Source organism: Entelurus aequoreus, linkage group LG21 (assembly GCF_033978785.1).
Source record: "Entelurus aequoreus isolate RoL-2023_Sb linkage group LG21, RoL_Eaeq_v1.1, whole genome shotgun sequence".
NCBI lineage: Eukaryota > Metazoa > Chordata > Actinopteri > Syngnathiformes > Syngnathidae > Entelurus > Entelurus aequoreus.
In genome coordinates, this window is record NC_084751.1 from 11,157,884 (window position 1) to 11,229,972 (window position 72,089).

The 72,089-nt window shown below is 36.6% G+C and overlaps 1 protein-coding gene across 1 annotated transcript; it reads right to left on the reverse strand.

Annotated features, from left to right (window-relative positions):
- Nucleotides 1-20,538: 20,538 nt before the first annotated feature.
- On the reverse strand, nucleotides 20,539-41,660 carry LOC133638899 (eosinophil peroxidase-like). Its single transcript, XM_062031931.1, has 15 exons — nucleotides 41,493-41,660; nucleotides 41,338-41,422; nucleotides 36,323-36,498; nucleotides 36,114-36,246; nucleotides 31,729-31,858; nucleotides 31,455-31,661; nucleotides 31,023-31,383; nucleotides 28,001-28,161; nucleotides 25,066-25,324; nucleotides 24,756-24,926; nucleotides 24,459-24,696; nucleotides 22,567-22,784; nucleotides 22,423-22,457; nucleotides 22,296-22,340; nucleotides 20,539-20,940 (listed from the first exon to the last, which is right to left on the reverse strand). Exons 1-15 carry the CDS (start codon nucleotides 41,554-41,556, stop codon nucleotides 20,917-20,919), a joined length of 2,307 nt encoding a protein of 768 aa, XP_061887915.1. The 5' UTR covers nucleotides 41,557-41,660; the 3' UTR covers nucleotides 20,539-20,916.
- Between the last annotated feature and the right edge of the window lie 30,429 nt (nucleotides 41,661-72,089).

The window sequence follows — 72,089 nt, forward strand, 5'->3', positions numbered from 1 at the left end:
AAAATAATAATGAATCAATGTTGTTATGAGTTATGCTATGAGCTCCAATTATTATATAATCTCAAATATTCCACTTTAAAATGTTATTGGGGGAAAATATTGCATATTTTGTGTTTTTTTCCATAAAAAAAACAGGGTTTTCTTTGACAAAAAGAGCATACATCGTAAATCTTTTAAAAAAAAAACTTTATATTGACAGATAGACCTAATGTGGATCTGGAGATTTAAACCTTGGATAATAATAATAATACTAAATAATGACACATTTTAAATATTTTTTTGTACCTAAACCCTTTGGGGTCCCCGGGATCAAGCCTGAGTGGAGGCCTAAATGTATATTTTTTATACATATATTGTATTGGTTTTTAAAATAAAAAATATCAAAATGGCCCCCGCTTGCTTTGATTTTTTTAGTGCGCGGCCCTCAGCGGGAAAAGTTTGGACACCCCTGCTGTACACTGTTTGTTTGTCTAATACTGAACGGGTTTGTGCTGAAAACAAAGTTTCGTTGTACTTGTGCAATGACAATAAAAACCTATCCTATAAAGATCTATCCTAAAAAAGCAAGAGACTGAGAGGAAGGCGGGACTGAAGTAGAAGCAGAAGTCCCAAAGAGAGGAATAATCCATGCATTACTTTGTCACGACAAAACAACTCATTGATCAACTCCAGACCACGTGTGCACCTTTCTTTACACCGCCATCAAGACCTTTCTACTTTTATCACCACTTTTTGTCCCGCGTCTCCGCGTTCACAGAGGCCACGTTGAACTTCTCTGCATGAAACCCCGTGACAGATCCACAGCTATAATGCGAAGCTTGGGAAACCTCACAGCCTCTCATTTTCCTCTGGACAGAAAACAAGCAGGAATCTACACAAGCGACCACAGGATCATAATCTTGGTTTTATGCAACGTCTTAGCAATCGACAAGAGTTGTATTTGTTATTGCACATGGAGAAATGACATTTTGTAAGCCAGCCTGTGTGGTCGCCAGCCTGCCTCGCTGCTTGCCAATGGTCAGTAGTTTTTAACTTCATTGCTCACCAGACGGGGGAACAGGATGTGGAACTCCCTCGGTTCTTGCTCAAGAAGGTTCATTATGTCTTCTTATTCATGTACTTTGCACATTTTCTTGTAATCAGACAATATTTTTGAAATATTAGATGGAATTTTTTACCAAGGTAAAATATACATCTAATATACCGAAAATATTGTCTGATTACAATAAAAATGTTTTGGTCTTTTTTCCCTTTTTTTTTTTAGGTTAGTTTTTATTGACATCCAGAATCAGACATCCCTATGCATTACATCATATTTGCATACACCTATTGTCTGCCCTAAATGTCAAAATAGTATTTTTTTGGTTTACAAAAAAAGAAAAAGAGAAAAACAGCAAAAAAATAAAAAAAATAAAAATAATAAGTGTTGCGTCGACCAGCTCTTCCTCCCAGGGAATCTAAGTTACTGGTCAATCCCAAGTTCTTTCGATGACATATATGCTGAGTAAGAAGGATCACCAAGACAGAATAGGAATATTATCAAGTTTTACTGAAAATTTCAGGAGATCAGCTTAACCAATACATTAATATCGGCTACTCTGGTTGATCTCCCACTCAAACGGAAGAGCCAACTTCTTGCACATGAAGAAAGCCCCCACCTGTCTGGAAAGGAACACGGCCTCATTGTTCTACTACAGATAAGACAAAAGGGAGTATTCCATCTCCTACAGTGCAAGCCTTCAAGGTAACACACAGAGTTTACTCGCGGACATAAGATACAAAAATAGAAAGAGTACAAATGGAAAAACACTAGCTGTTTTAAACATGACTATGAGTACAGAAAGAACTTTTAAACATATATGCATTCTCCACACAAGTAAATACATTTTTTTAAATAAAAATAATAATAATAATTATTAAAAAAAGAATATGAACAGATAGTAAATAAATAAATAGAAAAAAAAAAACGGTACCGGTACCAAAGTGTTTTATGTTAATTTTCAATACTTTTCTAGATAAAGGGAACCACAAAAAATGGCATTATTGGCTTGATTTTAACTAAAAATCTTAGGGTACATGAAACATATGTTTATTATTGCAATTGTGTCCTTAAATAAAATAGTGACCATACTAGACAACTTGTCTTTTAGTAGTAAGTAAACAAACAAAGGCTCTTAATTAGTCTGCTGACGTATGCAGTAACATATTGTGTCATTTATCATTCTGTTATTTTGTCAACTTTATGAGGGACAAACAGTAAAAAATGATTATTAATCTACTTGATCATTTACTGTTAATATCTGCTTTCTTTCCGTTTCAACATGTCCTATCTACACTTCTGTTAAAATGTAATAATCACTTATTCTTCTCTTGTTTGGATACTTTACATTAGTTTTGGATGATACCACAAATGTAGGTATCGATCCGATACCACGTTGTTACAGTCAAAGTGTCCAGGGACGTGTTTCCTGACTTTATAAACAATATGATTTTTTTTTTTAAAAAGGAAAAAAGATTTTGTGACGATAAAAAATATCGTATTGTGCTTGGTATCATTACAGTGGATGTCATGTGCAGATCCACCCATGGCATTTGTTTACATTCAGGACCGCTATCTTTTCTCCACATGGAGAGGAACCAGATGAGGTGGTTCGGGCATCTGGTCAGGATGCCACCCGAACGCCTCTCTAGGGAGGTGTTTCGGGCACGTCCGACCGGTAGGAGGCCACGGGGAAGACCCAGGACACGTTGGGAAGACTATGTCTCCCGGCTGGCCTGGGAACGCCTCGGGATCCCCCGGGAGGAGCTGGACGGAGTGGCTGGGGAGAGGGAAGTCTGGGCTTCCCTGCTTAGGCTGCTGCCCCCGCGAACCGACCTCGGAAAAAAAACCGACCTCGGAAGATGGATGGATGGACACTCGGCAACCTTGTGGACAGCCTTCCCGGAAGAGTTGAAGCTGCAAAAGGTGGCCCCTCATCATATTGAAGGCACTCTAAGTTCAAATGTGAGTCAAGGCAGGTGGCCAAATACTTTTGGCAATATTGTGCATCTCCACTTTGTTGTTCATTCTTCCTCAGAACTCCCTCTGGTCTTCACGTGATCCCTACAAAATGTCTGCACGCGTCCAGAGGACCTTTCCCCCCCCCCCCCCTCAAAGCGGCCTGCTTGATGGTTTTGATAAAAAGGCAAAAAGGAAGCCAGTGGCAAGGAAGCAAGTTGAAGAGCTGCGCTTGCAACGAGCACCTGCAAGACATTAACATTCACTCATTTACCGCTCGCCTATTGGCGCCCCGGCTGTGGTGTCCCCCGCCATCTTGAGGCCACCTTCAAACCAGCTTGCGAAAACCCACAGCTTTTCTGCCAAATCGTTAATTTCCGTGGCGGTTTTTTTTCCCCCAGAAAAAAATCAAATAAAATGGCTTGTTTACGGACTTTTAGAGTTACGGCTTGCAGTACGGACTTTATTAGCACGGTAGTACCCAATGTTGCCTTTGATGGTTCATGAGTGAGAGCGTACGTAAAAAATGTGAGCAACATCCGACACTGTGGCCACACCTGCAGCACACCTGTCCCAAACCTGACTCAATAACAACTTACATTTATTATTATTACAATCAAATGACAGAAGTCATTTCCTTGAGATTATTTTCCAAAATAAGTGTTTTGGCCCACTTACGTTGACAATAACATATTGTTTTTCACGAGCTGTGTACTAGTATTGGGTGTCTTCTTTGGAAATAGTTTGTACCCCTGTCAGATTTCGCATTTAGTTCCTATGAAAACATTCACATGTTGCACAATGAGATGTAAACGTGGGATCATGTGTACATTCCTCTAACTTTCTGTTTGTAACATATAATAATAATTAGAGATGTCCGATAATATCGGTCTGCCGATATTATCGGCCGATATATGCGTTAAAATGTAATATCGGAAATTATCGGTATCGGTTTTTTTATTATCGGTATCGTTTTTTTTTTGTTTTTTTTAATTAAATCAACATAAAAAACACAAGATACACTTACAATTAGTGCACCAACCCAAAAAACCTCCCTCCCCCATTTACACTCATTCACACAAAAGGGTTGTTTCTTTCTGTTATTAATATTCTGGTTCCTACATTATATATCAATATATATCAATACAGTCTGCAAGGGATACAGTCCGTAAGCACACATGATTGTGCGTGCTGCTGGTCCACTAATAGTACTAACCTTTAACAGTTAATTTGACAAATTTTCATTAATTACTAGTTTCTATGTAACTGTTTTTATATTGTTTTACTTTCTTTTTTATTCAAGAAAATGTTTTTAATTTATTTATCTTATTTTATTTATTTATCTTATTTTTTTAATTTAATTTAATTTTATTTTATAATAATGTGTTAATTATACGACTGTATATATCGGTTGATATTGGTATCGGTTGATATCGGTATCGGTAATTAAAGAGTTGGACAATATCGGCATATCGGATATCGGCAAAAAGCCATTATCGGACATCCCTAATAATAATAATGGATTTTATTTGTAAAATCACTTTACATTGAGCAAACAACCTCAAAGTGCTACCGTGTAATAATGAAATAAAATAAAAATAAAAAGATAATAAATAAAATAAATACAAATAAAAACTAGAACAGTCTAATAGCTAGAACTGGCACGCATATATCTAAAAAAAAAAAAGGCTTTTTAAAAAGAAGGGGTTTTTAAGCCTTTTTTTAAAAAGCATCCACAGTCTGTGGTGCCCTCAGGTGGTCAGGGAGAGAGTTCCACAGACTGGGAGCGGCGGAGCAGAAATCTTTTTATGAGTATTTCTTTAAAATAATATAATTTAATTATTAATATTTATAAATTAAGATTCTCAATAAATGACAGTAGAATGAGCACACATTTGATTGGTAAATCCTAGTGTAACGACCTGGAATGACACATTACGTGTGATGTTGGAGTTGTACGACTTTTTGTGTGTCTGTAAACGCATCACTGGCTAACTACCTTATGTGGGTGTGTTGGTGCAAGTCAGAAAGAGCGATATGACAGATGACAAAGTGGGTTTTGGTCTGGTTTGTATGGCAGAAAATGACCAGTTTTGCTAGATAGAAACTTTTTGACCAATGTTTGTTGCCTACAAAAATAGCTAAAGAAAACTAACATACTAACGTAAGGCACACAGTGAACATTAGTCGCAAACTTTCCCCCCCGAGGGCCACAAACTGACAAATCAAAGGATGCGGGGGCCATTTTGGTGCAATATATAAAAAAAGTTTTCAAAGAACCAGAAAATATAATTTCTAGTGAAGGCTGGCAAGCCAAAGTTGGACTGAAAAGCTAACAGTTAGCGATGGCCAGATAGTGTCGAGGAACAGAAAATATGAGCAAAAATAGCTAAAAAAAAAAGATAGCATGCTAACAGTACAATGCTAACATGCTAATCAAGGCATGCTTACAGTTAACATCAGTGAAATACCAAAATATGTGATACTGAGGTGTATACCTGCTAAATTAACTTAAAAAGCTAGCATGCTAATGTTAGCGTGCTACAATGCTAACTGTAACATGAGTCGAGGAGCAAAATATATTACTCTGATGTGTGCATCTGAAAAAATTGCTTAAGTACAAAAAATATGACTTAGGGGTATGCCTACCAAAATAGCTAAAGAAAACTAACATACTAACGTAAGGCACACAGTGAACATTAGTCGCAAACTTTTCCCCCCGAGGGCCACAAACTGACAAATCAAAGGATGCGGGGGCCATTTTGGTACAATATATAAAAAAAGTTTTCAAAGAACCAGAAAATATAATTTCTGGTGAAAGCTGGCAAGCCAAAGTTGGACTGTAAAGCTAACAGTTGTCAAGGAACAGAAAATATGAGCAAAAATAGCTATAAAAAAAAAGATAGCATGCTAACAGTACTATGCTAACATGCTAATCAAGGCATGCTTACAGTTAACATCAGTGAAATACCAAAATATGTGATACTGAGGTGTATACCTGCTAAATTAACTTAAAAAGCTAGCATGCTAATGTTAGCCTGCTGAAATGCTAACTCCAGATAGTGTCGAGGAACAGAAAATATGAGCAAAAATAGCTATAAAAAAAAGATAGCATGCTAGCAGTACTATGCTAACATGCTAATCAAGGCATGCTTACAGTTAGCATCAGTGAAATACCAAAATATGTGATACTGAGGTGTATACCTGCTAAATTAACTTAAAAAGCTAGCATGCTAATGTTAGCCTGCTGAAATGCTAACTCCAGATAGTGTCGAGGAACAGAAAATATGAGCAAAAATAGCTATAAAAAAAAAGATAGCATGCTAACAGTACTATGCTAACATGCTAATCAAGGCATGCTTACAGTAAACATCAGTGAAATACCAAAATATGTGATACTGAGGTGTATACCTGCTAAATTAACTTAAAAAGCTAGCATGCTAATGTTAGCCTGCTAAAATGCTAACTGTAACATGGACCAAAATATATTACCCTGAATTTTTTTTTAAATTGCTAGCATGTAACAAGTACCAGAATATGACTGAGGGGTATACCTACAAAATTAGCAAAAAATAAAAAACAAAAAACATACCAGCGTTAGCATGCTAACACGGATCCTTCTTCAAGTAACAAAATATTTGATGCTGAGGTGTAAAAGATAGCATGGTAATATTAGAATGCTAGAAACTCTGACGGATTAGTGATCAGAGGCACGTGAGTACCCTGATCACTAATCAAGAGCAGGTGTGGGAGAACAGCGCTCAGAAAGAGTAGTGAAGTCACTGTGAGACATGACCAAAACAGGAAGTGGAGCAAAAATAAGAGCATTAGCCAGGAAGGAAGAGTTAACACAGTAAAAGTATGTGCTGTGGTATGTCCAAACAAACTAGTCCCTTTGTCTACGTATCAATAGGTGTGACTAAGTCTGTATGTTTTATTTGTTTTTATTGCGTACGACTGCCAAATAATCCACCACTGGGCCATAGAAAGTTGTGAGTGGCAGCACTTTGACAAAAAAGGGGAGAAACATGATTCAATTCAAGTAAGAACTTACGAAGGTGGAGCTCATTGACAACTTCACCAACAAGAGTCCTTGGGTTTGATGTTGTTTTTTGTTTTGTTTCCTGTTTCTTCCTGTCTGGTGCGCTTACTTTTCTTCCACTTCCTGTTTTGCTTTGCCCATGTCGCTGAGCACTATTTTCTTCACCAATTAGAATTAGGACGCTGATTCCTTGTCTCATGTTCATGCCGTTTGCACCACCTGTGTTATTTTCTTGGTATTTGCTCCCTGCCTGGTGTCTCTGCATCCTGGGGTCATGCCACTCGCAACCATGCACACCCGTGACAGAGTCTTCAATGAAGATAAAAGTGATGTCAAATCTTGGACATTTTATTCATCATTATTTAAATGTATTTCACATTGTTTTCTGCATGTAAAACTACATCAAATGTTTTGTCTTCCTAATTTTGAGTGTGCAGGACCCAACAATTGGATTGACATGATTTCTTACCAGGAAAATAGCTTCACTTTTAGTACACTTCCATGTACAGTGCTACTGTATATTTATTTTTGTAAATATATTTTATATTTAGTTGTTGTTGTTTTTGTTCATAAAAATAAATAAATAAAAAATAAATAATTTGTACATATTTTATATTATTTTTTTTTTTTTTATTAAATAATTTTTTTTAATTAATATTTTTATAAAGACAATTTTTTTTCATTGTGTTATGAATGGCGATTACATGATTTCTTACGAGGAAATTAGCTTCAGTTTTAGTACACTTCCATTTGGAGTGCTACTGCATATTTATATATATATATATATTTTACATTTAGTTTTTTATTTTACTTTTAATTAAAAACTTTTTTTAATAAAAATTTGTATTAAATTTTTTTTTCATTGTGTTATGAAGTAATGGCGATTACATGATTTCATACGAGGAAAATAACTTAAGTTTTAGTATATATTTTAGTAAATATTTTATATTTCGTTTTTTATTTTATTTTTAACTAAACAAATTTTTTTAAATAAAAAAATTTACATAATATATGTATATTTATATATATATATAATTTTTTTTTCATTGTGTTATGAAGTAATGGCTATTACAGGATTTCTTACGAGGAAAATAGCTTCAGTTTTAGTACACTTCTATGTAGAGTGCTACTGCATATTTATTTTCTTTTTTATATATATATTTTACATTTAGTTTTTTATTTTACTTTAATTAAAAAAACAAACATTTTTTAATTCAAATTTGTATTTTTTTCCCATTGTGTTATGAAGTAATGGCGATTACATGATTTAAAATAACTTGTTTTAGTACACTTCCATGTAGAGTGCTACCGCATATTTATTTAATTTGTATATATTTTATATTTATTTTTGTATTTAAAAAAAAATTAAAAACATTTTTTAATTAACATTTTTATAAAAACTTTTTTTTTCATTGTGTTATGAAGTAATGGCGATTACATGATTTCTTACGAGGAAAATAACTTGTTTTAGTACACTTCCATGTAGAGTGCTCAGGCCTCCGTCAGTCGTAACGACTATGGAAACTGCGCCAGTCCAGAGGTCAAGTTTAAACTCAGCGACAACGCCTGCTGTGGCTGATGAGTCCGATGTGGGAGAGGCAAACACGGCCGCATTTACTGCAGATGTAGCTGGAAGGCGCAACTGCAGGAGTGCGTGTCTTCCGCTTGGTTCTTTTTTCATTGGCTGTGGCATGGATCTTTTCCTCGCCAGTCTTCAGCTGTTTGTGAAGGACACTGCGCCATTTGCTGCGGTCAGCTGCTGCATCTTCCCAGTGTTCAGTGTTGATGTCCAGGGCTTTCATGTCCCGCTTGCAGACATCTTTGAAGCGCAGTTTTGGCCGGCCAACAGATCTCTTGCCAGAGCCAAGTTCGCCATACAGGATGTCCTTTGGGATACGTCCATCCTCCATACGGCACACGTGGCCGAGCCAACGCAGCCTGCGTTGTCTGAGCAGCGTGAACATGGTAGGAAGACCAGCGCGTTCCAGGACCTGGGCATTCGTCACCTTGTCACTCCAATGGATGCCGAGGATGCATGTGGAAGGTGTTCAGTTTGCGCTCCTGTTTGGAGTATGTTGTCCATGTTTCGCTGCCGTAGAGAAGAGTGCTGACGATGCAGGCGTTGTACACGGCCATCTTGGTAGGAGTTGTCAGCTTCCGGTTCTCCCAGACGCGGGTCGTGAGGCGCCCTAGGGTTGTGGCAGCTTTGCCGATACGTTTATTGATCTCACCGTCGAGGGACAGATTGTCACTGATGGTGGATCCCAGGTATGTAAATTGGTGTACGACTTTGAGTTGGTACTCATCGATTGTGATGGCTGGTGGAGTGTCCACTTCCTGACTCAGCACATTGGTCTTTTTTAGGCTGATGGTAAGCCCGAAGTCTTTGCAGGCCTGGGAGAATCTGTCCATAAGGCACTGGAGTTCTTGACCAGTGTGTGAAACGATGGCGGCATCATCAGCAAAGAGCATGTCCCGAATGATTGCCTCACGGACTTTGGTCCTTGCTTTAAGACGGGCTAGGTTGAAAAGTCGGCCGTCAGATCTGGTACGTAGATATACCCCTTCTGTTGCAGTCCCAAAAGCATGATTGATGAGCAGGGCGAAGAAGATGCCGAAAAGGGTAGGAGCAAGGACGCAACCTTGCTTGACTCCGCTCTTAATGTCAAATGGGTTGGACATGCTACCCTCATACTGGATGGTTGCCTTCATGTCGTCATGAAAAGATCTAATGAGGCTATGGAGCTTTGGAGGGCATCCGATCTTGGGTAGGATGCTGAACAGCCCTTCTCTGCTAACCAGGTCGAAAGCCTTGGTCAGGTCAATGAAGGATATGTACAGGGGCTTCTGTTGTTCCCTGCATTTCTCCTGAAGTTGGCGTAGGGAGAATATCATGTCCACTGTAGAGCGCTTGGCGCGAAAGCCGCATTGAGATTCCGGGTAAACGCGCTCAGCAAGTTTTTGAAGGCGGACAAGCACAACACGGGCATAGAGTTTCCCTACAATATTCAGGAGGGAGATGCCCCTGTAATTGTTACAGTCGCTCCTGTCACCCTTATTTTTGTAAAGGGTGACAATCTTGGCATCTCTCATGTCTTGCGGCACGGCTCCCTCTTTCCAGCACTGGCAGAGGACATCATGCAAAGGCTGCAGGAGGGTGTCTTTACAGCGCTTGATGAGGTCTGGGGGGATGCCATCAGTACCAGGTGCTTTGCTAGTTGCTAAGCTGTCGATCGCTTTGTGAAGTTCAGCAAGTGTTGGTTCAATTTAATTAAACACATTTTTTTAATAAAAATAATAAAATATATATTTAAATCTATTTTGTATTTAGTATTTATTTTTTTAATTAAAAAAAATTATTAAAATTTTTAGTAAACATTTTTTAAAAAAGTGTTATGAAGTAATGGCGATTACATGTCTTATGAGAAAAATAGCTTCCATTTAGAGTGCTACTGTATATTTATTTTCTTTTTATATATATATATATATTTTATATTTCGTTTTTTATTTCATTTTTAATTAAATCAGATTTTTAAATTAAAATATATATATATATATTTTTTCATTATGTTATGAAGTAATGGCTATTACATGATTTCTTACGAGGAAAATAACTTCAGTTTAAGTACACTTCTATGTAGACTGTTACTGCATATTTATTTTATTTTATATATATATATTTTACATTTAGTTTTTTATTTTACTTTTAATTAAAAAACATTTTTAAATTAAAATTTTTATTAAATTTTTTAATAAATTGTGTTATGAAGTAATGATTTCTTACGAGGAAAATACTGTAACTTCAGTTTTAGTACACTTCCATGTAGAGTGCTGCTGCATATTTATTTAATTTGTATATATTTTATATTTGTTTTTGTATTTTTTTTAAATTAAATTTTTTTTTTAATTAACATTTTTATAAAAAAAAAAAATGTTTATTGGGTTATGAAATAATGGCGATTACATGATTTCTTACAAGGAAAATAACTTCAGTTTTAGTACACTTCTATGTAGAGTGCTACTGCATATTTAGTTTCTTTTTATATATATATATATATATAGGTATATATATTTTTTAAATATTTTATATTTAGTTATTTTTTATTAAAAATAAAAAAATATTAAAAGTTATATTACATTTTTATTTTATTTTTTTCAACAGCCATTTTTCTTAATGAATGCCCTTATTATGCAAAATTGACAGAGCATTTGCATCCATGAGCACCACAAGTGATTAAAAAAACCCCGATCTCCCTCGTTGTTTTGCTCCGTTTTGTAGACAACTGTTTTTTAGTCTATTTGTGCCCTCTTTTAGCACCCTATAGCGTCTGCTGGGGTGGGGTGGACCTAATTCAAAAACAGGTCAAAAATGAGAAGAGGGTGATACTGTATGTGTCCTACGAAGGGTTAACGGTAGCGTTCCTCCTGGTTCTCAGATAACAACGTGGTCCTCCAGCGTCACGTGAAGCCGCGTGTTGGTCTTGTGTAAGCTGTGGCCCTGACTTCGTCTTGTGTAAGCTGTGGCCCTGACTTCACGCCAAACGGAGCCACGGACGCGTCCAAAAAAACGCTTCCCTTCAGAACTTTTTGGACTCCGTTCACACGCGCATGATAAAAATACGTTTGTGCCTCATAATTGTACATTTGCAGACTGAGTGTCAAGAAGGGAGCCTGCACCTAAAGTGCACTTGTGAATGAATCCTACAAACCATTCTGCTTTTTATTGGCCCGACACTTCAGAGCGTGATATTTGTAAAAAAAAAAACTAACACTTTGCACGAGCACATGGCGCAGTCAGACAGACCGAGTGGGATCCAGCTGAACCGGGTCACTGATGTTTTTTTGCTCGTAACTCACATTTCTCCACTTTCTCCTCCCAGGCAGCGCCACATTCCCTCCGCACATCTGCAAGCAATTAGCCGACTTCTTTTGTTGCTGGAATCCACACTCTTTTCTTTTTTTTTTTTTAGGGGGTTTGATTGAGCTGAAGGAATTTGTATGGATTCACAGAACTGGCAGGACAAAAATATCATCTGGCGTTCCACAGGGCTCTTGCGTAGGCCCACTTTCCTTCTTGCATCAGTCCATAAACGATGCAGCATCTGCTGGGTAAAAAAAAAAAAAAAATCCTCGTCTAAAACTGCCAGGACCTTGCTATTTTAGGGGAATGTTCCAGCGTTTGTAATAACCCTTGGATATCACAGTGGTCTGGACAAGTCATTATTAAAAGTACAACTTCCCACAATGCAGTGTGTCAACAGAGCCCTTTTGCGGTAAGGACTAAGGAGGAGAAAGAATAACAAACAAATGAGTAAAGTAGGAAAGTGGCTCTCCTTGCTCTCACGCTGCTAAATTGACAATAAAGTGATTCCAAGTCTGGTCGCTCGGTCGACATCTGGCTCACATTTCCTTTCCTGTGTTCAGCATGCACACACACCACTTCTTTTCCAATCCACTTTATTTATATAACACATTTGGAAGAACAATAACATTTTCACAAAGCGCTGCACAGAAGTTGAGTCTTACATTCTAGGAGAGTCGATAATAAAACACATTGAACTATAAAAGAATAAGTACAAAACCCAAAAGCAGTGAAGTTGGCACGTTGTGTAAATGGTAAATAAAAACAATGATTTGCAAATCTTTTTCAACTTATATTCAATTGAGTAGACTGCAAAGACAAGATATTTCATGTTCTCACTGAAAAACACTTTTTTTTGGTGCAAATAATCATTAACTTAGAATTTAATGGCAGCAACACATTGCAAAAAAGTTGCCACAGGGGCATTTTTACCACTGTGTTACATGGCCTTTCCTTTTAACAACACTCAATAAACGTTTGGGAACTGAGGAGACACATTTTTGAAGCTTCTCAGGTGGAATTCTTTCCCATTCTTGCTTGATGTACAGCTTAAGTTGTTCAACAGTCCGGGGGTCTCCGTCGTGGTATTTTAGGCTTCATAATGCGCCACACATTTTCAATGGGAGACAGGTCTGGACTACAGGCAGGCCAGTCTAGTACCCGCACTCTTTTACTATGAAGCCACGTTGTTGTAACACGTGGCTTGGCATTGTCTTGCTGAAATAAGCAGGGGCGTCCATGATAACATTGCTTGGGTGGCAACATATGTTGCTCCAAAACCTGTATGTACCTTTCAGTATTAATGGTGCCTTCACAGATGTGTAAGTTACCCATGTCTTGGGCACTAATACACCCCCATACCATCACACATGCTGGCTTTTTAACTTTGCCCCTACAACAATCCGGATGGTTCTTTTCCTCTTTGGTTCGGAAGACACGACGTCCACAGTTTCCAAAAACAATTTGAAATGTGGACTCGTCAGACCACAGAACACTTTTCCACTTTGCATCAGTCCATCTTAGATGAGCTCTGGCCCAGCGAAGCCAGCGGCGTTTCTGGGTGTTGTTGATAAATGGCTTTTGCTTTGCATAGTAAGAGTTTTAAACTTGCACTTACAGATGTAGTGACGAACTGTAGTTACTGACAGTGGTTTTCTGAAGTCCTGAGCCCATGTGGTGATATCCTTTACACACCGATGTTGCTTTTTGATGCAGTACCGCCTGAGGGATTCAAGGTGCGTAATATCATCGCTTACGTGCAGTGATTTCTCCAGATTCTCTGAACCCTTTGATGATATTACGGAGCGTAGATGGTGAAATCCCTAAATTCCTTGCAATAGCTGGTTGAGAAATGTTGTTCTTCAACTGTTGGACAATTTGCTCAGGCATTTGTTGACAAAGTGGTGACCCTCACCCCATCCTTGTTTGGGAATGACTGAGCATTTCACGAAAGCTGCTTTTATACCCAATCACGGCACCCACCTGTTCCCAATTAGCCTGTTCACCTGTGTATTTGGAGTCAAATAAAAGGATTTCCGTCTTGTTCTCATTTCAGTTTAGAAAGTTTACCGCCAGCCATGCTTTTAGGTCCTCAAGACATAGATGTGTGTATCATCCGCATAAAGATGATATTATATACAGTGTTACCTCGCTACAACGCGGTTCACTTTACACGGCCTCGCTGTTACACAGATTGTTTTTGTGTGCAATTTTTTTACAGTGTCGCATGTTTTTTTTTTTAACAGCGTATGAATGCGCATTGTGTTCTGCGTCCTGATTGGCTAAGGGACTGTAGACCATTGTCAATCAATCTTCTTCATGCCATGTGTCCTGTACAGCAGTGGTCCCCAACCACCAGGCCGCGGCCCAGTACCGGTCCGCGGACTGATTGGTACCGGGCCGCACAAGAAATTTAAAAAAAAAAAAAAAATTTTTTTTAAATTAATTTAAAATAAAAAACACAATATATACATTATATATCAATACAGATCAATACAGTCTGCAGGGATACAGTCCGTAAGCACACATGATTGTATTTCTTAATGAAAAAATAAAAAATAAAAAATAAAAAATCCCCCCCATCCCGTGGGACTAATTTTCAAGCATTGACCAGTCCCCAGCTACAAAAGGTTGGGGACCACTGCTATACAGTACAGAATGTATACTGTGGTGGGGGATATCATCCTGAACAATGTTTAATATGGATGAGACAGGCTTATTTTGGACACGGATGCCCTCTCACACCTTCATAATGCAGGACAAATTGTGAGCTCCCCCCCAAAAGAAAATAAAAATATCCCAGATTACCCAGATCATTTTTTCCCATTGAAAAGGATTGGGCAACAAAAGTTATTTATTATTTCGTACCGAAATTGCAGGAATTCCGAAAACAGCCATTTCAAACTGTTACCACGTCAACATTTTTCAACCGATTCCAAAAATTCCAACACCGACCTATTCATATCATTGAGGACGATTGCGCTAGTATCAATATTTTCAAAAATTCTCGTTTTTTACGCAAATGGAAAAACGCGGAGGTAACTTCCAGTTTGGATAGCCGTCAACTGGAGGCAAACCAGGTGGACAAAAGCATTAGAGACGGGCAGCCTTTTTAGAGACCTTCAGATAGCTCGGCTCTCTTTCACAGTGCTGGTAATGCTATTGTTTCTACTTACTCTTTTTTTTGTAGAATACATTCTTAAAGGCCTACTGAAATGAATTTTTTTTTATTTAAACGGGGATAGCAGATCCATTCTATGTGTCATACTTGATCATTTCGCGATATTTCCATATTTTTGCTGAAAGGATTTAGTAGAGAACAACGACGATAAAGTTCGCAACTTTTGGTCTCTGATAAAAAAAAGCCTTGCCTGTACCGGAAGTAGCGTGACGTCACAGGAGGAAGGGCTGCTCACATTTTCCTATTGTTTACACCAGCAGCGAGAGAGATTCAGACAGAGAAAGAGACGATTACCCCATTAATTTGAGCGAAGATGAAAGATTCGTGGATGAGGAACGTAAGAGTGAAGGACTAGAGTGCAGTGCAGGACGTATCTTTTTTCGCTCTGACCATAACTTAGGTACAAGCTGGCTCATTGGATTCCACACTCTCTCCTTTTTCTATTGTGGATCACGGATTTGTATTTTAAACCACCTCGGATACTATATCCTCTTGAAAATGAGAGTCGAGAACGCGAAATGGACATTCACAGTGACTTTTATCTCCACGACAATACATTGGTGAAGCTCTTTAGCTACGGAGCTAACATGATAGCATCGGGCTCAAATGCAGATAGAAACAAAAGAAATAAACCCCTGACTGGAAGGATAGACAGAAAATCAACAATACTATTAAACCATGGACATGTAAATACACGGTTAATGCTTTCCAGCCTGTCGAAGCTTAACAATGCTGTTGCTAACGACGCCATTGAAGCTAACTTAGCAACGGGACCTCACAGAGCTATGCTAAAAACATTAGCGCTCCACCTACGCCAGCCAGCCCTCATCTGCTCATCAACACCCGTGCTCACCTGCGTTCCAGCGATCGACGGAGCGACGAAGGACTTCACACGATCACAGATGCGGTCGGCGGCCCGGAGACGGAGGAAGTCAAGGTGAGGTCGGCGGCTAGAGCGTCTGCTATCCATCTCAAAGTCCTCCTGGTTGTGTTGCTGCAGCCAGCCGCTAATACACCGATCCCACCTACAACTTTCTTCTTTGCAGTCTCCATTGTTCATTAAACAAATTGCAAAAGATTCACCAACACAGATGTCCAGAATACTGTGGAATTATGAGATGAAAACAGAGCTTTTTGTATTGGATTCAATGGGACCGAATACTTCCGTTTCAACCCTTGACGTCACGCGCATACGTCATCATACATAGACGTTTTCAAGCGGAAGTTTAGCGGGAAATTTAAAATTGCACTTTATAAGTTAACCCGGCCGTATTGGCATGTGTTGCAATGTTAAGATTTCATCATTGATATATAAACTATCAGACTGCGTGGTCGCTAGTAGTGGCTTTCAGTAGGCCTTTAAACTTCAATTCTAGTCATTCTAGACAGCTTTACAACAAACGGATGTACTCTCCCCTCCTAAAAGGGTTGCAATATTGTTTTTGTCTCATTTTATTCAAATGTAAGGTTTTTCTCCTATTTTTTTCCCCCTTGTCATTGTTGCAAAACTAACTATATTACACAAGTGTCTCAGCTAAAGTTGTGTAGCAGACAGAGATAATTCAAATATTTCCTCCTCTTTCATAAATGCTGGGTTTCCATTACTCTTGGAGCACTGTGTTTGGGACAGCACCGCAGGCACACACACACACACACACGTACACACACAGTCTGGTGGACTACGTGGCACTCTTTGCAAACCCTACAGGGGTGGTGGGGGAGTGGTGCAGGCTCAACCCAGCACACTTTCTACATGCAAGCACGTCATACATCATTAGAAAGCACTCCAATCATCCCAGCAGTGCAGGAATGTGGTGGGAGAAGCAAGTTGTGCGCAGTGATACAGTTATGTCAGCTGCTATTTATGATGTACTGATAATTCCCGGTCTTGAACGCATCACAGACTCTCCTTTGGGTCCTAATGGACAGCAGCTCCACTATGGTATTGGAGGCTTTTGCTTTTTTTTTGTTGCTTTTTTCTCCCTGAACCAATGCCACGCCCTACATGTTAATAATAAAAGCGTTTACAATAATGTCTATATTTTTTAATAACATAAATTAAGAATTGTGGTTCAAAAACAAAAAAACAAAAATTAGGGGTATGTTACTTGAACTAAGCTAAATTATCTGCCAATAGAACAAGAACATTTGGCTTGTCAAGACTTTCCAAAACAAGTAAAATTAGCTAACCTCAATGAACCCAAAAAAATACCTTAAAATAAGTATATTCTCACTAATAACAAGTGCACTTTTTTTGATAGAAAAAAAAAAAAGAGACCTTTTTGCTCAATATGTTGAAAAATATTCTTAAATGAAGTAAATGCTAGTGCCATTATCTTGACATAATGATATGCGCCCGGCATTACATTTCTTGAAACCAGCAAACTTACACTAAAAATTAGTTTATTTTTTCTTAATGGAAAGGCAACAAGGCAACTGCTTGTTAGTCTCGGGGTCTACACTGCAAAAACTGTAATCTAAGTAAGATGAAATATCTCAAATAAGGGTGATATTTGCTTATTTTTTGTCTGATAAGATAATTCTTCTCACTAAGCAGATTTTATGTTAGAGTGTTTTACTTGTTTTAAGTGTTTTGGTCCTAAATGATCTCAGTAAGATATTACAGCTTGTAGCTGAGATTTGATGACCTATATTGAGTAAAACATGCTTGAAACTAGAATATCAACTGTTGCAAAGCTGTGTCATCAACACTCACAAGGTTAAAACTACTTTTTTAAAGTAATAATTTCTTATTTTAAGCATGTAAAAAAAAAAAAAATCATGATTTTGGCACAATTGTGTCTCATAATTAAAACAGATGACAGCCAAATGGACTTTGCTGTTTTATTTTCAATGAAACTAGAGAAAATACGTACTCATATAGTAGTACAGTTAAGGGACAGTACAGTTAAGGGACAGTTAATATTTAAACATTTAAACATGTGACATTTCTAACTATTTTGAACAGAAATAGTTCATGAATATTCAGGTAAATTATTCAAAATGACAATAAAAAAAAATGTGGCTGGGGGCCGGGCTGTATATATATATATATATATATATATATATATATATATATATATATATATATATATATATATATATATATATATATATATATATATATATATATATATATATATATACATACATATAGCGACTAGTACACTGCAAAAAGTCAGTGTTCGAAAACAAGAATAAAAATACAAAAATTTGAGGTATTTTATTTGAACTAAGCAAAATTATCTGCCAATAGAACAATAAAATTTGTCTTGTCAAGACTTTCCAAAACAAGTAAAATTAGTTAACCTCAATGAACCCAAAAATACCTTAAAATAAGTATATCCTTACTAATAACAACTGTACTACTATATGAGTACGTATTTTTGATTGTTTCATTGAAAATAAAACAGCAAAGTCCATTTGGCTGTCATCTGTTTTAATTATGAGACACAATTGTGTCAAAGTCATGATTTTTTTTTTTACATGCTTAAAATAATAAATTATTACTTTAAAAAAAGTAGTTTAAAACTACTTTTTTAAAGTAATATTTTTTTTACTTTATCAACTACTTTAAAAAAGTAGTTTAAAACTACTTTTTTAAAGTAATAATTTCTTACTTCAAGCATGAAAAAAAAAAATCATGACTTTGACACAATTGTGTCTCATAATTATTATTATTACTTTAAAAAAGTAGTTTAAAACTACTTTTTTAAAGTAATAATTTCTTATTTTAAGCATGTAAAAAAAAAAAATCATGACTTTGACACAATTGTGTCTCATAATTAAAACAGATGACAGTCAAATGGACTTTGCTGTTTTATTTTAAATGAAACTAGAGAAAATACGTACTCGTATAGTAGTACACTTGTTATTAGTGAGAATATACTTATTTTAAGGTATTTTTGGGTTCATTGAGGTTAGTTAGTTTTACTTGTTTTGGAAAGTCTTGACAAGCCAAATTTTCTTGTTCTATTGGCAGATAATTTTGCTTAGTTCAAATAAAATACCCCTAATTTTTGTATTTTTTATTCTTGTTTTCGAACACTGACTTTTTCAGTGTACTAGTCGCTATATGTGTATATATATATATATATATATATATATATATATATATATATATATATATACACACACTACCGTTCAAAAGTTTGGGGTCACATTGAAATGTCCTTATTTTTGAAGGAAAAGCACTGTACTTTTCAATGAAGATAACTTTAAACTAGTCTTAACTTTAAAGAAATACACTCTATACATTGCTAATGTGGTAAATGACTATTCTAGCTGCAAATGTCTGGTTTTTGGTGCAATATCTACATAGGTGTATAGAGGCCCATTTCCAGCAACTATCACTCCAGTGTTCTAATGGTACAATGTGTTTGCTGATTGGCTCAGAAGGCTAATTGATGATTAGAAAACCCTTGTGCAATCATGTTCACACATCTGAAAACAGTTTAGCTCGTTACAGAAGCTACAAAACGGACCTTCCTTTGAGCAGATTGAGTTTCTGGAGCATCACATTTGTGGGGTCAATTAAACGCTCAAATTGGCCAGAAAAAGAAAACTTTCATCTGAAACTCGACAGTCTATTCTTGTTCTTAGAAATTAAGGCTATTCCACAAAATTGTTTGGGTGACCCCAAACTTTTGAACGGCCCCGGCCAAATTTTTTTTTATTGTCATTTTGAATAATTTACCTGAATGTGCATGAACTATTTCTGTTCAAAATAGTTATAAATGTCACATGTTTAAATATTAACTGTCCCTTAACTGTACTGTGCCGACTGTACTACTATATGAGTACGTATTTTCTCTAGTTTCATTGAAAATAAAACCGCAAAGTCCATTTGGCTGTCATCTGTTTTAATTATGAGACACAATTTTGTCAAAGTCATGATTTTTTTTGTTCATGCTTGAAATAAGAAATGATTACTTTGAAAAAGTAGTTTTATACTTGTGAGTGTTGATGACACAGCTTTGCAACAGTTGATATTCTAGTTTCAAGCATGTTTTACTCAATATAGGTCATCAAATCTCAGCAACAAGCTGTAATATCTTACTGAGATCATTTAGGACCAAAACACTTAAAACAAGTAAAACACTAACATAAAATCTGCTTAGTGAGAAGAAATATTTTATCAGACAGAAAATAAGCAAACATCACCCTTATTTGAGATATTTCATCTTACTTAGATTTCAGTTTTTGCAGTGAATGTATTGAAATGGCAATGAAGTCCCAATGTTCAAAATAGAACAGACAGCACCATCTAGTGGACATTCTACATTATTGCATGCAAGATTTAAGAACAACAAGTCCTACCTCTTATCTGTATTTGTACACGCTTGTCTTTATATCTGAAACAAGACAAAAACCGAGATATTACAACCTGTTCCTCAAAAATGTACTCAGTCGGCAAATGAATGACGGCAGAATAAAAACATTGAGCCACTCCGGCGTACATTTCACTTTTTATTGAGTGCAGATGAAAAAGATGCAATAAAACAAGCAAAGCTTTCAAGTGGCGCCCACATGTGGTCACGACATAAATAATCATAATACTGGTAAACAAGACAAGCAGCAGCTGTAACAGGAGGGAGGACATGCTTTACAAATGTTTCTGCGCGCGTCATTGTCAGCCGCTGGCGTACACGTGGTGTGGAGGGGAGGGCGGAGACAAGTGGAAGTGTCAGTTGGCGTGGGGGAATCGGAAAGAAAAACCCCACGCCAGAAGCTACACGTTTAGCACGGAGACAGAAAGATGGAAGGGGAGACGAAAGATGATCGATGGGTTTGGCGGCAAGGGCAGAGTGTTGATGCTGAGTGGGCGGGGCCTCTTAGGGCAACTGGCTGTCAGGAATCTGCAGGGAAACAAGCGGTGAAATTTAAGTTAAAGTTAAAGTAGCAATGATTGTCACACACACACTAGGTGTGGCGAAATTATTCTCTGCATTTGACCCATCACCCTTGATCACCACCTGGGAGGTGAGGGGAGCAGTGCGCAGCAGCGGTGGCCGCGCCCGGGAGTCCTATTTGGTGATTTAACCCCCAATTCCAACCTTTGATGCTGAGGGGCTAAGCAGGAAGGTAATGGCTCCCATTTTTATAGACTTTGGTATGACTCGGCCGGGGTTTGAATCTCAGGCGGACACTCTAACCACTAGGCCACTGAAATGACTCCAACTTTAGTGGGGACCATGTGACCATCTTTTCTTTGAACTGTTTTGTGACCAAAAGCAGCGGCGGTTTATGACCCCCGTCCCTTTATAAACAGCTGTTGCCATGTAATCAGGGAAAGTCCAAATAAAAGAGGAGGCGTACAATCTTTGGTCAGAGCGTGGTGGGACACTGTACAAGGGTACAGTGACTACGCGTTTCTCCTCATTGAGCCAAATTGAATTCCGTCTGTTTAATTCCTTGCTTCTTTGTCTGTTTAATAGATGTCATCAGTGTTTGAACCTGACAATATGTCATGTATTTTCTATTCAAATGATATTGTTTACTGGATGAAATGGATAGGATGGGAAGCGACATGAAGGTGTGGGTTTCTTTGATGTATTGTAATGCACTGGAAGATTTTGTAAAAAGCGGAGAGGAAGCAGGACCTGACCCCCCTCCAGGCACCTTTTCTTTGAACTGTTTTGTGACCAAAAGCAGCGGCTGTTTACGACCCCCGTCCCTTTAGAAACAGCTGTTGCCATGTAATCAGGGAAAGTCCAAATAAAAGAGGAGGCGTACAATCTTTGGTCAGAGCATGGTGGGACACTGTCCAAGGGTACAGTGTCTACGCGTTTCTCCTCATTGAGCCAAATTGAATTCCGTCTCTGTTTAATTCCTTGCTTCTTTGTCTGTTTAATAGATGTCATCAGTGTTTGAACCTGACAAATCTTTCATAAATAAATCAATATAAATGATATATATGAATGAAGCAGATCCCCTCCACTTGGTCAATTGAAAAGTAGCTGGCCTGCAGAAAGAGTGTGGGCACCACCTGGTCTATGGGATTATTGCAATGAGATTTTTTTTTTTTTTTACATTCAAATAACAAGAGAGCAAATTCTGTAGTCTAGCAGCTTGTTTTTGACTCATCCTAATATCTGTTTTGTATTAAAAAATCTCCTTTATTATGCTAAATGGACTTTTAGATGATGTTCTAAGAGCAATATGCGTTCCTCGAGCCTGTTGAGGAAAAAGTATCATGTGACACTGTAACTACCTCGTTATCCAGGTCGTCGTCGGGAAACTCCACATCCAGTGTGTCCTGCATGTCAAGAAAGATGTCAGGATTAAAGTCAGTTATATCAGAGGATGTAAATGTGCACTTTAAGAAGGGGATCACTGACCTGTGTCTCATCATCTTCAGGACAGAAACCGTTTTCTGTACAAATAAACCATAACACAGAATGAATTTGGAGTGGAGAAACTCACAGCAAACTAGGACACACATCTGAATGTGCGTGTGGTGTTTGAAAAAACGATGTTCTCACCTAAGAAATCTGTGCAGCGCCTCTCTCGCCACGCTCCCAGGTTGAGCTGCCGCACGTTGGCGCAGCGGACCAGACGGTTTCGACGGTTGATAACGCTGAAGGCGTCTCTGGGGACGGCCGTGATGCCCGTATTGTCGCAGATGATCCTGGACAGAGTGGCGGTGGAGAGGGCGGCTCGCTGTCTGGCGGTGAAAACGCCCGGGTTCTCGTACCACAACCTTTCCAAGAAAAGAGTGTTGGTGTTATGATCCCACGGGACAGTTAGGACTTTGTTATTTATCTTGCTGTGTTTTCTATCATTGCCTTTCTTGGTGCTTTTTATTTTGGCTCGAGCTTGATTCCCCTTATCAATCAATCAATGTTTACTTATATAGCCCTAAATCACGAGTGTCTCAAAGGGCTGCACAAGCCACAACGACATCCTCGGCTCAGATTAGGGGCGATGGACGGCTGAGTAGCAATTATAGAGCAGCAGCTGACCTCCGTAGCTCCCACTCCCTCCCCTCTGTTGCAAGTTTAGTTGATTCTATGTAACTTGTTTTATGTGTGCTTTATTTTATATATTATTATATATTATATATTGTTATATTATATATATATATATATATATAGGGATGGCGTGGCGAAGTTGGTAGAGTGGCCGTGCCAGCAATCGGAGGGTTGCTGGTTACTGGGGTTCAATCCCCACCTTCTACCATCCTAGTCACGTCCGTTGTGTCCTTGGGCAAGACACTTCACCCTTGCTCCTGATGGCTGCTGGTAGCGCCTTGCATGGCAGCTCCCTCCATCAGTGTGTGAATGTGTGTGTGAATGGGTGAATGTGGAAATACTGTCAAAGCGCTTTGAGTACCTTAAAGGTAGAAAAGCGCTATAAAAGTATAACCCATTTATCATTTATTATTTATCATTATATATATTATATTATTTATTTTATATTTAAGTACAGTATTTATCTTTATTTTGACAAAAAATATTTTTGAAATACATTATAATATATTTAGATTTTGATAATATTGAGTTTTAAAAGGTATGCTATTGCATGCAGTACATGATTTGTTATGTCAAAAGGGAAAGAACAAATATATTTAGTAAGAAAAGATTAAGCATTTTATTAACGCATATTATTTCCAGGCTTACGCGGGCCAAATAAAATAATGTGGCGGGCCAGATTTTATTTTGTTATTATTGTTTTTATTTGGCAAATTTTTACTTTTTATTCGACCCCTTTTACCGTATTGCTTTTGCACTATCTTGTTCTGCTCATTCATTGTTTATGTTCTTTGTTTGTTTTTTGTTTTTTGCTCTATGCTTTGGTTCAATTTAAAAGTTGTTGTAAACGTGCTATATAAATAAAGTTGACTTGACTTGACAGATTTGGCCCCTGGGCCTTGAGTTTGACACCTGTGTCTTAGAAGAAAAAAGGTTGGAGATCCCTGGTGTACGGTCAATCATAAGGTTGCGTAAGGGATAATAATGAATACATTTTACGCAATAATAAAAGAAAAATTATTTAGTATGCACTAATTAAAGGGGCAGAGCTTTAAGAGACATTTTAGCTTTTATATTTTATAAGATATATTTTATGTAAGAACCACAATTAATAAATATATTTCAGTGAATAACTTATTGTTCAAATCTGTATATAAATATGTACATAAAGTGTTGTAATTATATTGAAAATGGATGGATGGATGGACGTTTAAAACAAAACTGTTATTATTAATTAGTAAGTATACATTTTTTTAGCCTTTTTAGAGAAAATCATATCATTGTAGTAAATTATGCAAATTACCCGATGATGTCATGGTGACCACGCCCCCACCGCCACAGGTATCTTGGCAGTTTATGGGAAACACTGACTTTTATTCCTACTATTTATCTAGGAGGCTGACCTGTCACCCTGGCGAATCTTCTGGAACTGGTTTGCAATGAGGCAGGCGAACAGAGGACCCACGCGGCCACCGCGGACAAAGGGCTCGGCCACGCCCCCCAACCACACGTCAATGTTGTCAGGCGTCCCGTAGAGTTCCAGCAGCCTGCGGGCCAGGTCGGTGTTGTTCAGGACCTGGGCCAACTGAGCTTGGTTCCTGGGCTGGGACAGGCCACAGGAGCTGCGCCAGGCGTTGTATCCTAAACCACAACGAGGGTATGAGGAACAGGCGGTGAGGACGTCAGTGGGTGGAACGTACCGGGTATGCCGTGGTCTCGCGCCCTCTGCATGTTGAGGGAGCCCAGGTCCAAGGCCAGATGCTGCACAAACTGGAAGAGCCTCTCCCTCAGAGCATCCACCATCATGTTGTCCTGAGTGTTCAGTTTTGCACGTTGACCCACTAAACCACGCAGGAACGAGTCGACGCCGCCTGCATGAAGACAACATAAAAAGAAGGATTTTGTATTATGGACAAGTGATCTACAGGACTGGAGTGCAGGTGTTTGGCCTACCACGTCACGCTAAACAGACGTGTTGATCTGGTTGTGTTAGTTTGTTTTGCAGCTCACCCTCAAATATGATTCTCCAGGGGGTGAAGAAGGCCTTGAACAGGGGGACACTGGGGAACCGAGGGTCCTCTCTGTAGTTTGCACCCAGACGGGCTAAGGTGGGCTGGAGGGCTAAGTGAGCGAAGCGGTAGGCGGCCGTGGCAAAGACGTTGGCGATACTGGGGTCCACGTTGGGGTCGTAACCGGGGTAAGGTCCTAGCACCCTGCGCATGGCTTCATCGCCCACAATGTGTGGCAGGTAATCACGGAACACAAAAACCTGCAAGACATGTTATGGATTTAGGACTTCATCTATGTCACAGGTGTCAAACTCAAGGCCCGGGGGCCAAATCTGGCCCGCCACATTATTTTATGGGGCCTGGAATTAATATGCGTTAATAAAATGCTTAATCTTTTCTTACTAAATATATTTATTTCCCTTTTGACATAAAAAATTATGTACTGCATGCAATTGCATATCTTTTAAAATTCCATAATATCAAAATCAAAATATTATATTATCACGTATTCCAAAAATATTTTTTGTTAAAACAAAGATAAATACTGGACTTATCAATCAAATTTTAAAATTGACAATAGATATTACGGTTAAATTCCGCCAACTAAGTTTGGTTTTTTTTTACCGTAAAATCAACATTGGTACTGTTTTTTTCCATATACAGTAAGACACTAAAACATTAAAAAACAAACAAAAAAAACATTAAAATAAGATTTTACGGTAAAAAAAACAAACTGTTATTGCATGAATTTAAGGCCCAAGCTGTTTGTTTACATGCTTTTTTTTATTTTTGCTTTGCTATTTGGGCTTATTGGACCCTAATTAGAATAAAAACTAAGAATCATCTTTTGATACGATGTAATTAGTCCATAAGTACACAAACGTGTACTTCATGTTTAGTGACATGCTAATTCTTATTTTTACACTTTTTTTCCCTCCAAATTCCATTGTATGTTATACTCTTCTGACACCACCAGATGGCAGTATAAGTGTCCACATATGTGGCCATAAGACCCCAATTCAGTAGTGTACACAATTTTGGAAATAAGAGCTAAAAGGTGTTGTCCACGCATGTGGCCACTAAGCCTTTAGAGGTTAAAACAGTGGTATTGTTTATCCATTTATTAAATTTTTTTATATGCTGTAAAAAAACAACAACAACACTGCTTTTATTGTAAAATTCTGGTGACTGAGCTGCCAGTTTTTAAAGTAAAATGTAATTATTTTTTTTGCAGCTTATGTAAAAAAATATATTAGTAATGTATTATATATATATATACAGTACATGTATATTCATATATTACTCTAAAAGCGGCCCTCTGAGAGCAACCATAACTGCGATGTGGCCCTCAAGGAAAAGGAGTTTGACGCCACTGATCTATGTTTATTTTTTTACCGTAAAATCAACATTGAGACTGTTTTTTTCCATATACAGTAAGACACTAAAACATTAAAAAACAAACAAAAAAACCATTAAAATAACAAGATTTTACGGTAAAAAAACAAACTGTTATTGCATGAATTTAACCGCTTAACCTCTTAAGGCCCAAGCTGTTTGTTTACATGCTTTTTTTTATTTTTGCTTTGCTATTTGGGCTTATTGGACCCTAATTAGAATAAAGACTAAGAATCATCTTTTGATATGATATACTTAGTCCATAAATACACAAACGTGTACTTCATGTTTAGTGACATGCTAATTCTTATTTTTACACTTTTTTTCCTCCAAATTCCATTGTATGTTATACTCTTCTGACACCACTAGATGGCAGTATAAGTGTCCACATAAGACCCCAATTCAGTAGTGTGCACAATTTTGGAAATAAGAGCTAAAAGGTGCTGTCCACGCATGTGGCCACTAAGCCTTTAGAGGTTAAAACAGTGGTATTGTTTTTCCATTTATTCTATTTTTTTATATGCTGTAAAAAAAAAAAAACACTGCTTTTACTGTAAAATTCTGGTGACTGAGCTGCCAGTTTTTAAAGTAAAATGTAATTATTTTTTTTGCAGCTTATGTAAAAAAATATATTGGTAATGTATTATATATATATATATATATATATATATATATATATATATATATATATATACAGTACATGTACATTTGGGGGCGGTATGGCGTAGTGGGTAGAGCAACCGTGCCAGAAACCTGAGGGTTGCAGGTTCGCTCCCCGCCTCTTACCATCCAAAATTGCTGCCGTTGTGTCCTTGGGCAGGACACTTCACCCTTGCCCCCGGTGCCGCTCACACCGGAGAATGAATGATGAATGAATGAGTTGTAAATATGAATGATGGGTTCTCACTTCTCTGTGAAGCGCTTTGAGTGTCTAGAAAAGCGCTATATAAATCTAATCCATTATTATTATTATTATTATGTATATTCATATATTAATCATTGTTAAAAGCGGCCCTCTGAGAGCAACCATAACTGCGATGTGGCCCTCAATGAAAAGGAGTTTGACACCACTGGTCTATGTTTATTTTTTTACCGTAAAATCAACATTGGTACTTATTTTTTTCTATATACAGTAAGACACTACACCATTAAAAAAACATTAAAACAACAAAATTTTACTGTAAAAAAAAATCCTGGCAGCTCTGTTGCATGAATTTTACTGCTAAAAACAGTGGTATTGTTTCTCCATTTATTACATTTTTTTTATAAGCTGTAAAAAACCCAAAACACTGCTTTTACTGTAAAATTCTGGTGACTGAGCTGCCAGTTTTTAAAGTAAAATTGTATTTTATTTTTTTGCAGCTTATGTAGAATAATATATTGTTAATGTAATATATATATACATGTATATTCATATATTATTCATTGTTAAAAGCGGCCCTCTGAGGGCAACCATAACTGCGATGTGGCCCTCAATAAAAAGGAGTTTGACCCCTCTGGTGTATGTTTATTAACGTCTGAAGGGAGTGTGGGTGTCCCACCTGTGTGTACGCGCCCATGATTTTGCGGGCCTCCTCGTAGATGGTCTCGCTGTCATACTGGGGGTTCAGTCTCTTCAGTTGGCGGGCCAGACGGTTGTGTTCACGCAGGAACAAAGTGTGAATCGACGTCAGAGCGACGTTCTCGTCCACGCGGACGTCACCTGTGACACGTGGAATCGTTCAGAGGAGTTGGATGTTGGTACGCTGCTACGCTAAATGTAAGGCTTGTTAAGGATCTATTCAGTTCACAACTTGAGACAAACATTTTTGCAGCACATTCCTGCAAACACTAAAGTGCTCCTGTTGCACAGACACATTGGCATATCCTGGTACCCTTTTAATAAGGGTGGGAATCTTTGGGTGCCTAACGATAAGATCCGATTCTGATTCCTGGGGGGGACGATTTTATTCAACACGATTCTGGATTCAAACCCATTCTCGCAATGTACTATTTTGTATGATCATTTTAATGAAACTTTTTTTAGGACAGGTTAGAAAAGCTATTTCTGGTTGCATGGAGATGGCCAAAGTACACCCTTTTAAAAATAGCTTTTTATTTAAAAATAAAATAAAAATTAATATGTAGTACAGGCCAAAAGTTTGGACACACCTTCTCCTCATACAGTGCGTTTTCTTTATTTTCATGACTATTTACATTGTAGATTTTCACCGAAGGCATCAGAAGGCACCTTATTGCTCTTTTATCCTGCACTACCATGAGCTAATGCAACAACATTTCGTTCTTATCTGTACTGCAAAGTTCAAATGACAATAAAAGGAAGTCTAAGTCTAAGTCTAAATCTAAAACTATGAATGAACACATGTGGAGTTATGTACTTAACAAAAAAAAGGTGAAATAACTGAAAACATGTTTTATATTCTAGTTTCTTCAAAATAGCCACCCTTTGCTCTGATTACTGCTTTGCACACACACCTGTGAAGTGAAAAACATTTCAGGTGTCTACCTCTTGAAGCTTCTTAAAAAGTACTGATTATCTTTTTTCGTTAAAATTTTTTTTATTATTATGTTTATAAAGTCAGGAAATATGTCCCCGGACACATGAGGACTTTGAATATGACCAATGTATGATCCTGTAACTACTTGGTATCGGATCGATACCCAAATGTGTGGTAACATCCACAACTAATGTAAAGTATCCAAACAACAGAAGAATAAGTGATTATTACATTTTAACAGAAGTGTAGATAGAACATGTTGAAACAGAAAGTGAGCAGATATTAACAGTAAATGAACAAGTGGATTAATAATTCATTTTCTACCACTTGTCCTTAATAATAGGTAGATAAATGACACAATATGTTACTGCATACCTCAGCAGACTAATTAGGAGCCTTTGTTTGTTTACTTACTACTATTAAATATATGCTCACTTCCTGTTTCAACATGTTCTATCTACACTTCTGTTAAAATGTAATAATCACGTATTCTTCTGTTGTTTGATACTTTACATTAGTTGTGGATGATACCACACATTTGGGTACCGATTCGATACCAAGTAGTTACAGGATCATGCCATTACTGTACAACTCCTCTCCGGGTGGAAGGGGGGGTACTAGGATGACAGGGGATGCAAAACAATAACAGTGCAATACTTTTTCATAACATGGTCACTACTGCCTAGTTTCTCTTGTTATATTCTTATTTTACTGTTATATATATGAAATTTAATTTTTAATTTTTATTTTTTTCATAAATAAATACAATCATGTGTGCTTACGGACTGTATCCCTGCAGACTGTATTGATTTATATTGATATATAATGTATATATTGTGTTTTTTATGTTGATTTAAAAAATAAAAAATAAAAAAAATAAAAACAATTTTTTTTTTTTTTAATTAACATCGGTCCGGTGGTTGGGGACCCCTGGCCTAGTGGTTAGAGTGTCCGCCCTGAGATGGGTAGGTTGTGAGTTCAAACCCTGGCCGAGTCATACCAAAGACTATAAAAATGGGAGCCATTACCTCCCTGCTTGGCACTCAGCATCAAGGGTTGGAATTGGGGGTTAAATCACCAAAAATGATTCCCGGGCGCGGCCGCCGCTGCTGCTCACTGCTCCCCTCACCTCCCAGGGGGGTGAACAAGGGGATCGGTCAAATGCAGAGGACAAATTTCACCACACCTAGTGTGTGTGTGACAATCATTGGTACTTTAACATTAACTTGAACTTACTACCACAAGACAAGTTGTCTAGTATGTTCACTATTTTATTCGGGGACAAACTTTTCATGTACCCTAAGTATCGAAAAGTATCGAAATGCATTATGGTACCGGTACTAGAGATGTCCGATAATATCGGTCTGCCGATATTATCGGCCGATAAATGCGTTAAAATGTAATATCGGAAATGATCGGTATAGTTTTTTTTAATTATCAGTATCGTTTTGTTTTTTTATTAAATCCACATAAAAAACACAAGATACACTTACAATTAGTGCACCAACCCAACAAACCTCCCTCCCCCATTTACACTCATTCACACAAAAGGGTTGTTTCTTTCTGTTATTAATATTCTGGTTCCTACATTATATATCAATATATATCAATACAGTCTGCAAGGGATACAGTCCGTAAGCACACATGATTGTGTGTGCTGCTGGTCCAGTAATAGTACTAACCTTTAACAGTTAATTTTACAAATTTTTATTAATTACTAGTTTCTATGCAACTGTTTTTATATTGTTTTACTTTCTTTTTTATTCAAGAAAATGTTTTTAATTTATTTATCTTATTTTATTTGATTCATTTTTTTAAAAAGTACCTTATTTTCACCATACCTGGTTGTCCAAATTAGGCATAATGTGTTAATTCCACGACTGTATATATCGGTTGATATCGGTATCGGTTGATATCGGTATTTAAAGAGTTGGACAATATCGGATATCGGCAAAAAGCCATTATCGGACATCCCTAACCGGTACACTATGCTATACTATGCTAAGCAGCGCTGCTCCAGTACGTCTCTATGGCAACTTCTAAAGCTATTTCTAAGATGACTGACCTGCAATGAAACAAGGAACCTCCCTGGCGTTGCTGTCATTGGTGACCCGCCTGCGGGTGGCGCACATGTTGGCCTCCAGACGGTTAAAGGGCAGCAGCTCCCGCCCGTTGTCTCGGAACTCGGTGTTGACGCGCAGAAGCCCGTCGCTGTTGAGGTCGCGGAGATTGAGGGCGAGCTTTTCCTCGGAACCGTACACCTGGCTCAGATCCAGGTAGGCCGTCAGGGCGTTGATCTGCTCGCGCTTGTTGGGCTCCCCTCCGAAGTTGTAGGCTGAGAACCCCGTGCCGCAGACGGGGGCGGATCGAAACGAGGGGATGCAGCTGTCTGGCCCGGTAGGCAACCGCGGGTCACCGGGAGGAATCTGTTGGTCAAGAAGTCCGACGTTAAGAACAGAACATTTTTTATTGACTCTTTGAAGTGGTGGGGGCTGACCGGGATGGGGATGCACGGCTCGGTGCGCTCGCAGCTCTCCTCGCAATTGATGCCGTTGCTGAAGGAGCGGATGCTGGGCGAGAAGGGCGTGAAGGTGATGTCGTGGTCGTTCCACTGACCGAACAAGGTCACCATGTGGGAGAACTCTCCGTCACTGACCACACCCGCGTCCGTGGTGCTCAGGATGTTGTTGGACACCAGTCGAACCTGAGAAGGTGGGACGGGGTTCAGATTGGAAGTGGGATTATTACGAGGCGTGGCGAGGGACAAGTACCAGCGGGAGAAGGAAGTTGTTGAAGGTTCGGTTGGGTTGCCCGCCTTTGGGCTGCGAGATGCCATCGTCATATTCTGCAGGCAGCCAGCGGGCAAAGGGGGTGTTAGAAGCTCCTTGGCGGGGTTTATTTCTGCAAGAAAAAAACCACAACGTTAGAATTGGCGTTTAGAAACGCCGCTTGAGAAACCCTAAAGGAAGTGTATACATTCTGCGGCGTATGGCCCAAGGTGCATTACACATACAACCATTTTCAACACTTTAGCCCAGACCTGGGCCACATGCGACCCGTTAAGCTTTTGAATCTGGCCCGCCGGACATTCCCAAATCATTTTTTTAGATCTTTAAGATGGAAAGTGTAGCTGCCATTATGATGTGCAGTCATGTTTTCTAATGTCTTCAACTATACAAAGTATTTCAATGGTTGGAATCTGCACTTTTGCATGATATACTAGTTACTCTGGTAATCTAATTAGTTACTATGGTCCTCTAATTAGTTACTATGGTCATCTAAGTCACAGCAGCTCAGACGAGGCACCAAGCAGTGTGGGTGGGGAGCGTTTCCAGAGTGTCCACTTGAAATGCGGGTGTCAGGGAAAGACGCGGAAGGAGATTTTTACAACAAAGTTCTAAAGCTTAGTGATGTATCACATATATCAGATTGTATGTTGTTTTTTTTACCCTTCGCATTCATATTTCGCTGTGTTTGTTGCATTTTTGTTGCCTTTTGCTTGATTGTAAAATATGTGGATGGAGAGAGGGTGTGATGTTCATATGTTGTCAATATTCAGTGTTTTATCCATCATAGTTAATATTGTAAATCCCACATTCTTTATTTTCATGTACATTCTGGGTGTCTCATTCAGTAAAAAAAAAATTGAAATTCCATTCTGTTTTTTAAGGTGGTCTGTCATAATGTTTTTAGCTTTCAATCAGTGAGGTTTTGTATTAGTGTTCCGAAAAATAGATATACAGACAACATTTTTTCTCTAAATTTGGCCCCCGAGTCAAAATAATTGCCCAGGCCTCCTTTAGCCAGACTAGAGCCATTTGTTTTGTTTTAGGGTGTGACGTTCATATGTTGTCAATATTCAGTGTTTTATCCTTCATAGTTAATATTGTAAATCCCACATTCTTTATTTTCATGCACATTCTGGGTGTCTCATTCAGTAAAAATTTTTTAAATTCTATTCTGTTTTTTAAGGTGGTCTGTCATAATGTTTTTAGCTTTCAATCAGACATTATTGTGAGGTTTTGTATTAGTGTTCCTAAAAATAGATATACAGACAACATTTTTTCTCTAAATTTGGCCCCCAAGTCAAAATAATTGCCCAGGCCTCCTTTAGCCAGACTAGAGCCGTTTTGTTTTGTTTTGTTTTAGTGGGCTGACCAGGACTTCTTGTATAGGCATAAATAAGTTGTATAAGTGTCGGACCAGGCGTTGTCTTTTTTTGTTTGACTAATTAAAAATAACTGGATTGAATAAAATAAAAATAAATACAAATGAATAAATACAAAAATTAAAAATAATACAAATAAATACAAATAGATCATTTTAAAAAGGTCAATTTAAAATATTTTTTTAGCCATTTTGTTTTGTTTTGTTTTGTTTTAGTGGGCTGACCAGGGGCCGTACTTATCAAGCTTCTTAGAGTGCCATTTTACACTTAAGTCCTGAGAATTTGCGAAATTTAGTCCTACTCTCAAACTTAAGAATAAAAGCTTTTTATCAACGTTCTTAAGTCTAAGAATCACTCCTACTCTCCACGATATTTAAGAGACCTTCAGAGGTGTCTTAAGTGGTTAGGAGTTGCCAGCAGGGGATGGCACTGAGGCGAGAGAGACGTGCGCGAACGTTCAGGGAACGGAACAATGTTTTTTTTTTTTTGATGACGAGCAGCTGATCAAACGGTATCGTTTAGACAGAGCGGATATTATTTTTGTCACAGATTTAATACTTTTCGATTCCTTGTTGATTTCTGCATGTGTCTGCAGTGGGCTAGTATATATAGAGCCACCCACACCAGTTTCAAATTAGTTGCCTAATTAATGAATTGGAAAGAAAATGTTATGACAGTAGCGTATGTGTGTGGCTGTGAGGTGAGTGACGTCAGTGAGTGTGTGGGCGATAGAAGAGAGGGAGCGGTAGCGTGAGTGCCGGCGGGGACTAGTTTGTTTTGTATTATTTTGTAGTTTATTGTCAAAATATGCACTCCCATTGTCCACTTAAATATTTCCAAGATATTTCTTTATTCTTAGACAACGGATTCCCTTCCGTGATTGGTCATTTCTATGGACACAGAAATGACGTCACCTAAAATTCCGTTTACGGCACATAGTAATGTCGTAATTCAGCTCTGAGTGTGACACTTAAGATTCAGTCCTACACTTCGCTGAAAGTGTGAGTAAGACGCTTGATAACTAACTTTTAAGTGCAGCTTTCAGCGAAGAATTTATTTACTCTTAAGTCAACTCTTAGCAGACTTCTTAGGAGTAATTCTAAGAAGCTTGATAAGTACGGCCCAGGACTTCTTGTATGTCAGACCAGGAGTTGTCTTTTTTTTTTTAGACTAATTAAAAAGACCTGGATTAAATAAAATACAAATAAATACAAATGAGCAAAAATAAACAAAAATGTATAAAAAATAAATACAAATAGATTATTTTAAAAATATTAATTTAACGTCTTCTTTTTCTTTTAAATAAAATACAAAATAAAAATAAACATAAAAAACAAGCAAAACATACATAATAATAAATAAACATAAAAATAGAAGGAACACAACTAAAGCCAAACACAGTCACCTCTGAAGTTGTCCAAAGCCTCCCTCCTTTTCATTTTAGGACAGCAAGAATATGTGTTACTACTGTTCAGTTTCAGATCAGTTCTTTAGGAACATGCATACAATACAATGTCACGCATCACATATTTCCAGTTGTTTCATTACAGCACGTCCTAAAAAGGAGTAGGAAGAAGCTGATCTTATTTAATCCGACCCCTTTTTAATACCATAGCAATTATATCCCATTTCCTTGTTGTCTGTAACAGAACAGTGAATAAATTAATAAATATACCATAGTAAGTAAACAAATATCAAATACATAAATAATCTTTATCTAAAAAAGGGTTCAAGATGTTCATCATAATTCTTGTTCTGTGTACTTTGTGAACACTTGTAGTTTGAACAGTCTCTTAAACTGAATCATATTGCTGCTTTGTTGGATTTCTTTGGTAATGCGTTCCATAATTTAATTCCACATACTGATATGCTAAAGCAGTGTTTTTCAACCTTTTCTGAGCCAAGGCACATTTTTTTCATTGAAAAAATCTCGAGGCACACCCCCAGCAGAAAACATTAAAAAATGAAATTCAACAGCCGATATTGACAGTAAAAAGTTGTTCTCGCAATTCTTGGATATGACTTCAAACCATAACCAAGCTTGCATCACTATAGCTCTTGTCTCAAAGTAGGTGTACTGTCACCACCTGTCACATCACGCCCTGATTTATTTGGACTTTTTTGCTGTTTTTCTGTGTGTAGTGTTTAAGTTCTTGTCTTGCGTTCCTATTTTGTTGTTGATTGTCATGTACGGATGTACTTTGTGGACGCCGTCTGCTGCCCCACACGCTGTAAGTCTTTGCTGTCGTCCAGCATTCTGTTTTTGTTTACTTTGCAGCCAGTTCAGTTTTAGCTTCGTTTTGCATAGCCTTCCCTAAGCTTCAATGCCTTTTCTTAGCGGCACTTGCCTTTTGTTTATTTTTGGTTTAAGCATTAGACACCTTTTTACCTGCACGCTGCCTCCCGCTGTCGTCTGCATATTGTGATCACGACAAACCATGTTCCTGACATCTACAAAGCAATTAGCTACCCGCTGCCACCTACTGATATGGAAGAGTATTAGACGGTAACTCTTTGCAGTGTATATAGCTAGAATTCACTGAAAGTCAAGTATTTATTTTATTTTATATATATATATATATATATATATATATATATATATATATATATATATATATATATATATATATATATATATACAGTATATATATATATATATATATATATATATATATATATATATATATATATATATATATATATATATATATATATATATATACAGTATATATATATATATATATATATATATGAAATACTTGAATTTCAGTGAATTCTAGCTATAAATATACCCCCCCCCCCCCCCCCCCCCCCCCCCATCTCCCGAATTCGGAGGTCTCAAGGTTGGCAAGTATGGCCGCGGCACAGTGGTTGAAAAACACTGTGCTAAAGGTTTTAAGTGTTGTATGTGCATACAAATGTTTGAAATGAGATTTTCCTCAAAGGTTATATATTTCTCCTGTAATGGAGGACAAAGTAAAGACTCACAGGTTGTTGCACACGCTTGTAATTGTGCGATAGGTGTTGATGTTGGGCACGGTGTTGCACTGCGGCTCCCTGACTCGAGCGGAACATCCTGTTATCATGCTCAGCACCTGCAGATCCTCCGCAGAGAGCAAGTCTGAAAGGACAAACGACAGAAGCGGTTAGTTGTCAAACCTGCTATGACCACCAGGGGCCCGCTGCACGCGTCTGACCTGTCGCATTGAGGGAGCGCTTATGGATGCGGTGCACCCGCTCCTGCACGAGGCGCAGGGTCTGCTCCATGTAGTCGGCGGCCCTCACAGAGGAGCGCGTCTCTCCCCGAGGCTGCTTCAGCAGGCGCAGAGCGTCGTGAGGACTCACCACGTCCTTGCGCACCCTCCTCAGACTCCTTCAGGACAAGAAGGCGACACGGCAGATTTAAAATGTCCTTGTGGAGGCTCTGCCACACTTGTTTAACTTCCACCAAGGTTTTGATCGCTGTTTGATTATTAGAAACTAAATGAGTTGGCTACCACAATACACATAAATGGTTTTCTTTGTCTGTCAGTTAATTAACAAGATAGCGAAACATTTTTTCACCAAAAAACCTTTTGTTGGTTAATATGATTACACAAAAGGCTTTCCAACCGTCGTTTGGAGACACAATTACTCAAAATATTGCCGAAGCACACTTTTTTTTTTAGTTTGTTAGTTACAAAAAGGCTTTCCTCCTCGTTAGTTAATGGGTTTAAACCACACATTAAGCCCTTCCTTAGTTAGATAGTTCACATGATTATACAGAACATACATTAGTTAGTTACCACAATACACTACTGAACTCATATTGGGTGATTTGATAACAGGATAACAGTTTAACCAATGTTAGTTAGATAGTTAGTTCAATTTAGTTACCATGACCAACCAAAACACAAAACCAATTTTAATTATGTAACATTAAGATATTAATATTTGGTCAATTTGACAAAATATTAGGAACATAATAAAACATTTATGACATTTTTGAGTTTGTGTTTATTTGGAACATGCATGCATACAACAAATTTCCAGTTTCTCTATTCAACATGCTCGAAAAGGAGTAGGAAGAAACTCAGTTTATTTAATCCTACCCCTTTTCCCTTACATTAGCAGCTGCAAAAACCTTTGTTCACTTCCTGTTCTCAATTTATTCACGATATACTCCATAACTAATAACATTAAAAATAAATAAATAATAATTAGTGAAGTAAGTTATATTTCATATGGTGTGATGAGTAAGATTATCTAGAAAATGAATGGATGGATGAAATAAATTCAGATTGTTTATCGTGGTTCTTCTGCTTTGTACTTTGTAAACACTTAAAGTTTGAAGAGTTACTTGAAGTGGATCATATTAGTACATTGTTTGATTTCTTTACTTAATTCCATAATTTAATTACACACACACTGAAAACATGTTTTCTATTCTAGTTTCTTCAAAATAGCCACCCTTTGCTCTGATTACTGCTTTGCACACTCTTGGCATTCTCTCGATGAGCTTCAAGCACACCTGTGAAGTGAAATCCAGTTCGGGTGACTACCTCTTGACGCTCATCGAGAGAATGCCAAGAGTGTGCAAAGCACTTATCAGAGCAAAGGGTGGCTATTTTGAAGAAACTAGAATATAAAACATGTTTTCAGTTATTTCACCGTTTTTTTGTTAAGTACATAACTCAACATGTGTTCATTCATAGTTTTGATGTGACAATCTACAATGTAAATAGTCATGAAAATAAAGAAAATGCATTGAATGAGAAGGTGTGTCCAAACTTTTGGCCTGTTCTGTATATATACTTTTTTTTTTTTTTTTTAAATCGATTTAAAAAAATTATGAATTGATTTAGAATCGGGATGAACAACAATCGCGATTCAGATGTGAATCGATTTTCTTGCGCACCCCTAAATTTCAACCTTGCTAGTAAACAAAAGAACACTGGGGTCCAAAGTTCCGGTTCACATAATTGAGGCGTAACTCACGGCACTTATTAAAGTCCTCGGTTTTTTGGCAGTTACACACTGCAAAAAGTCAGTGTTCAAAAACAAGAAAAAAAATACAAAAATGAGGGGTATTTTACTTGAACTAAGGAAAATTATCTGCCAAAAGAACAAGAAAATTTGGCTTGTCAAGACTTTCCAAAACAAGTAAAATTATCTAACCTCAATGAACCCAAAAATACCTTAAAATAAGTATATTCTCACTTATAACAAGTGCACTTTTCTTGGTAGGAAAAAGAAAAAAAAGACATTTTTTCTCAATATGTTGAAAAATATTCTTAAATGAAGTAAATGCTAGTGCCATTATCTTGACATAATGATATGCGCCCGGCATTACATTTCTTGAAACCAGCAAACTTATACTAAAAAGTAGTTTATTGTTCTTAATGGAAAGGCAACAAGGCAACCGCTTGTTAGTCTCGGGCTCTCCTAGCCGCTCAGGCAAATCATATTGTCTAAAAATGCATTTTTCCATCGATAACATGACATCATCGCGCCAAGTGCGTGCTTTTTCAGTCAATTAGTGCGCGAGGAATATATATATATATATATATATATATATATATATATATATATATATATATATATATATATATATATATATATATATATATATATATATATATATATATATATTTATAAATATATATATATATATATTTATAAATATATATATATATATATATATATATATATATAATAAATAAATAAATATATATATATATATATATATTTATAAATATATATTTATTTATATATATATATATATTTATTTATATATATATATATATATATATATATATATATATATATATATATACAGCCCGGCCCCCAGGCCAATTTTTTTTTTATTGTAATTTTGAATAATTTACCTGAATGTGCATGAACTATTTCTGCTCAAAATTGTTTGAAATGTCACATGTTAAATGTTTAAATATTAACTGTCCGTTTACTGTACTGTGCCAACTGTACTACTATATGAGTACGTATTTTCTCTAGTTTCATTGAAAATAAAACCGCAACGTCCATTTGGCTGTCATCTGTTTTAATTATGAGACACAATTGTGTCAAAGTCATGATTTTTTTTTTCATGCTTGAAGTAAGAAATTATTACTTTGAAAAAGCAGTTTTATACTTGTGAGTGTTGATGACACAGCTTTGCATCAGTTGATATTCTAGTTTCAAGCATGTTTTACTCAATATAGGTCATCAAATCTCAGCAACAAGCTGTAAAATCTTACTGAGATAATATAGGACCAAAACACTTAAAACAAGTAAAACACTCTAACATAAAATCTGCTTAATGAGAAGAATGATCTTATCAGACAGAAAATAAACAAACATCACCCTTATTTGAGATATTTAATCTTACTTAGATTACAGTTTTTGCAGTGTGTCCGTGCGTGCGTATGTGATAATGGGAGATATGGGTCACAGAGGTATTTGTTTTTAACTTTTTAAAGCACTTTGCATTGCATTTCTTTTATGTATGAAAATCGCTTTATAAATAAAGTTTGATTGATTGATTGATTGATTGATTGATTGATTAAGAGCAATGCTTGGCTGCCCGATAACCAAAACACTACATGTAACCCACGGGAAGATTTTGGTGAAAATTTCCGTCAAAACCCCGAGACATATGAAACGTGGGCGTTTAAAAACGTGTTCATAGAACACACATGATTTTTTTTGTAGTGAAGCATGTTTGCCATTATTACCGTATTTTCCGCACTATAAGGCGCACCTAAAAACCTCCAATTTTCTCAAAAGCTGAACGTGCGCCTTATAATCCGGTGCGCCTTATATATGGACCAATATTGAGCCACAACAGGTCTCGCGACTACGGGACGCATAACGTAACCCCAGTCTCTACTGTAGCGTCTATTCTATGCGCCTTATAATGCAGTGCGCCTTATATATGAACAAAGTTTTAAAATAGGCCATTCATTGAAGGTGCGCCTTATAATCCGGTGCGCCTTATAGTGCGGAAAATACGGTACCCTATTCAGATTTTTTTGGTTAAATATAGGGATGTCCGATAATGGCTTTTTGCCGATATCCGATATGCCGATATTGTCCAACTCTTTAATTACCGATACCGATATCAACCGATACCGATATCAACCGATATATACAGTCGTGGAATTAACACATTATTATGCCTAATTTGGACAACTAGGTATGGTGAAGATAAGGTACTTTTAAAAAAAACGAATCAAATAAAATAAGGTAAATAAATTAAAAACATTTTCTTGAATAAAAAAGGAAGTAAAACAATATAAAAACAGTTACATAGAAACTAGTAATTAATGAAAATTTGTAAAATTAACTGTTAAAGGTTAGTACTATTAGTGGAGCAGCAGCACGCACAATCATGTGTGCTTACGGACTGTATCCCTTGCAGACTGTATTGATATATAATGTAGGAACCAGAATATTAATAACAGAAAGAAACAATACTTTTGTGTGAATGAGTGTGAATGAGTGTAAATGGGGGAGGGAGGTTTTTTGGGTTGGTGCACTAATTGTGAGTGTATCTTGTGTTTTTTTATGTGGATTTAATAAAAAAACAAAAAAAATAATAATTAAAAAAAAACAAAAAAAAACGATACTGATAATAAAAAAAACGATACCGATAATTTCCGATATTACATTTTAACGCATTTATTGGCCGATAATATCGGCAGACCGATATTATCGGACATCTCTAGTTAAATACGATCTTTTAATGCGGCCGCTTACGTTTACAACAGTTGATATTCTAGTTTCAAGCATGTTTTACTCAATATAGGTCATCAAATCTCAGCAACGAGCTGTAATATCTTACTGAGATCATTTAGGACCAAAACACTCGAAACAAGTAAAACACTCTAACATAAAATCCGCTTGGTGAGAAGAATTATCTTATCAGACAGAAAATAAGCAAACATCACCCTTATTTGTGATATTTCATCTTACTTAGATTTCAGTTTTTGCAGTGCACGGTTTAAAAAATATGTGAGAGGTTCACACTTGTGGCAGCGGATTGTTAAAAACATTAGAGTGCTGTCACAGAGATCATCTTTGACCAGCTTTTTCCTGCTAAAGGTGCCTAAAAACAGCAGAGCGCTCCTGCAAATGACGAAATAAATGAACCCAAATCAAATGTCCACTGCACAAGTTGCTGAGCCTTGGCAGAGGTTTTGACCACTGGTAAAGACAAATGTAGAAAACTCACTCTGCTCTGGAGTACGTGTAGGCGTCATCCACAATCTGCTTGGCCTCCTCAAAGCAGCGTTGAAGGAAAGCGCTTCCGAGATGTTCTAGAAGGAAGAAAAATAACGATATTTCAGGAGGAAAAAAAAACCAAATGTGTGTGAGTGCAGATGTTACCTGCTGGTTTGAAGTGCGCAGGCACCAGGCAGAAGCCCAGCAGGAGGAGGACAGAAGGTCGCATCTCTGAAAGCAACAACAATTTCACTCAATTTGTCATCAGCAGGGAATCAGTAATAGTTGTTGACATCAACTGTCAGCTGTCTGGGAATGCATCCACGCTGCCTTATGGTGGCCCTCTTTTTATTTGGCGCCTTACATAGGCCTCGCCCTCAAAATTACCCACGAGGGGAAGCTGTTGTCAGTAAACAGCCAAGTTCCTTGTTCCTCGTTCCCATGACGAAAAGTTGTTCCATTCCTTTCATCATTACCGTACTCTAGGTCACACTAATTATTAATTGCCAGGGCTTCCTGTGGTGACACTGGTGTGTGCAAATAATTATAATTGCTATGTTATAATTGCGCACATGCTGATGTTGAAGAGAAAAGCACCGGCAGGTGCATTGCAATAAATGTGAATATCGGTGAAAAGATTGGCTTTATTTATTTCAGTAGTTCAATTCAAAAACTCTTATACTCTCATCGATTGACTACACAGTGTGAGCTATTTCAAGGACCTTTCTTAACACTGTAGTGTTGATGATTATAGTTGAAAACAAACAAACAAAAACTAATACAGTGTCTCATAGAACTTGAAAATTGTCCAAAAAAAAGTTGAATAAAAGAAACAACTACCAATCAGGTCTAAATTGAACTCCTAATAGAACTTTTTCACAATGTTCTAATTCAGGGGTCGGCAATCCAAAATGTTGAAAGAGCCATATTGGACCAAAAATACACAAAACAATTGTCTGGAGCTGCAAAAAATTACAAGCCTTCTATAAGTGATAAAATGAAGGCAACACATGATGTAAGTGTCTATATTAGCCTACTATCAAAATGACTTTAAAAGTCTTATAAAAGTGTTATAATGAAGACAACACATGATGTAAGTGGCTATATTAGCCTACTATCAAAATGACTTTAAAAGTCTTATAAAAGTGTTATAATGAAGACAACACATGATGTAAGTGTCTATATTAGCCTACTATCAAAATTACTTTAAAAGTCTTATATAAGTGTTATAATGAAGACAACACATGAAGTGTCTATATTAGCCTACTATCAAAATGACTTTAAAAGTCTTATATAAGGGTTATAATGAAGTCAACACATGATGTAAGTGTCTATATTAGCTATATTAGCCTACTATCAACATACTATCAAAATGACTTTAAAAACCTTATATAAGTGTTATAATGAAGTCAACACATGATGTAAGTGTTTATATTAGCTATATTAGCCTACTATCAAAATGACTTTAAAAGTCTTATATAAGGGTTATAATGAAGGCAACACATGATGTAAGTGTCTATAATAGCTATATTAGCCTAATATCAGCCTACTATCAAAATGACTTTAAAAACCTTATATAAGTGTTATAATGAAGTCAACACATGATGTAAGTGTCTATATTAGCCTACTATCAAAATTACTTGAAAAACCTTATATAAGTGTTATAATGAAGTCACCACATGATGTAAGTGTTTATATTAGCTATATTAGCCTACTATCAAAATGACTTTAAAAGTCTTATATAAGGGTTATAATGAAGGCAACACATGATGTAAGTGTTTATATTAGCTATATTAGCCTACTATCAAAATGACTTTAAAAGTCTTATATAAATGTTATAATGAAGTCAACACATGATGTAAGTGTCTATATTTGCTATATTAGCCTACTATCAGCCTACTATCAAAATGACTTTAAAAATCTTATATAAGTGTTATAATGAAGTCAACACATGATGTAAGTGTTTATATTAGCTATATTAGCCTACTATCAAAATGACTTTAAAAGTCTTATATAAGGGTTATAATGAAGTCAACACATGATGTAAGTGTCTATATTAGCCTACTATCAGCCTACTATCAAAATGCCTTTAAAAATCTTATATAAGTGTTATAATAAAGTCAACACATGATGTAAGTGTTTATATTAGCTATATTAGCCTACTATCAAAATTACTTTAAAGGCCTACTGAAATGAATTTTTTTTATTTAAACGGGGATAGCAGATCTATTCTATGTGTCATACTTGATCATTTCGCGATATTGCCATATTTTTGCTGAAAGGATTTAGTATAGAACAACGACGATAAAGATTGCAACTTTTGGTATCTGATAAAAAAAAGGCTTGCACCTACCGGAAGTAGCGTGACGTAGTCAGTTGAACATATACGCAAAGTTCCCTATTGTTTACAATGATGGCCGCATGAAGTGAGAGAGATTCGGACCGAGAAAGCGACAATTTCCCCATTAATTTGAGCGAGGATGAAAGATTTGTGGATGAGTAAAGTGCAAGTGAAGGACTAGTGGGGAGTTGAAGCTATTCAGATAGGGAAGATGCTGTGAGAGCCGGGGGTGACCTGATATTCAGCTGGGAATGACTACAACAGTAAATAAACACAAGACATATATATACTCTATTAGCCACAACACAACCAGGCTTATATTTAATATGCCACAAATTAATCCTGCATAAAAACACCTGCGTGTTTGTTATGCTAGCTCCTAGCTCCTCTGCTAGCTCCTAGCTCCATTGAACACGCCAATACAATTCAAACACCCGATCAACACACACAATCACTCAGCCCAAAAGACCGTTTACCTAACCCAAGGTTCATAAAGCTTATATATTTTTAAAAAGTTACGTACGTGACGCGCACATACGGTCAAGTTATCGAATGTTTAGCAGCCAAGGCTGCATACTCACGGTACCTGATATTCAGCTGGGAATGACTACAACAGTAAATAAACACAAGACATATATATACTCTATTAGCCACAACACAACCAGGCTTATATTTAATATGCCACAAATGAATCCTGCATAATAACACCTGCGTGTTTGTTATGCTAGCTCCTAGCTCCTCTGCTAGCTCCTAGCTCCATAGAACACGCCAATACAATTCAAACACCTGATCAACACACACAATCACTCAGCCCAAAAGACCGTTCACCTAACCCAAGGTTCATAAAGCTTATATATTTTTAAAAAGTTACGTACGTGACGCGCACGTACGGTACGGTACGTGTTATGCTAGCTCCTAGCTCCTCTGCTAGCTCCTAGCTCCATAGAACACGCCAATACAATTCAAACACATGATCAACACACACAATCACTCAGCCCAAAAGACCGTTCACCTAACCCAAGGTTCATAAAGCTTATATATTTTAAAAAAGTTACGTACATACGCAAAAAAAAGCCAAAGCTGCATACTCACAGTAGCACGTCTGCGTCTTTGTCATCCAAATCAAAGTAATCCTGGTAAGAGTCTGTGTTGTCCCAGTTCTCTACAGGCGTCTGTGTATCCAAATCAAAAGTCCTCCTGGTTAGAGTCTCTGTTATCCGAGTTCTTCCATCTTGACTGCATCTTTCGGGAATGTAAACAAAGAAGCGCCGGCTGTGTACTGTTGTGGCTGACTACGTTCGAAAAATACGTCCATTTCGCACCGACAACTTTCTTCTTTGCTTGCTCGGCTTCCTTCTCTATAATGCAATGAACATGATTGAAACAGATTCACGAACACAGATGTCCAGAATACTGTGGAATTATGAAATGAAAACAGAGCTTTTTCGTATCGGCTTCAATGTGGAAGGCATACCCGTGTTCGTCGGGCTACGTCACACGCATACGTCATCCTCAGAGGCGTTTCGAACCGGAAGTTTAGCGGCAAATTTAAAATGTCACTTTATAAGTTAACCCGGCCGTATTGGCATGTGTTATAATGTTAAGATTTCATCATTGATATATAAACTATCAGACTGCGTGGTCGGTAGTAGTGGGTTTCAGTAGGCCTTTAAAAGTCTTATATAAGTGTTATAATGAAGGCAACACATTATGTAAGTGTCTATATTAGCTATATTAGCCTACTATCAAAATTACTTTAAAAGTCTTATATAAGGGTTATAATGAAGTCAACACATGATGTAAGTGTCTATATTAGCTATATTAGCCTACTATCAAAATTACTTTAAAAGTCTTATATAAGGGTTATAATGAAGGCAACACATGATGTAAGTGTTTATATTAGCTATATTAGCCTACTATCAAAATGACTTTAAAAGTCTTATATAAGTGTTATAATGAAGTCAACACATGATGTAAGTGTCTATATTAGCTATATTAGCCTACTATCAGCCTACTATCAAAATGACTTTAAAAATCTTATATAAGTGTTATAATGAAGTCAACACATGATGTAAGTGTTTATATTAGCTATATTAGCCTACTATCAAAATTACTTTAAAAGTCTTATATAAGTGTTATAATGAAGACAACACATGATGTAAGTGTTTATATTAGCTATATTAGCCTAATATCAAAATGACTTTAAAAGTCTTATATAAGTGTTATAATGAAGTCAACACATGATGTAAGTGTTTATATTAGCTATATTAGCCTACTATCAAAATTACTTTAAAAGTCTTATATAAGTGTTATAATGAAGACAACACATGATGTAAGTGTTTATATTAGCTATATTAGCCTAATATCAAAATTACTTTAAAAGTCTTATATAAGGGTTATAACGAAGGCAACACATGATGTAAGTGTTTATATTAGCTATATTAGCCTACTATCAAAATGACTTTAAAAGTCTTATATAAGTGTTATAATGAAGGCAACACATGATGTAAGTGTTTATATTTGTCATGACTTGAACTTTGGCGTGGTTTGTTCTCCCGAGGTGCAAATGATTTGGAGGTGGGTACATGATTTAATATAATGACAATAAAAAGTATAAACAAAGGACGCGCACCAGGCGGGGGAACAAACTTGGCTAATAAAACAAAATTAGCACAAAGACAGAACTATGGAAAAAAGGAACAAACAAAAGGCGCTCACATCGGAGGTACAAAACAGTGGCTTGAATAAACCAAAAACTTACTGTACGTGGCAAGAAAAGAGCAGCATGAACTATGACCTGGACAGAGTAAGCAGCGTGTCAAGAGTGCAGAGCATGAATGTGAGTGGCAGGAGTGTGATGTCGCCAGGGAGACATCCTGGCAACAATCGCTTTAAATAATAGTGACATGATTAGTGAAAACAGGTGCGTGACTCAAAACGTGAAACAGGTGCGTGACATGACGATGTGAACCAGGTGAATCTAATGGTTGCTATGGTGACAAACAAAAGTGCACAAAAAGTCCAAAAACAAAACCAAACATGACTAAAACAAAACATGATCACACAGACATGACAATATTAGCTATATTAGCCTACTATCAAAATGACTTTAAAAGTCTTATATAAGGGTTATAATGAAGGCCACACATGATGTAAGTGTCTATATTAGCCTACTATCAAAATGACTTTAAGTTTTATATAAGGGTTATAATGACGGCAACACATGATGTAAGTGTCTATATTAGCTATATTAGCCTACTATCAAAATGACTTTAAAAAATCGTATATAAGTGTTATAATGAAGTCAACACATGATGCAAGTGTTTAAATTAGCTATATTAGCCTACTATCAAAGTTACTTTAAAAGTCTTAAAAAAGGGTTATAATGAAGGCAACACATGATGTAAGTGTCTATATTAGCTATATTAGCCTAGTATCAAAATTACTTTAAAAGTCTTATATAAGTGTTATAATGAAGGCAACACATGATGTAAGTGTCTATATTAGCTATATTAGCCTAATATCAAAATGACTTTAAAAGTCTTATATAAGTGTTATAATGAAGTCAACACATGATGCAAGTGTTTATATTAGCTATATTAGCCTACTATCAAAGTTACTTTAAAAGTCTTATATAAGGGTTATAATGAAGGCAACACATGATGTAAGTGTCTATATTAGCTATATTAGCTTAATATCAAAATTACTTTAAAAGTCTTATATAACGGTTATAATGAAGGCAACACATGATGTAAGTGTCTATATTAGCTATATTAGCCTACTATCAAAATTACTTTAAAAGTCTTATATAAGGGTTATAACGAAGGCAACACATGATGTAAGTGTTTATATTAGCTGTATTAGCCTACTATCAAAATTACTTTAAAAGTCTTATATAAGGGTTATAACGAAGGCAACACATGATGTAAGTGTTTATATTAGCTATATTAGCCTACTATCAAAATGACTTTAAAAGTCTTATATAAGTGTTATAATGAAGGCAACACATGATGTAAGTGTTTATATTTGTCATGACTTGAACTTTGGCGTGGTTTGTTCTCCCGAGGTGCAAATGATTTGGAGGTGGGTACATGATTTAATATAATGACAATAAAAAGTATAAACAAAGGACGCGCACCAGGCGGAGGAACAAACTTGGCTAATAAAACTAAATTAGCACAAAGACAGAACTATGGAAAAAAGGAACAAACAAAAGGCGCTCACAGCGGAGGTACAAAACAGTGGCTTGAATAAACCAAAAACTTACTGTACGTGGCAAGAAAAGAGCAGCATGAACTATGACCTGGACAGAGTAAGCAGCGTGTCAAGAGTGCAGAGCATGAATGTGAGTGGCAGGAGTGTGATGTCGCCAGGGAGACATCCTGGCAACAATCGCTTTAAATAATAGTGACATGATTAGTGAAAACAGGTGCGTGACTCAAAACGTGAAACAGGTGCGTGACATGACGATGTGAACCAGGTGAATCTAATGGTTGCTATGGTGACAAACAAAAGTGCACAAAAAGTCCAAAAACAAAACCAAACATGACTAAAACAAAACATGATCACACAGACATGACAATATTAGCTATGTTAGCCTACTATCAAAATGACTTTAAAAGTCTTATATAAGGGTTATAATGAAGGCCACACATGATGTAAGTGTCTATATTAGCCTACTATCAAAATGACTTTAAGTTTTATATAAGGGTTATAATGACGGCAACACATGATGTAAGTGTCTATATTAGCTATATTAGCCTACTATCAAAATGACTTTAAAAAATCGTATATAAGTGTTATAATGAAGTCAACACATGATGCAAGTGTTTAAATTAGCTATATTAGCCTACTATCAAAGTTACTTTAAAAGTCTTAAAAAAGGGTTATAATGAAGGCAACACATGATGTAAGTGTCTATATTAGCTATATTAGCCTAGTATCAAAATTACTTTAAAAGTCTTATATAAGTGTTATAATGAAGGCAACACATGATGTAAGTGTCTATATTAGCTATATTAGCCTAATATCAAAATGACTTTAAAAGTCTTATATAAGTGTTATAATGAAGTCAACACATGATGCAAGTGTTTATATTAGCTATATTAGCCTACTATCAAAGTTACTTTAAAAGTCTTATATAAGGGTTATAATGAAGGCAACACATGATGTAAGTGTCTATATTAGCTATATTAGCTTAATATCAAAATTACTTTAAAAGTCTTATATAACGGTTATAATGAAGGCAACACATGATGTAAGTGTCTATATTAGCTATATTAGCCTACTATCAAAATTACTTTAAAAGTCTTATATAAGGGTTATAACGAAGGCAACACATGATGTAAGTGTTTATATTAGCTGTATTAGCCTACTATCAAAATTACTTTAAAAGTCTTATATAAGGGTTATAACGAAGGCAACACATGATGTAAGTGTTTATATTAGCTATATTAGCCTACTATCAAAATGACTTTAAAAGTCTTATATAAGTGTTATAATGAAGGCAACACATGATGTAAGTGTTTATATTCGTCATGACTTGAACTTTGGCGTGGTTTGTTCTCCCGAGGTGCAAATGATTTGGAGGTGGGTACATGATTTAATATAATGACAATAAAAAGTATAAACAAAGGACGCGCACCAGGCGGGGGAACAAACTTGGCTAATAAAACAAAATTAGCACAAAGACAGAACTATGGAAAAAAGGAACAAACAAAAGGCGCTCACAGCGGAGGTACAAAACAGTGGCTTGAATAAACCAAAAACTTACTGTACGTGGCAAGAAAAGAGCAGCATGAACTATGACCTGGACAGAGTAAGCAGCGTGTCAAGAGTGCAGAGCATGAATGTGAGTGGCAGGAGTGTGATGTCGCCAGGGAGACATCCTGGCAACAATCGCTTTAAATAATAGTGACATGATTAGTGAAAACAGGTGCGTGACTCAAAACGTGAAACAGGTGCGTGACATGACGATGTGAACCAGGTGAATCTAATGGTTGCTATGGTGACAAACAAAAGTGCACAAAAAGTCCAAAAACAAAACCAAACATGACTAAAACAAAACATGATCACACAGACATGACAATATTAGCTATATTAGCCTACTATCAAAATGACTTTAAAAGTCTTATATAACGGTTATAATGAAGGCAACACATGATGTAAGTGTCTATATTAGCCTACTATCAAAATGACTAAGTTTTATATAAGGGTTATAATGACGGCAACACATGATGTAAGTGGCTATATTAGCCTACTATCAGCCTACTATCAAAATGACTTTAAAGATATTATATAAGTGTTATAATGAAGTCAACACATGATGCAAGTGTTTATATTAGCTATATTAGCCTACTATCAAAGTTACTTTAAAAATCTTATATAAGGGTTATAATGAAGGCAACACATGATGTAAGTGTCTATATTAGCTATATTAGCCTAATATCAGCCTACTATCAAAATGACTTTAAGTTTTATATAAGGGTTATAATGAAGGCAACACATGATGTAAGTGTCTATATTAGCTATATTAGCCTAATATCAAAGTAACTTTAAAAGTCTTATATAAGGGTTATAATGAAGGCAACACATGATGTAAGTGTCTATATTAGCCTAATATCAAAATTACTTTAAAAGTCTTATATAAGGGTTATAATGAAGGCAACACATGATGTAAGTGTCTATATTAGCCTACTATCAAAATTACTTTAAAAGTCTTATAAAAGTGTTATAATGAAGTCAACACATGATGTAAGTGTCTATATTAGCTATATTAGCCTACTATCAAAATGACTTTAAAAGTCTTATATAAGTGTTATAATGAAGACAACACATGATGTAAGTGTCTATATTAGCCTACTATCAAAATGACTTTAAAAGTCTTATATAAGTGTTATAATGAAGACAACACATGATGTAAGTGTCTATATTAGCCTACTATCAAAATGACTTTAAAAGTCTTATATAAGTGTTATAATGAAGTGAACACATGATGTAAGTGTTTATATTAGCTATATTAGCCTACTATCAAAATTACTTTAAAAGTCTTATATAAGGATTATAATGAAGGCCACACATGATGTAAGTGTCTATATTAGCTATATTAGCCTACTATTAAAATGACTTTAAAAATCTTGTATAAATGTTATAATGAAGGCAACACATGGTGTAAGTGTCTATATTAGCCTACTATCAAAATGACTTTAAAAGTTTTATATAAGGGTTATAATGAAGGCAACACATGATGTAAGTGTCTATATTAGCTATATTAGCCTAATATCAGCCTACTATCAAAATGACTTTAAGTTTTATATAAGGGTTATAATGAAGGCAACACATGATGTAAGTGTCTATATTAGCTATATTAGCCTAATATCAAAGTAACTTTAAAAGTCTTATATAAGGGTTATAATGAAGGCAACACATGATGTAAGTGTCTATATTAGCCTAATATCAAAATTACTTTAAAAGTCTTATATAAGGGTTATAATGAAGGCAACACATGATGTAAGTGTCTATATTAGCCTACTATCAAAATTACTTTAAAAGTCTTATAAAAGTGTTATAATGAAGTCAACACATGATGTAAGTGTCTATATTAGCTATATTAGCCTACTATCAAAATTACTTTAAAAGTCTTATATAAGTGTTATAATGAAGACAACACATGATGTAAGAGTCTATATTAGCCTACTATCAAAATGACTTTAAAAGTCTTATATAAGTGTTATAATGAAGACAACACATGATGTAAGTGTCTATATTAGCCTACTATCAAAATGACTTTAAAAGTCTTATATAAGTGTTATAATGAAGTCAACACATGATGTAAGTGTTTATATTAGCTATATTAGCCTACTATCAAAATTACTTTAAAAGTCTTATATAAGGATTATAATGAAGGCCACACATGATGTAAGTGTCTATATTAGCTATATTAGCCTACTATTAAAATGACTTTAAAAATCTTGTATAAATGTTATAATGAAGGCAACACATGGTGTAAGTGTCTATATTAGCCTACTATCAAAATGACTTTAAAAGTTTTATATAAGGGTTATAATGAAGGCAACACATGATGTAAGTGTCTATATTAGCTATATTAGCCTAATATCAGCCTACTATCAAAATGACTTTAAGTTTTATATAAGGGTTATAATGAAGGCAACACATGATGTAAGTGTCTATATTAGCTATATTAGCCTAATATCAAAGTAACTTTAAAAGTCTTATATAAGGGTTATAATGAAGGCAACACATGATGTAAGTGTCTATATTAGCCTAATATCAAAATTACTTTAAAAGTCTTATATAAGGGTTATAATGAAGGCAACACATGATGTAAGTGTCTATATTAGCCTACTATCAAAATTACTTTAAAAGTCTTATAAAAGTGTTATAATGAAGTCAACACATGATGTAAGTGTCTATATTAGCTATATTAGCCTACTATCAAAATTACTTTAAAAGTCTTATATAAGTGTTATAATGAAGACAACACATGATGTAAGTGTCTATATTAGCCTACTATCAAAATGACTTTAAAAGTCTTATATAAGTGTTATAATGAAGACAACACATGATGTAAGTGTCTATATTAGCCTACTATCAAAATGACTTTAAAAGTCTTATATAAGTGTTATAATGAAGTCAACACATGATGTAAGTGTTTATATTAGCTATATTAGCCTACTATCAAAATTACTTTAAAAGTCTTATATAAGGATTATAATGAAGGCCACACATGATGTAAGTGTCTATATTAGCTATATTAGCCTACTATTAAAATGACTTTAAAAATCTTGTATAAATGTTATAATGAAGGCAACACATGGTGTAAGTGTCTATATTAGCCTACTATCAAAATGACTTTAAAAGTTTTATATAAGGGTTATAATGAAGGCAACACATGATGTAAGTGTCTATATTAGCTATATTAGCCTACTATCAAAATTACTTTAAAAGTCTTATATAAGGGTTATAATGAAGGCAACACATGATGTAAGTGTCTATACTAGCTATATTAGCCTACTATCAAAATGACTTTAAAAGTCTTATAAAAGTGTTATAATGAAGTCAACACATGATGTAAGTGTCTATATTAGCCTACTATCAAAATGACTTTAAAAGTCTTATATAAGTGTTATAATGAAGTCAACACATGATGTAAGTGTTTATAATAGCTATATTAGCCTACTATCAAAATTACTTTAAAAGTCTTATATAAGGGTTATAATGAAGGCCACACATGATGTAAGTGTCTATATTAGCTATATTAGCCTACTATTAAAATGACTTTAAAAATCTTGTATACATGTTATAATGAAGGCAACACATGGTGTAAGTGTCTATATTAGCCTACTATCAAAATGACTTTAAAAGTTTTATACAAGGGTTATAATGGAGGCAACACATGATGTAAGTGTCTATATTAGCCTACTATCAAAATTACTTTAAAAGTTTTATATAAGGGTTATAATGAAGGCAACACATGATGTAAGTGTCTATATTAGCTATATTAGCCTACTATCAAAATGACTTTAAAGGTTTTATATAAGGGTTAAAATGAAGGCAACACATGATGTAAGAGTCTATATAAGCCTACTATCAAAATGACTTTAAAAGTTTTATATAAGGGTTATAATGAAGGCAACACATGATGTAAGTGGCTGTATTAGCCTACTATCAAAATGACTTCAAAAGTTTTGTGTAAGGGTTATAATGAAGGCAACACATGATGTAAGTGTCTATATTAGTGATATTAGCCTACTATCAAAATGACTTTAAAATTCTTATATAAGTGTTATAATGAAGACAACACATGACGTAAGTGTCTATATTAGCTATATTAGCCTACTATCACAATGACTTTAAAAGTCTTATACAAGGGTTATAATGAAGGCAACACATGATGTAAGTGTCTACATTAGCCTACTATCAAAATGACTATGTGTCGCAGGCTGACACAAATCTTCGTTGATAGAAATGTTGAAATGTAATATTAATTCTACACATTTCTACAACATTGGAAAACATTAGTAAAACGCAGGCTTCTCAGGGGGTCTGATACTGTAACTCCTCTAAGTCCGTGGCCCGGTACCGGTCCGTGGATCGATTGGTACCGGGCCGCACAAGAAATAAAAAAACATTTAAAAATTAAAAAAAATATTTTTAAATTTTTTTATGAAATCCACATAAAAAACACTAGATACACTTACAATTAGTGCACCAACCCAAAAAACCTCCCTCCCCCATTTACACTCATTCACACAAAAGGGTTGTTTCTTTCTGTTATTAATATTTCTGGTTCCTACATTATATATCAATATAGATCAATAGAGTCTGCAAGGGATACAGTCCGTAAGCAACCCCCCCAAATTTTCAAGCGTTGACCGGTCCGCAGCTACAAAAAGGTTGGGAACCACTGCTCTAAATGACGGTCTTAGAGTGGCCAAAGGTATGTGTGTGTCCAAGTTAAAAGTAATGGCGGGCTGTCGTCTTCTAACAGATTTATTACAATCTTTGCAAGCTGGGTAATGTTTGCTGTGGTCTGGAACAACATGGCACACAAACAACTATGAGAAATGCAGACAATATTACATACAGATAATGTGTCATGAGACATGCAAATATAAATTAAATACACAGAGGATAAAAGTAAAGGAAATTAACTGAGCTAAAATATAGCTACAAACGAGGCATAATGATGCAATATGTACATACAACTGGCCTAAATAGCATGTTAGCATCGATTAGCTTGCAGTCATGTAGTGACCAAATACGCCTGATAAGCTCTCCCCACAAGTCAATAACATCTACAAAGTTCACCTTTGTGCATTCACGCACGGCATAAAAAGATTGGTGGACAAAATGAGACAAAGAAGGAGTGGCATAAAACACGTCTTTCTGTGGCAACGTTGAAGAAAGTTATAGATAGATAGTACTTTATTGATTCCTTAGGGAAAATTAAAAATTAGTCAACATGAGCATATATATACATTTATACAGATGAGCTTCAAGCACACCTGTGAAGTGAAAACCCTTTCAGGTGACTACCTGTTGAAGCTCATAGAGAGAATGCTAAGAGTGTGCAAAGCAGTAATCAGAGCAAAGGTTGGCTATTATGAAGAATCTAGAATATAAAACATGTTTTCTGTTATTTCACCTTTTTTTGTGAAGTACATAACTCCACATGTGTTCATTCATAGTTTTGATGCCTTCAGTGACAATCTACAATGTAAATAGTCATGAAAATAAAGAACCCGCATTGAATGGCCTGTACTGTATATTATAAACAATATTATTATACCCCGGTTTGTGTTACAAAAAAGGGTCAGGCGAAAACCAAATCATACAGAACTAGGGATGTCCGATAATATCGGACTGACGATATTATCGGCCGATAAATGCTTTAAAATGTAATATCGGAAATTTTCGGTATCGGTTTCAAAAAGTAAAATTTATGATTTTTTTTATAAAACGCCGCTGTGTACACGGACGTAGGAAGAAGTACAGAGCGCCAATAAACCTTAAAGGCACTGCCTTTGCGTGCCGGCCCAGTCACCTAATATCTATGGCTTTTCACACACACAAGTGAATGCAATGCATACTTGGTCAACAGCCATACAGGTCACACTGAGGGTGACCGTATAAACAACTTTAACACTGCTACAAATATGCACCACACTGTGAACCCACACCAAACAAGAATGACAAACACATTTCGGGAGAACATCCGCACCGTAACACAACATAAACACAACAGAACAAATACCCAGAACCCCTTGCAGCACTAACTCTTCCGGGACGCTACAATAGACACCCGCCAGGCTACCCCAGGGAGAGCATGTCCCAAATTCCAAGCTGCTGTTTTGAGGCATGTTAAAACAAATAATGCACTTTTGTGACTTCAATAATAAATATGGCAGTGCCATGTTGGCATTTTTGTTCCATAACTTGAGTTGATTTATTTTGGAAAACCTTGTTACATTGTTTAACGCATCCAGCGGGGCATCACAACAAAATTAGGCATAATAATTAGGGATGTCCGATAATGGCTTTTTGCCGATATCCGATATTCCGATATTGTCCAACTCTTTAATTACCGATACCGATATCAACCGATATATGCAGTCGTGGAATTAACACATTATTATGCCTAATTTGGACAACCAGGTATGGTGAAGATAAGGTACTTTTTAAAAAAATTAGTAAAATAAGATAAATAAATTAAAAACATTTTCTTGAATAAAAAAGAAAGTACAACAATATAAAAACAGTTACATAGAAACTAGTAATGAATGAAAATTAGTAAAATTAACTGTTAAAGGTTAGTACTATTAGTGGACCAGCAGCACGGACAATCATGTGTGCTTACGGACTGTATCCCTTGCAGACTGTATTGATATATATTGATATATAATGTAGGAACCAGAATATTAATAACAGAAAGAAACAACCCTTTTGTGTGAATGAGTGTAAATGGGGGAGGGAGGTTTTTTGGGTTGGTGCACTAATTGTAAGTGTATCTTGTGTTTTTTATGTTGATTTAATTTTTTAAAAAACAAACAAAAAAAACCCGATACCGATAATAAAAAAAACGATACCGATAATTTCCGATATTACATTTTAACGCATATATCGGCCGATATTATCGGACATCTCTAATAATAATGTGTTAATTCCACAACTGTATATATCCGTATCGGTTGATATCGGTATCGGTTGATATCGGTATCGGTTATTAAGAGTTGGACAATATCGGAATATCGGCAAAAAAGCCATTATCGGACATCTCTATACACAACCTGAAGCAATTATCATGTGCGTCCAAATATTGAATTCCAAATATGAACACATCACATTTTATAGAGCTTAATTACAGTTTACATGCATAAAACTATGACAACTATAAACAAATGAAATAGACAAATGAATATTTAACTTAGTCCTTCTCAAGTAGTGGGGCCGGCCCCCCCCCGGGGGCGCGTTTGACCTCGGGGAACATGTTTGTTTTTTTCCGTACTAGAATATAAGGAAGGGTATGTCGCCTTTGGCTTCACTGTGACTACTGTGGGAGACAAGGAAAGACTGCTCTGTTGTCTCCTTCAATGTTAATAAGGATACCATGTTTTGCAAAGGTGCACTTATAACACTTTTATGGACGCATGATACTATTTATAGTCACGGCGGACAGTGCGATTCTTGTTGGTGAAGACAAAAGGACGTAGGGGAGTGGAGGGGAGAGTCACACGAACGCTGCCTACGTGCTTTTGTTTTTTAATTCATCAATGTTTGTCACCTCCTTTATGAAAGTACTGGCATTCGCAACTTTAATTGGCCCCAAATTAGACTATTGTGCACTCATACGTAATTAAAAAAAGCACACAGACTGAGTCACCAAAATGTGTTTTTTTTGTTGGGTTTTTTTAGGCACTCCATGATGAAATTATACGCAGGGAAACAAACCAGTTTGTCAAGGAGAATGTTCATGTTTTTAAGAGCAGTTTTGATTTGGCTTTTAACTGATATTAATTATTTTATTGAAGTCCATTTGTATTTTACTTTTTATCCTATTATTTATGCAAGATTTTATTTTGTTCTATTTCTTTATTATTTATGTTCTGTATATACACACTACCGTTCAAAAGTTTGGGGTCACCCAAACAATTTTGTGGAATAGCCTTCATTTCTAAGAACAAGAATAGACTGTCGAGTTTCAGATGAAAGTTCTCTTTTTCTGGCCATTTTGAGCGTTTAATTGACCCCACAAATGTGATGCTCCAGAAACTCAATCTGCTCAAAGGAAGGTCAGTTTTGTAGCTTCTGTAACGAGCTAAACTGTTTTCAGATGTGTGAACATGATTGCACAAGGGTTTTCTAATCATCAATTAGCTTCTGAGCCAATGAGCAAACACATTGTACCATTAGAACACTGGAGTGATAGTTGCTGGAAATGGGCCTCTATACACCTATGTAGAAATTGCACCAAAAACCAGACATTTGCAGCTAGAATAGTCATTTACCACATTAGCAATGTATAGAGTGTATTTCTTTAAAGTTAAGACTAGTTTAAAGTTATCTTCATTGAAAAGTACAGTGCTTTTCCTTCAAAAATAAGGACATTTCAATGTGACCCCAAACTTTTGAACGGTAGTGTATATTATTTTTTTCTTGGTGGTGTTCGGGTCTGTGTGACCCGTTTTCATTTTCTATTAAAAGAAAAATTATACAATTAATTAATTTTTCAAACTGAGACTCACTGACTTTGGCTCATTTTCTGTGAAGAACATATATCAGAATACATATTTAATGACCACACACCATACACCCCCCTACACATTTCTATTACATATAAGATGTCCGGGTCCACTGGACCCAGGGCTAATAGAAGTGTGGAAATTGATGTTCTGTGTACCACACACACAGACATTGACATAGACACACACACACGCACACGCACCCGCACACGCACACACTCACACACAGCAGGCCTAGACAGGAGGAGGACAGCGTGTAGGTACACAAAACATCAGAGGGTCAAATGTGCGAGAAAATGAGAGCAGACAGTGTTGAAAAACAATGTTGCAACCTTGTGTGGGAACCGCAAAAGAAGAATCCCTGTGGGATGCAGAAACTGGCAGAGAGATTTTCCGTGCAACGTTCATATTGTTGTTACTCAGCCACCGTTGCATTTTGTGGCTTTTAATGCCTCACAATCAAACACTTTTATGTTAAAATACTGAACAGTACATGTTTTAACATAAAAGTGTTGGATTGTGAGGCATTAAAAGCCACAAAATGCAAGGGGTCCATCAGACCCACAAACGCTGGCTGAGAAACAACATGAACATTACACAAGGGTTAATCTTCACATGTCTTACTTGTATTTTATCCTTTACTCTACTCATGGTTCTTACTATTTTACAAGTTTTATTATTTTTATTTTTCCAGCGTTCCTCAGATGAGCCATTTGTCTCAGGGGGCGCTTTTGTGTAAGTATCCTGGTGGCCATGGTCAGATGACCTCCCGGTGCAGATGGCTCCTGTGATAGTGTTTACTCACATGTCTCCTCTGTACTCAGCCATTTGTCAATACAGTTTTATATGTGTGTATGTTGTTTGTGTCTGGTATCCGTGCGTACGTATGTGATAATGGGGGATATGGGTCACCGGGGTATTTGTTTTTAACTTTTTAAAGCATTGCATTTCTTTTATGTATGAAAATCACTTTATAAATTAAGTTTGATTGATTGATTGATTGATTGATTAAGAGCAATGATTGTCTGCTCGATAACCAAAACACTACATGTAACCCACGGTAAGATTTTGGTGAAAAGTTCCGTCAAACCCCGAGACATATGAAAAGTGGGCGTTTAAAAACGCGTTTATAGAATTAGTTAATTAACAAGATAGCAAAATCATTCAAACATTTTTTCATCAAAAAACCTTTTGTTGGTTAATATGATTACACAAAAGGCTTTTCCAACCGTCGTTTGGAGACACAATTACTCAAAAATATTGCAGAACCACACTTTTTTTAGTTTGTTAGTTACAAAAAGGCTTTCCTCCTTGTTAGTTAATGGGTTTAAATCAAACATTAAGCCCTTCCTTAGTTATATAGTTGACATGATTATACAGAACATACATTAGTTAGTTAACACAATACACTACTAAACCAATATCGGGTGATTTGATAACAGGATAACAGTTTAACCAATGTTAGTTAGTTCATTTGATTGCACATAAATTGCTATGTCAATTTAGTTACCATGACCAACCAAAACACAAAACAAATTTTAATTATGGCAGATATTAATTATTTCCCACAGCAAGGTAAGATACCCTATTTAGATTTTTTGGGTTAAATACGACCCCGAACCGGACAAGCGGTAGAAAATGGATGGATGGATGGAAATACGATCTTTTTATGCGGCTGCCTACATTACAAAAATAAAATGTGATATCTAATATGAATGTAACAAGTGCAAAACATGACATCGCAAGGCGCTGCTGCGTGTTTACAGAAGTAAACAGATTTTTTTATATTGGTTTTATATTTATTTATTTTTTGTTTTTATTCAGTCATTGGTGGAGCATAATATTGTTTTTAATATTGTTTTTAACATAGCTGTGCAGCACTTTGGAAACATTCCTGTTGTTTAAATGTGCTATATAAATAAAGTGGATTGGATTGGATTGGACGTGTGACCACATACGAAAGAGGGCTGGGTCAGAATCGGAGAATCTGAATTGTACCCTTCACGCTGATATTAAAAAACATGTCACATATAGGCACAAAAAAAATCAGAATTGACCTGCAGTTTGAACATAGCCATTGTAATTCTGCATGGCAACGCTGGTTATTTTGTCATATTTTCACTACATGGCTATAATACACTACTTTCAAAGAAGAATGGTGGTATTGACCAGTTTGATCAAAAGATTCAACAGTTTTAATTGACATGTTGTGCAATGAGGAAAAAGTAAGACAGTTTGTGCATCTAGTGTGGGGGAAAGTGTATGGCTGACAATCAAATGCAGCAAAAAAAAAACACATAATGCTTGAAAATTGGCGTGGCGTGACAAGAAGTATGACGTAATGGTGCTAATAAAAGCTTCCCTCACCTTTGTCTCCTTTTAGTGTTTACACAACAACATTCACCAGTCATTAATATACTTACTATTGAAGAAACTAACTATTTACACTGCTTAATTCCTTTATCAACAATATACTTATTATACAAAAACTAACTATATACACTGCTAAATTCCTATATCAACAATACATTTTGTAAAAGAAACTAGCTACGGTATGTACGCTGTTAAATCCTTTAATCAACAATATACTTATTACGAAAGAAACTAACTATTTACACCTTGGGTGCCCAAACTACGGATCCGGCCCCCCAGTGTCCACAATCTGGCCTGCGGGACATCCCTAGTTTAAAAAAAATAGAAACATTTCTGTTAGGGTTGTACGGTATACTGGTACTAGTTGTCATGTCTGTTGATCATGTTTTTGTTCGGCCGTGTGCTGTTTATTTTTTGGACTCTTTTTAGTTCCTGGTTGTGCACTCTTGCTTGTTTTGTTTCCATGACTACTTATTAGTTTCACCTGTTTTTGGACTCACGCACCGGACTCATTTGGACACACGCACCTGTTGTAATCATGTCACGATTATTTAAGCTTTCAGTTGCCAGGCAGTCGGCCCGGCGACATTATCATCACTCTGCTTCATGCCATGTTTACGATTCCATGCTCAGTTCACGCTGTTTGTTTCACCGTTCCATGCCTAGTAAGTTTTTGTTTATTGTTTATAGTTTCTGCCCTTGTGCACGTTTTGTTTCAATAGTCGAGTTTGTTCTCCGCCATTGTGCGCGCCTTTCGTTTGCTCTTTTTTGACAGTGTTAAATAAAATATGTACTCACACTCACGCCTTGCCCGCGCCAACTTTCCGTTGTATTCCGGGAAAACAAAACACTCCAAGGACCAAGTCTTGACATTAAAAAATAAACAGCACACGGCCAAACAAAAACATGATCAACAGACATGACACTAGTATAGTATCACGCTACTAATGAATCAAAAACGGTACTATACTGTGTTTGAAAAGTACCGGTTCGCCATATTATTTTTTTTTTTACAGGCGCATTGTCGTCACGTCATGCTGGTTTTACGAGCAAAGGAGCATGTTCGGCAGCACACAATCACGGAGTACTTGGAAGCAGACACAGTGTGTACACAGAAAAGGGAGAACGGACGCATTTTGGCTTAAAAACTAACGATAAAGGTGAAGTTATAACACTGAAACACCCTCAGGAAGAGGTGCTTTAAGACATGGCTAGCTAGCTAGCGGCTAAAGTCCACCCGCAGTTGGCAGTGTTTTAGCTACTTCTAAATCACTAATCCTCGCCTCCATGGCGACAAATAAAGTACGTTTCTTACACGTACCATTATCACTGGAGGATGAGGAATAGCTAAACATGCTTCACTACACGCCGTAGCTCCCGTTCCTGAATGTAAACAAATGCCATGAATGGATCTACACCTAATATCCACAGTAATGATACCAAGTACAATAGTCGATACTACTATGTTAACATCGATATTTTTATCGTCACAAAATCTTTTTTTTTTAATTCATATTTTCTGCCTTGCTCTTGGTGAGGGCAGTCGTATTTTTTTCTCCTCCCGTCTTCTCCCTGCTTGCTCTCTTTGTCTTGTCCTGTCTACACTTTTTTTGAAGTCTCTTTCTCTGCGCTGTCCTCCAAATCTAAACATCAGACATGGAATTGATTAGCTGGACTCTCGACTCAATTGACAAAATCTTTTGGACGAGGAAAAGAGGTTCTGGGGATCCTGGCAGCCCTGAAGGAATCATTGCTGCGGGGTACGTGAGAGATTCCTGGGAGAAATGGAGAATCACGTGCCTCTCAGTCCTTTCCATCTATGACGTGGAAGACATCTGGAACCGTGATCGCGGGGCATCTGCTGATTGGGCGGGGCATTGCTCTGGTGTGTCGTCAAATTCGGAAGACGATGGCAGCCACTCAAGGAGCCCAAAAGGCTGTTCGTCGCAATGGAAGGATTGGGTCGTGCTGTGGGATCACAGACTGTGGCGATTTCTGAACTGAATCGCAAGATGGATCACATCAGACCATGAATTGATTAACGTGGACCCCGACTTAAACAAGTTGAAAAACTTATCGGGGTGTTACCATTTAGTGGTCAATTGTACGGAATATGTACTGTACTGTGCAATCTACTAATAAAAGTTTCAATCAATCAATCAATCAATCATGGAAAAGCTTTTTGAAATGCGAAAATTGGATATGAGAGCAACCAGCATGGACGAATAGAACAGACAAGCCATTATAATGTCTGCTCGCTTGGAAAAACAAAAATCCTAATCTAGGATTTGACTCCCTGGAATGGCCTTGACGCTGCAAAACAGTAGCAGGCTGTTCTGAAAACATCCCTCGAGGACACCTCAATCATAGACGCTTTTGACCTCCCTCAATCCTCAACGACACTTGGGAGTCAAACTTTGCTTGCATTGCATGCAGAACGGCTCCAGGCCTATAGACACAGGATACGACACCCAAGACAATGGGCATATACACAAACACAACACCCCACAGCTTGATTCCCCTTCGGGGTGATGGACGGCTGAGTAGCGCTTTTTAGCGGCAGCCATGGCTCCAACTAGCCTTTAAATAGACCTGTCATGTCTGTGTGATCATGTTTTGTTCGGTTTTGTTTTTGTACTCTTTGTGCACTTTTGTCACCATAGCAACCCATTAGTTTTCACCTGTCATGTCACGCACCTGTTTCACGTTTTGAGTCACGCACCTGTCTTCACTGATCATGTCACCATTTAAGCTGTCTGTTTCTGTTGTTCATCCTGGTGACATTCTCTATCTATCCATCCGTGCTACACATGATAGTCCTGCTACCATAGTTCCATGCCAAGTCAGTTTTGTTTATTAATGCCACAGTTAGTGTTTTTGTTTCATTGTTCATAGTTTCTGCCTTTTGTGCAAGTTTTGTTTCATTAGCCAAGTTTTTGTACTTCCGCCTTGTGCACGCTTTTTGTTTATTCCTGTTTGTAGTCATTATTAAATCATGTACCCACCTTCATGCCACGTGTGGTCCAAATCATTTGCACCGCGGGAGAACAAATCACGCCAAAGTCCTAGTCTTGACAAGACCCCCCTTTTAGACCAGTTGATCTGCTGTTTCTTTTCTGCTCTGCCCCCCTCTCCTTCGTGGAGGGGTGGGCACAGCTTCGGTGGCCACGGATGAAGCGCTGGCTGTCCAAAGTCAGACCCGGGGTGTAGCTCGTCTGTGCATCGGTTGGGGACGTCTCTGCACTGCTGACCTGTCTACGCTCGGGATGGTCTCCTGCTGGCGCCACTATGGACTGGACTCTCACTATTATGTTAGATCCACTATGTACTGGACTCTCACTATTATGTTAGATCCACTATGGACTGGACTCTCACTATTATGTTAGATCCACTATGGACTGGACTCTCACTATTATGTTAGATCCACTATGTACTGGACTCTCACTATTATGTTAGATCCACTATGTACTGGACTCTCACTATTATGTTAGATCCACTATGTACTGGACTCTCACTATTATGTTAGATCCACTATGTACTGGACTCTCACTATTATGTTAGATCCACTATGTACTGGACTCTCACTATTATGTTAGATCCACTATGGACTGGACTCTCACTATTATGTTAGATCCACTATGGACTGGACTCTCACACTATTATGTTAGATCCACTATGGACTGGACTCTCACTATTATGCTAGATCCACTATGGACTGGACTCTCACACTATTATGTTAGATCCACTATGGACTGGACTCTCACTATTATGTTAGATCCACTATGGACTGGACTCTCACAATATTATGCTAGATCCACTATGGACTGGACTTTCACAATATTATGCTAGATCCACTATGGACTGGACTCTCACAATATTATGCTAGATCCACTATGGACTGGACTCTCACTATTATGTTAGATCCACTATGGACTGGACTCTCACACTATTATGTTAGATCCACTATGGACTGGACTCTCACAATATTATGCTAGATCCACTATGGACTGGACTCTCACAATATTATGCTAGATCCACTATGGACTGGACTCTCACTATTATGTTAGATCCACTATGGACTGGACTCTCACTATTATGTTAGATCCACTATGGACTGGACTCTCACACTATTATGTTAGATCCACTATGGACTGGACTCTCACTATTATGCTAGATCCACTATGGACTGGACTCTCACTATTATGCTAGATCCACTATGGACTGGACTCTCACACTATTATGTTAGATCCACTATGGACTGGACTCTCACTATTATGTTAGATCCACTATGGACTGGACTCTCACAATATTATGCTAGATCCACTATGGACTGGACTTTCACAATATTATGCTAGATCCACTATGGACTGGACTCTCACAATATTATGCTAGATCCACTATGGACTGGACTCTCACAATATTATGCTAGATCCACTATGGACTGGACTCTCACAATATCATGCTAGATCCACTATGGACTGGACTCTCACAATATTATGCTAGATCCACTATGGACTGGACTCTCACAATATTATGCTAGATCCACTATGGACTGGACTCTCACAATATTATGCTAGATCCACTATGGACTGGACTCTCACAATATTATGCTAGATCCACTCGACGTCCATTGCACCGGTTGCCCAGGGGGGGGTCCCCACATCTGCGGTCCCCTCCAAGGTTTCTCATTGTCCCATTGGGTTGAGTTTTTCCTTGCCCTGATGTGGGCTCTGAGCCGAGGATGTCGTTGTGGCTTGTGCAGCCCTTTGAGACACTCGTGATTTAGGGCTATATAAGTAAACATTGATTGATTGATCTGTTGCGAATTGTTGTGATTATATGTAACATGTTTATGTGTGCTATGGCAAATTAGTTTTTTTCCCTTGGACTCAGGCTGGACCCCCTCCCGAGTGTCCAGCCTTTGACTGGTATTTTTTTTACTCTTCCCCCCGTCCCCGATATCACCTTTTTCCCCACCTTTTTTAAGGAGCGCCGTAAGTGGCTGATCCCTTGGCGGTCCTGTTCTTGTCTCCCAGTAATGTATGTCTGCTCTTAGTGGGACTGTGCCGTAAAATGTTATTTCAGTTTTTATATGTCTTGTACATGTTAAAGAATGGACAATAAACAGCATCTTGAATCTTAAATATGTTTATAAAGTCAGGAAATACATCCCTGGACACATGAGGACTTTGAATATGACCAATGTATGTTCCTGTAACTACTTAATGACTAAATTTGTGGTATCATCCAAAACTAATGTAAAGTATCCAAACAACAGAAGAATAAGTGATTATTACATTTTAACAGAAGTGTAGATAGAACATGTTAAAAGAGAAAGTGAGCAGATATTAACAGTAAATTAACAAGTATATTAATAATTAGGGATGTCCGATAATGGCTTTTTGCCGATATCCGATATTCCGATATTGTCCAACTCTTTAATTACCGATACCGATATATACAGTCGTGGAATTAACACATTATTATGCCTAATTTGGACAACCAGGTATGGTGAAGATAAGGTCCTTTTTTTTAATTAATAAAATAAAATAAGATAAATAAATTAAAAACATTTTCTTGAATAAAAAAGAAAGTAAAACAATATAGAAACAGTTACATAGAAACTAGTAATTAATGAAAATGAGTAAAATTAACTGTTAAAGGTTAGTACTATTAGTGGACCAGCAGCACGCACAATCATGTGTGCTTACGGACTGTATCCCTTGCAGACTGTATTGATATATATTGATATATAATGTAGGAACCAGAAATATTAATAACAGAAAGAAACAACCCTTTTGTGTGAATGAGTGTGAATGGGGGAGGGAGGTTTTTTGGGTTGGTGCACTAATTGTAAGTGTATCTTGTGTTTTTTTATGTTGATTTAATTAAAAAATTAATTAAAAAAACGATACCGATAATAAAAAAAACCATACCGATAATTTCCGATATTACATTTTAAAGCATTTATCGGCCATCTCTATTAATAATCCATTTTCCTACCACTTGTCCCTCATAATGTTGACAAAATAATAGAATGATAAATGACACAATATGTTACTGCATACGTCAGCACACTAATTAGGAGCCTTTGTTTGTTTATTTACTACTAAAAGACAAGTTGTCTAGTATGTTCACTATTTTGTTTAAGGACAAACTTGCAATAAGAAACATATGTTTAATGTACCGTAAGAGTTGTTGTTAAAATAAAGCCAATAATGGCATTTTTTTGTGGTAACCTTTATTTAGAAAAGTACCAAAAAGTATCGAAAAATACATTTTGGTACTGGTACCAATATATATATATATATATATATATATATATATATATATATATATATATATATATATATATATATATATATATATATATATATATATATATATATATATATATATATATATATATATATATATATATATATATATATATATATATATATATATATATATATATTAATAGAGTAGCAAATATTTGTAAATGTCAGTTTTTTTCTGTCAAGAACTTTTTTGATTTTATCAAATGACTGCAATTAAACAAGGAGTGAAACATTGAAAGGGGTCTAAATACCTTCCATACCCACTGTTTATAGTCCGGCTCCCGGCCATATTTTTTTACCCCAATGTGGCCCCCAAGTTACAAAGTTTGGGGACCCCTGATATACACTGTTTAATTCCTGAATCAACAAAGGTAGCGGTGACTTTTTTTTTACAGTTACAAATACAGAGATTTACGCTTTAGAATAAGCAAGTTGTAGGATTGTGTTGCAACAATGCATGAAGCCACTGCAGTTCCCCTTTGAGGCCTAATGAAAAGCAGAAATGTGCAGCATTGGTTGAAATGTTGTTGGTCAACCCTTCAAGGATGGGGCAAGCATTCTCATTTCAACATATCATCCCCTTAGTTAGTTATTAACAGTTTGGCTCTGTTGGGAACCAGCAGACGATTACAATTAAACAGAAAGCAAAATAATCATTTACGTGACACAGTGAGCTTCAACTATGTATCGAAGTTCAATGCTTGAAAAACAGCATTGGACATTGTTCCGCATTTATGATAATCACTGCTTATATTGCCCTTTCCCGTCAACATAATAAAGAAGCAATACACTAAGATTGTCACAGATTACGGGCTCTTAAATCACAGGCGCTGTATAAAAGTAAGTCACTTCACTTACTGGAAAATTAGCGTGCAAGTACTAGCGTCATCCGTTGCCATGAATTGATTAACGTGGACCCCGACTTAAACAAGTTGAAAAACTTATTCGGGTGTTACCATTTAGTGGTCAATTGTACGGAATATGTACTGTACTGTGCAATCTACTAATAAAAGTCTTAATCAATCAATCAATCCACAAGGGGGCAGCGAAGTCTTCAGGGTTACAACAGCAAATCAAATCAGCGTTTGGCCCACAGTTGGCCCTTGTAGGCAAAGGTTTGGGCGCCCCTGGTAAACGGCAGACATCTATCCATGAAAATATGGGGAAGCTGCTGATGGTGTGTTTGACTAAGACGCAGCGAGAAGGCGATACCATAGGACAGGGGTGTCAAACTCATTTTAGCTCAGGGGCCCGCATGGAGGAAAATCTGTGGACTAGAACTAAAAAATATAGACAACTTCACATTGTTTTCTTTGTCTTACTCTGGCCAAAAATAGAGCAAACACATTCTGAAAATATTACATTAAAAATATAGAAAAAAAATAGCGGCAGCGGTAAAGTTTAGATCCATGAAGGAAAGACTAAAGTGAATGAATGTTTATAACTGAATACATTTACATATGCATAATAATGTTTTTTCTTTTGTATACATTTTTTTAATGAATTAAGTAACGTTTATGACAACATTTTTCCAAAAGACAATATAGAATGTGAGATATAACAGAATATTGCATACATTTATCAATTGTTTTCTCCAAACGGTTACAAAAAAGTGGGACCCCCATTTTTATGACTTGACGGGATCCCTGGGACCTCGTTTTGAGAATTCCTAGCGCCAACACTGATGGGGTATTGGTGAATGCAAAACAGCAGCAGGCAGCTCTGGTCTGCGGGCTAATACTAATACTAATCAAATATCATCCCGGGGACCACAGATCATTAATTCCTTGACTTTGACACATAGCATCTAGTGGTACACCAAAAGTTGGTTTTAATACTAATCAAATATCATCCCGGGGGCCATAGATCATTCATTCCTTGACTTTGGCACGTAGCATCTAGTGGTACACCAAAAGTTGATTTTAATACTAATCAAATATCATCCCGGGGGTCATAAATCATTCATTCCTTGACTTTGGCACGTAGCATCTAGTGGTACACCAAAAGTTGATTTTAATACTAATCAAATATCATCCCGGGGGCCATAGATCATTCATTCCTTGACTTTGACATGTAGCATCTAGTGGTACACCAAAAGTTGGTTTTAATACTAATCAAATATCATCCCCGGGGTCATAGATCATTCATTCCTTGACTTTGACACGTAGCATCTAGTGGTACACCAAAAGTTGATTTTAATACTAATCAAATATCATCCCGGGGGCCATAGATCATTCAGTTCTTGACTTTGACACATAGTATCTAGTGGTACACCAAAAGTTGATTTTAATACTAATCAAATATCATCCCGGGGGTCATAAATCATTCATTCCTTGACTTTGGCACGTAGCATCTAGTGGTACACCAAAAGTTGATTTTAATACTAATCAAATATCATCCCGGGGGCCATAGATCATTCAGTCCTTGACTTTGACACATAGTATCTAGTGGTACACCAAAAGTTGATTTTAATACTAATCAAATATCATCCCGGGGGCCATAGATCATTCAGTCCTTGACTTTGACACATAGTATCTAGTGGTACACCAAAAGTTGTTTTTAATACTAATCAAATATCATCCCGGGGGTCATAGATCATTCATTCCTTGACTTTGACACGTAGCATCTAGTGGTACACCAAAAGTTGTTTTTAATACTAATCAAATATCATCCCGGGGGCCATAGATCATTCATTCGTGGGCCAGATCCGGCCGGCAAATGACTTTGACACACCTTCCATAGGAGCACACTCTCCAGGGTAAATGCTGTACATTATCATTGCATTACTTCATAAAACTACTGTCTGTTGGTTGGTTGAAGTTTATTTGGAACATGTATGCAATTTCAACATGATGCATCACATATTTCGCTTTTTTAATTAATTTTATTTCTTCTAACATGTCCGAAAAGGAGCACAAAGAAGCAAAGCAGAGTAGTTGTTAGTAGTACATTATATTGTATTGTTTTTCATATACATTTCTTATCTGAAAGTTTGTTTTTCTTTAAAAAATGGCATGTTAGAGGTTCAAATTGTGCTGGGGGGGCCAAGCACCAATGAAATTGATTTCAATTCAACTCAATGGGCGACATTGATTTGTGATACAATCGCTTTGAGTTACGAGCTCCGTCACAAAACCAATTAAGCTGGTAAGTTGAGGTACTACTGTAGTTCGTACTTTTTCAAGCCTTATGCGTCACGTTTTGACTTTTTTTAACCTTGTCTACTGCAGTGGAATAAACATTCCAATTTTACGCAACCTTGGTTCCTTCTCAATGATTACAAACCAGATCAGCTTCATTTTTATCTTAATGCGCTGGCGTGTAGTCGCCAGCCAACCTTATTCAAGAATCTAGAAAGGCCTGTTATACAGTAATGTACGTCACTGTCATAGACAAAGAAACAAAGATACCACACACCAATTATGTGAAATTGCAAAATTGGTTGTGGTTGGTAATCACTGCTCTAGTGGAGACACGTGTGCCCCCTGCAGGTTAGATGATAAATTGCATAACCTTAGTGAAGATCTGGGCAAATTAAGGCCCGGGGGCCATATGCGGCCCGTTAAGCTTTTCAATCTGGCCCGCCGGACATTCCCAAATCATTTTTTTTAGATCTTTAAGATGGAAAGTGTAGCTGCCATTATGATGTGCAGTGATGTTTTCAAATGACCGTAAGTCTTGAACTATAGAAAGTATTTCAATGGTTGGAATCTGCACTTTTGCATGATATACTGCACTGCAAAAAGTCAGTGTTCAAAAACAAGAAAAAAAATTACAAAAATGAGGGGTATTTTACTTGAACTAAGGAAAATTATCTGCCAATAGAACAAGAAAATTCAACTTGTCAAGACTTTCCAAAACAAGTAAAATTAGCTAACCTCAAATGAACCCAAAACTACCTTAAAATAAGTATATTCTCACTAATAACAAGTGCACTTTTCTTGGTAGAAAAAAAAAAGAGACCTTTTTGCTCAATATGTTGAAAAATATTCTTAAATTAAGTAAATGCTAGTGCCATTATCTTGACATAATGATATGCGCTCGGCATCATGATTGAAATTATTACTAAAAAAGTAGTTTTATACTCGTGAGTGTTAATGACACAGCTTTACAACAGTTGATATTCTAGTTTCAAGCATGTTTTACTCAATATAGGTCATCAAATCTCAGCAACCAGCTGTAATATCTTACTGAGATCATTTAGGACCAAAACACTTAAAACAAGTAAAACACTCTAACATAAAATCTGCTTAGTGAGAAGAATTATCTTGTCAGACAGAAAATAAGCAAATATCACCCTTATTTGAGATATTTAATCTTACTTAGATTTCAGTTTTTGCAGTGTAGTTACTGTGGTAATCTAATTAGTTACTATGGTCATCTAAGTCAGTGGTCCCCAACCACCGGGCCGCGGCCCGGTACCGGTCCGTGGATCGATTGGTACCGGGCCGCACAAGAAATAAAAAAATAATAATAATAATTTTAAAAAAAATAAACATTTCTTTAAATTAAATCAACATAAAAAACACAAGATACACTTACAATTAGTGCAACAACCCAAAAATCCTCCCTCCCCCATTTACACTCATTTGCACAAAAGGGTTGTTTCTTTCTGTTATTAATATTTCTGGTTCCTACATTATATATCAATACAGTCTGCAGGGATAAGCACACATGATTGTATTTTTTTATGACCAAAAAAAAAAAAAAAAAAAAATCCCATACAGGTAGGCCTTGTTATCTAATCACCTGTTGCCTTTATTAGCAGCAGCCGGTATGAGACACGTGGTTGGAGTTGGAGGTGCTGATGAGCGGACGCAGGAGGAAAAGACACGGGGCTGGAACGCATAAGCCTCTTGATATTTATGAAAATAAAACAGTGTTATACCCTGAATTCCGGGCTCTCCTGGCAGTGTGTGGTGGTCCGAAGAACCCACTAGAGGGCAACCTCTACAATGGCATAATAACTTAAAAATACAACTACGACAACTTCCGATTGTTTTCTTTGTTTCACGTCGGGTCAAAATAGAACAAGCACATTCTGAAAATGTATATATCGGCAATAATCCTCTTGACCAAACACTTCAAATTAGTTGAAAATCCAGAGGGAAAAATTGACGCGGTTTCAAAAACACCATGAAGAACACAATGAACTTATACCTCAGGTGTCAAACTCAAGGCCCGGGAGCGAGACCTGGCCCGCCACATTATTTTGAATGGCCCGTGAAAGCTTGGAAATAATATGTATCAATGAAGTACTTTATCTTTCTTTCTTTTTCTATTTTGACAGAAAAAAAGACACATAATGCATGCAGTTATATATCTTTTAAACTTTATCTATCTAATAATGCAACAGATATTATATTCGAAACATGTTTGGGGTAAAAACATACGTAAATATCTACTTAGCCTTATGATTTCAAAGCAAGTTATCCATCAAATTGTACACTGTAAACATGACAATATA

Excerpts from the sequence above, each read along its gene's own strand:
- LOC133638899 (XM_062031931.1), bottom strand. The coding sequence starts at position 41,556 with ATGCGACCTTCTGTCCTCCTCCTGCTGGGCTTCTGCCTGGTGCCTGCG. Across the intron at positions 41,423-41,492 it reads TGCGCACTTCAAACCAGCAG|AACATCTCGGAAGCGCTTTC; the intron begins GTAACATCTGCA and ends TCTTCCTTCTAG. Across the intron at positions 20,941-22,295 it reads ACGACGACCTGGATAACGAG|ATTCCTGACAGCCAGTTGCC; the intron begins GTAGTTACAGTG and ends GTTTCCCTGCAG.